This window comes from Egretta garzetta, unplaced genomic scaffold (assembly GCF_000687185.1).
Source record: "Egretta garzetta isolate BGI_Z169 unplaced genomic scaffold, ASM68718v1 scaffold229, whole genome shotgun sequence".
In the NCBI taxonomy this organism is placed as follows: domain Eukaryota; kingdom Metazoa; phylum Chordata; class Aves; order Pelecaniformes; family Ardeidae; genus Egretta; species Egretta garzetta.
In genome coordinates, this window is record NW_009270000.1 from 1,933,233 (window position 1) to 2,004,805 (window position 71,573).

At 44.7% G+C, this 71,573-nt stretch overlaps 1 protein-coding gene across 1 annotated transcript; it reads left to right on the plus strand.

Moving 5' to 3' along the window:
• The first annotated feature begins 23,462 nt into the window (after positions 1–23,462).
• CABLES1 (Cdk5 and Abl enzyme substrate 1) lies at positions 23,463–60,674 on the plus strand. Its single transcript, XM_009647645.2, has 9 exons — positions 23,463–23,527; positions 25,822–25,914; positions 33,745–33,822; positions 43,948–44,047; positions 45,558–45,714; positions 46,494–46,597; positions 57,690–57,796; positions 58,727–58,934; positions 60,498–60,674. The coding sequence occupies exons 2-9, from the start codon at positions 25,886–25,888 to the stop codon at positions 60,636–60,638; spliced, it is 924 nt and encodes a 307-aa protein (XP_009645940.1). The 5' UTR covers positions 23,463–23,527; positions 25,822–25,885; the 3' UTR covers positions 60,639–60,674.
• Positions 60,675–71,573: the final 10,899 nt, after the last annotated feature.

A 71,573-nucleotide genomic window follows, 5' to 3' on the forward strand; every position in this document is an offset into this window, starting at 1 on the left:
AACCAAAATTTCAGAATTCTGCATCACATGTTGATGGCAGTTTGTGAGCTTGATCAACACAGAGGTCTAATGTCATACCCAGCACGGTTTTACCCTTGCCCCGTCCTGTTTTTAGAAGCAAACATGCAGCGGCTGAGGAAGTCGTGGTTTCTGTTCATGAGGTCTGGGGAGGAGGGTTTGTTTGTTTAATTAAAAGAAGGAAAAAAACCCCCACTTTTATAAAAAGTCTATCTAATTTCACTTTCAGTGGAAGCAATAAAGGAAAATTTTGCCTGTGGTTTCTGTGTAAGTAGCTACCAAATGAGCCTTTGCATTGGGTCCCACCCAAGATTTGCAAGGGGGAACCACACCGGTGTTTCGTGCTGAGGTCAAGGGTTGCACTCCTCCTCCTCGTCCCGCCGTCTGCAGCTCCTCACATGCCCGGTGGTGCTTCTCCCCTTCCCCAGCCGGATGCAGGCAGCGTTTGGCAAGCCCATCTATGCGTCTGTCCGCCCCTACCCATCCAAGCACAAAGCCATTGCCCGCTCCCTTCCACGTTAGACAAGCTCATTATTGTTCAGGTCTGAGGAGGCAAAGGATGACAGAAGCAAAGCAATACAAGTTTTGTATAATTTGGGGTTTTTTTGCTGCTTCTGGGGGGGGAGGCATGGGCCTCATACAGTGATGCTTAGTTCAAATTTCCTCCTCTGCGAGGGCTTGTGGGGAGGAGCGAAAATGCTGCAGGTGCTTGGGCAGTCGGAGAGACAGTGGCAGAAGGCCATTTTTGGGTGCCTTTGCTGGACGGATTCTTCATAAGGTGCTGCTGTTTCTAAAGGAGAAACAAAGGTGTGTAAGTCTCCTGTTCTTTCAAACAGCAGCTAACAGCTCCTGCCCACGAGAGGAAATCCTTCCAGTTCTCCTTGTAGCTCTGTCACAGGTAACCAAATACTGCTCTGTTAGCGCTCCCATCTCCTATTTTACTTGGCGACCTTGTGCAGATGGTTTCCCGGCGGTCGGGATGGAGTATCCCCATCACCACCGCCGGGAGCGCCGGTGGCTGCCTGCAGCCTGAGCATTGGCTGCAAACCCCTCCTCCGCTCCTTCCCGCCTTCCCGCTCTTGGAAGGCCTGGCCGCGGCACAGGGATCGCTTGAGCATCCCTTCTCTTGTTGACGTATGGTGGGATGGCCGGAGCTGTGGCTGGGAAGGCTTTAGATGTGCTTTACTTCAAACAGTAGCTGTATGCGCACATCATATTTGTCCTTGTTTGTGTACAAGCAAGGGCATTTATCTGGTATTGATAGCTGTATTTATTCTTTATGAGGTGCAGGGATAAGTTTTTCCAGTTGCTATAACGCAGGTTTTTTCGGGTCTAGAACTGCAGTGGTTTTATTCCCAAATTTGGTTTTCAAATAATTTTTTTTTCTTGAAGACCTTTAAAGCATGGTATGGTTGTTGTGGTTAGGTGCAAAATTAGTTCAGATATTAAAAAAACAAGGGAAGGAATTGGGAAGGGGACATACTCAGTCCCAGGACCTCTTTCTCTGTACCCTTCTGGCTACTATAAATACAGAGAAATTTTTGTACGCAAGCAAGTTCAAAAGGATGCTAAACAGTTTGTCTTCATACTTGTAGTATTGTCATCAGGATATTCTTTTCTGTGTTTTACTTACTTACACATATACTGCTTTATATATAATTTGAAAGCTTTACGTTCCCAAGATTATGCTACAAAAGTGTATGCTTCCTGAGTGCCTACTTAAAGCCAAAAGAAAGAGACGTGTATTTACAGATAATAAAATGTATTGTTTTGGGGAGGAATATTGCTTCTTTAAAGGCCTGTCTGATATCCTCCTTGGAAGATTAAATATTTTTGGTAGCAGCTTTGTAGTCTCTACACTGTTTGCTTAAAATTTGTCATGAAATGATGGAACTGGTACCGGCGCAGGTAAAACTTGAGCTTGTGTTCGACCCCCTGGTAGGGTGTTGTAAATGGGAAACTGTTGTGGATACATAATCCCATTAGGCAATATTGTTGTTCAAAATCCTGGGGTTTGTTTTTTTCTTTCCCCTCTCACAGCAAAGCTCCTAGGTCTGCGGCGAAGTGTTTTGTGACACATTTTTGAATGGGCCTTTTGCCCTGCTTTCAGTTCTTTAATGCAAGAAGCTTTACCAGGAAACAAAAATCTCTTTCTTCTCTGTCCGTGTTTATTCAGCTTGGGGCTGTGATGCTGAATATGCACCCAGACACGCAAGTCAGATGATCCAAGATGTGCGATATTATAAGGTTAGACATTTCACACGAAAATAGCTTAAAATCTGTATTGGCGTTGTTACATCTGCGTTTAATGCCTGTGCCATCTAAATATGTTTTAATTACTTTTTTAAAACGCAGATTTTTGTGTGTTTTGACACCCCCCATGGCTGTTCTAAAGTAAATCTTTTCTTGCGTTATGTTTAGTCGCATCTTTTGAAAGAGGTGATTAGTTTGAAATTAGTATTTCTGAATTAGCTTTTGTCACTGAAAAAGGGCTGTATGGAAACGGAGCCTGATCCTGCAAACACCTGCAGATACCTTCAGTCTTACTCTCCCAGGTAACTTGCTGCCTTCGGCTTATAAAGTCATTGCCTAACACAGTCAAAATGAGCAGTTCCGTAGTTTCGTTTGAGCACGAGCCCCATCAGCCGAGGTTTCTGCAGAAGTGCATCATTAGTCATGCAGTTAGTCCCTTTGTTTAGAATGCTGAAGTGCATGAGGTTTCACAGGATCGGGTCACGTCATTGGTATTTGTGCCTTTTTTCCCAGTTATTAGTCTGGGGTATTTTAAAATCTTGGAGAGAATGGGCTTTCAGGGGTCACCTCTGAGATGTTTCTGTAAATGAATGGATGTATTTCGTTCCTGTAATAAAAGCTGAATAGAATTTATAGCAACGCAGGAGAGTACTGGGCACTGAGATTTTTTTCCAAGGCATTTCGCACTTTATATTCTACTTTATATGCTTAATCTTTAAAGGAGATGTGATGAGAATTTTTTTCCAGCTGGTTTTCTGTTGTCAAGCTTTTTGTTGTCTATCTGATGCTGCTTATAGAGCAAAGACTGGAGGTGCCTCTAGGTGATTTGGGGTAATTAAAGGGATTACTGGCCCCAAAGCAGAGGCTGGCCAAAGCAAATGTGCTCACAAGTCCAGTATTTTATTTTGCAACCCAAAGTATCTCCTTAAACTGAATTAGCTGCTGATTTAAGCTAACACACAGGTCTGGCTCTGCCCTCTTAGAACCCCACATTTAGGTTTCTCAGCTTTCAGAAATACATAGCTTTTTAGATTGAAGGGAGCAGGAGAACCAGATTCACTGCATCTGTTTTCAGGGACTCAAAACTGTTTTCTGTCTTTCCTGCATATGCAGGTGCCTTCAGCAGAAGTCAGTAATCATGTTTGAAAGGTAGCATCTGCATGCACATCATGCTCCTGGCTTGGGGAGACAGAGGAGCAAGCAACAGATAGTGAGCGTTTTTTAAGATTTTTAGTATGTTTTTTCACAATGGTTGGAAGCGCTAGCAACATTTCTAAACCACATGATCCGATAAAGGATTCCATGTCTCCTCTCCGTCTTTGTTGCAGAGGAACTTATTCCAATATCGCCAACTTCAAAGTCTTGCAATGTATGATAGAGGCTTTTTAAAGTTCCTGGACTACTGGGATGAGGTGGAGGTGCTCAGCCTGATCTCCTTGTATTCTGTCTTTTTGACAAAGTTCCTGACTTTCAAGATCAAAAAAAGCTTTAAAAAGATGCAGCCTTAAAGACCTACATATCATAAGGCAAAAATAAGACTCTTTAAAGATTTGCAGAAATTCATAAATTTTTGATAGGTTTTAGCTTTGTATTTGTTGTTTAAATGGATAATACGGAGTCCCAGGTGTCTCGTGCCTTCTGCTTTCGGAGAATCAGCAATGAGTACTGGAGGCACTGTATGTACACGCAGAGTCCTTGCATATATTTTTTTCATGGGGATAAGGCTCTTTGAAAAATGACGAATTCCACCATGGAAGTGGTAACATCTGTCCCCATCATGCCATGGCTTTTAGCATCTGCCTTGGGACCACTGGTCACGGGAAGATGCAGCTTCTGAGGCAGATGTGGGTACAGCACAGATGGGTTGGGGCAGCTTGGGCATCTCAGTACCAAAGCATCCCCCAGGAGTAGGACTGGCTGGTGAGTTGCCTCTGCGCTGGTATCTCTCGTAACAGGAGCCAGGGTAGGGTCGATGTGAAACTGGAAAACACGCCGGTTCACCCTGATGATCCGCAATGCAGTTCCTGAGTTTACAGGAGGAGGTGTGGAGAAATGCAAGGGGAACCAGGCGTCCTTATGACCATTTGACTTTGTTCTCGCATCCTCACCCCTCCAGTGGTATTTGTGGAAAGGGTCTGGAGATATGGGGACCTCCTTTGTCCTCTTCTCCCAGAAATTTGTGATACTGAATTCAGTCAGGGGGGACTTCTGATTTTTTTTTTTTTATTATTATTACTTTTTTTTTTCTGCAAGGCAGTTGCCTCCTGTTTCAAAAATGCCTTTCACCTGTGGATGTGACCCGGTGGCTCCATTGCCTGTCTCAACAAAACCAGCCGGCTGTTCTGGAGTGTGCTAAATCCCCGACAGGTTGTTGACCTGTCACAAGGCAGGGTGTCATCTCCTGCTGGCCTGAGGTGTTCAAATCCATCTTGGAGCTTTTTCAAAATCAGCTGTTTTACACAAATACGAGTTTTGTAATGTTTTTTTTTTTTTATGGTCACACCAGGGACAGTGCCTGTGAGTAGCTCATCACTGGCACAGTGAGACCCAACAGCAGCCACTGGCTTGGGTTACAGTGGCTGCCCACAATCCTGTCTTTGGGGTATGAAGCCAGCATGAAGTGTCTGATTAAAATACCTGGGTTTGGATGACTTCACAATTTTTGACAATAACAGAATTACCGGCAACAGTAAAAGTACCTTGAAAACCAAGAAGTGGCACTGAAAAATTGTCACAGCACATGATGTTGGGACGGGACGCAGAGCTGCCCCTTGGATTTGTGACCCTTATTTTTAAGAATTTTTCTCCGGTTGTTGTAGTCAGTGAATTAAAATGACATCCTGTCTCCTCCTGAATATTCATGAAATTAGGCAACGCCACAGCCAGCTTCCTTTTCCCCATGGAAATGGATGGGGTTATTGGCTGTAGTAGCTCAGGAGGTTGGTATTACTAAGTTTCCTTTCAGTTTGTGATTTTTTTTTTTTATTTTTTTATTTTTTATGTATGTGTGGTCTGTGAAATCATTTGCCCATGCAGTTGGGAGTTAGAGGGAGCGTCTTCCAGAGGTCAAGATAAATATTTTTAAAACTAGAGGCTTGATCCTGTGAAAAGCTTAATGGGCATTTAGTTATGCTCTGGAGTAGCTCACTGGGCTTCAAATGGGAATTAAAAGTAAGAAACACTCGGAGTGAAGGTCATCTCTGTGCAGGACTCTGCCTCCTGGTGCAGGCGGCTGCTCCGGAGCTCCAGCTCCCCGGCAAACCTGGCAGGGATGGCAGAGGGGATATTTGCAAGAGTAAAAGCGGGTAGGGCTTTTTTGCCCATCTTTTTCTAGGACAGAGGAAAAGAAAGTAGCTCCTATTCTTACTCTGTGTGTAAAGGGGAGAGCAAAGCTTTCAGGGGAAATAGAAGGTTGGGAAGGGGAAGCAGCCATTTCCTTCTTCCTCCCGCTTTCCCCTTCACTTCCCCGTCCCTCCCCTGTTGCTGGGGGATCTGCAAACGCTGCAGAGATTTGGGCTCAAGACTTATTTTGTAGCGAGGTGTGAACCAGGAGGCTGGTTGGGGGAATACGACTTCATGCAATTTTTCTGACGTTTGCGTTAAACACCGAGCTGGAAGCGGTGTCCCTGAGGCCTGCCACGAAGAGGCAGTCTTTTGGGGTGCCAGCCTTCGTGTTGCCTCGGGAAACTGCAATTTCATTGACGTAAAAAAGTGTCTCTTGGCTATTCTCATGTAAGAATAGGCTAGGTAATTTGGTGTTTCCTGTTTGAAGAGAACCTCAGAAAATTGCCGTCCTTTAGCATGAAAACTTGTGGGTTTGGGGGGTGTGAAGCGACGTGCACGCTGGTTTTCTGCAAATGAAACTAAGCGGGTTGCTCAAACGACCATGGGGTTGATCTCCTCACTCTTTTTTTCAAATGCTTGTGGCAAATAACTGGGAGGACTAAATTGAGAACTAAATTCAGAGTGACTCCTCATGAGAGGGGTAGGACAGCTCAGGAAATACACGGTAATACAGGATAAACGCGTGGGTTTAGTGATGCCTTGGTACAGCATCGCACCGTGGCCAGATGGGCAGGAGGAGAGAAACCTCGCCACCTCTTAAATGAGTTCGGACCACTTTGCAAAATACCTTGCAAATCTTTTTTTTTTTTCCTTTTCCGTCCTCTGCTGGCTTACCGAACAGCAGGGACAGAATATCTCCTGCTCCTCCTGTGCTTACAGCCTGGAAGGAGCTGCTGAAAAAGCTTCTAGAGAATAAAATTGAGGGGTAATAAGAGGATAGAGAACGGCATGGCCACGCTTCATATGTTATCTGTAATGCCTAGCAGAGCTTCTTTAATAGAAGAGATTTCTTCTCCGCTGCCCTTGTGTTAGTGGGGCACAAGCAAAAAAAAATGGATAAGTGAATATTAATGAAATCTATCATTAATTATCACCAGAGCAGACTCTGGGAGAATTGGGTTGCCTTTTCAGTGGATTTAAATATAACATTGCTTATGCAATCCTGTTAAACATTGTTGCAGTGTGTCACTGAGAAAGCTCATTATATTTGCTATATAAAGATTATGACTTTGGAGGGGGAATTAAAGTTTTAGCAGCGGTTGCCATCTTTCTTGTGGTCGCAACAGCTAACTGTTAAATGTGGAGAAGTGGGAGGAAGCTGTGGCTAAGCCAGATTTTCCGTCTGCCTGGAAACACAACCTTTAATGCTGTTAAGCCAAACCAGAGGAAACTCTGAGCTTCTTTTCAGGAAGCAAAATTCTTCAGAAAGGTGACATGTTCAAGCAGTGGAAAAAAATTTTTTTTGAGTATGAGTCTTGTATATTGTATATGCAAATGAATATATGTGTGTGTGTGTATATATAATAAGGAAAAAAAAATTCAAAGTGAAACATTGGCTTCAGGCAAATCAGAATGCCCTGTTCCCCACAAAATCTAAGATTTTTTTGATTTTTCCGTGTATAGTGGCTAAAATGGAAAGAGAAATTTTTTTTTTTTTTTTTGTAGTTGAGTCAAAACCCTGCACCCAACGGCTAGCAGGAGCCTCTGCTCTCCAGTGTTGTAGTCTGTGTTCCTGATTGCTGGAGCCTGAAGATTTTGCCCTTAGAGCTGTGTTGTCCATTATCTTTTACGAATCTAAGCATGTCCCTTTGGCCTGCTCATTTCTGTTAGCAAAAGTCTGAGCTTGGTGTAAGGGAAAGCAGGTCTGCCCTTGCTCATGGCGTTGATGCGCTGGGGTATGGCCAAGGGGGCTGATGCTCAGATGCTGTTCTGCAGCGTATTTTATTCACAGCAAGCAGCACTTGCTTCAACAAGACATTTGCTGACCTCAGTTAAAGCGATGTTTGCAGACAGATAGCTCTAATTTGACACAAGGCACCTGGTGTATCAGCGATTGAAAATAAGAAGCGTGATGACTAGTTATTGTACAACTGGCTTGAAACCACTGTATAATGATGGTACATTTGCCATCAGATTAGGTCATGAAGCAGCTTTACTGCAGCTTGGAAAATTAGGATCAAAAATAGTCCTCTGATTAAAACTTGAGCTTTTGAAAGCTCTTCAGAGAAGAAAGATGTGCAAATGCAGATGTATGGGAGAAATTAAGCAGTCTGGATATGCACCGTTCTTCAGTTTAAAGAGAGTAATTGATTGAACCACTGTGCTAGCTCATTTCTCACAGCCACCCTGTCTTAACAAAATTAAATGAAGCATCAGAATGACCTGGGAATAAGTTGCCTAAAATACAATCCATAATGGGTCAATGTATTAACATAGCGAATTTAGTAGTTTCTGCAGACATGCAGAGCAACTGCATGCACCAATGTCAGCTTGCAATAGCAGTTGTCCTGGTTTAGATTTATGAATTTGTCCCACATTTAAAAAAGCATATTTCATACACTTTGTCACACATTTATCAGCAGTAAAATAATTTCTCTTTGAAACAACATTTGCTTTCTGATATGATCAGGAATTGGTCTCCTCCTCCTCTGCCCTTCTCTGCAGCAGCGTGATTCCATCAACCATGGGGCATCCTACGAGTCCCTCATGTCCTGCCAGGCAGTTTTTAAACACCAGAAGAAAAAAGAATGTTTGAACTGATAAAGAAAAATTATTAGGTTCTCGTTTTGCTGCCATTATGTTGCTTTCTTTCCTTTGCATCAAGCAGAAGAGCATCAGCTGTGCTGGAGTTGTGCTATCAGGTACCCAAAGGCAGAATCTGGTCAGTATTGGCCACAGGCCTATTTGGCATCTGTATCTGAGCTTGAAGGAGTCCAGCCTAAACCTGTTCCCCGTTAAGATGCCCTGTTAGGCTGGCTGAGTTGAAGGTGAGACCTGTGTCTGCGATGGAGAAAGGCTTGGGGACAGACAGGAGCTATGGGAGCAGCCACCAGGGATGCAGGAACAGCAAGTCTGTTGCTGTGATTTGAGGATTGGTTCGGGCTGATCCTGTTGAGGACAGCAGGTCTTTCCCTCCCTTACAAAACCCAGCAAGAGCTGATCACTAATTGGTTTTTTTCACTTGTGTGCTTGTTAGCAGGATCGATTCCCTTACTTAGCTGGCTGCAGGAGCCCTTCTGCTGGCGTGATGCAGGGGTTGGGTAGATGGCGGAAGCAGCACGGTACCTTTTGGTCACAGCATAAGTTTATTAGCATAAATGAGGCTGGTTTAAACCAATTATGAAGCCATAGTTTGCAGGAGGTCTATGTGGGGGCTGACCTTTACTTCATTCAATCTTATTTTGGTTTCAGGATGTTCTATAGGTCTCTGAAGGCTAAAGTTGTCCACGAGGACAGTTTCTCTGCACATCAAGCCTCCAGTTGTGGGCTATTCTGCATGTCAGGTACCAGAGTTTGATAAGTCTTAATGGGGTTCACTTTTTAAAACCTCATACCCTTTTTAGACAAAATTCAGTATAGTGTGGGTGGGCATCTGTTAAACTGATGTCTGTTTACACCCGGCCCAAGCCCATTTTTGTGTATTAAAAGTGATGCTGCATTGAAGTAGGTGTTGCCTGTTGTCTATGACATGGACATGATTTACAGTACCGAAAAAGGGTCACGATAATCCTGAATCTGGTTGCTGCTGATTCCCTCTGTGGCAGCTCCCTTAACCTGGACACCTACAAGGGGATTTGCTTGGTCTTGGAGAGGATGGAGGAGCAGAGAATTACGGGAGAACATAAAATCACCTTCTGAGACAAACAAGCAGTGCCAAATACGCCAAGCTCAAATATGATGTACCCCAAGCTCGGAGGTGAGTGCGAGCCTTGTGCCTGTTCAGAAAATTGCCATGGGCTCAGCTGGAAAGCAACAGAAATGCTCCTGGTGATGAGCACGGTCCCGGCTAGCCGGGGCAGTCAAATTCCCTTGCCTGTTTATCAGTGTTCCCAAGCTGAAAGGCTAATGGGAAGTGCTTCCTGATCAGCATGATAAATAGAATTTTGCATGATAATTATGTTTACAGCAGGACAGATGTACTAATGACACGTCCCCTAAAGACTTCAAATGAGCTATAAAAGAACCAAATATCTGCTGAAAATGCTGGCAGCAGTAGTATTAATTGTGTAAGTTACAGCTGATAATTGTCTTGTTTCATTTGAATGAGGCAGTCAGCTATTAATGGCTTGTGCTCTGTAGTACCGAAACAGCAGACTGCGCAAAATTTGTCAGTCTGGATAATATAGTTATGTATTAGCAATGCATCCTAATGGACATACTCTAGTGGCTAGGGAAGGGAAGAAGTGTTACGCTTAATTTCTAATGCTGTTTCATCTTTTATATCAAAATACTTGCTTGTGTGCCTTCGGGAAGAGATCTTATTTTTCATATCTACAAATTGTTTGATGTAAGACAATGCCTGCAGTAAAAAAACAAGCTCTCTTTGTGGTTATTGAGGATTGAAATGGAGAATGACTAATTAGCTGTCTTGTTCCACTCTTCCACACTGGTGATATCAATGAAAATCTCAGCCTTGTTTTTGTGTGTATGAAAGATCGCACTGTTCTGCAAATCTGGTGCAGAGCATGCGTAAGTGTGCAAGTGCATGGAGATATACATACGTATAATATAGATGTGACCTGAAAACCTGTTAGAGTAAGGTATCAAGCCTAATTTTTTAAAATAACGGTAAAATGAAGTCCAAATTGGTGATCATACTAGGTATTGTGCCAGGTTTACAGTTAAATAAAGATCTTGTAGTTAACTAACCAAATTTAAAACCCTGCTGGTCGAAATTGAATTACTTTTTGTGACATCCTAATTCATTTGCATTCCCAAAGCGTGTTTCATTTCATCTGCGGTAAGTTGAGCTACAGATAGCATCCCAGAGGAGTGCGCTTCTAGCAGTCCTAACCCACATCCTTGCTCTGGCTGATTAATCTGTAAATCCTTCAGAATTTCTCTCCCATGCTATTACATCAAAGCACCCCTGAGTAAAACCTGTGAGCAGAATCCTGAAATGTGTTCCCTCAGCATGAGAAGGGCTTTGTGTGTTTCATTAGGCAGTACTTAGGGATCTTCTATGGGAAAACAGGCGGTTGACTTTCTGAAGAGTGCAAGATGTGTTTGGCTAGCAAAAGTGAGCTGATGGCCTGGAAAAACTGCCTGGAGATGCTCCGTAAAAATTGTCCTTGGTTCCTTGTAACCTTTCATCAACTTAATTCATTGCTAACGAGCTGCAAGTTCATTGCAATTCATTGCAGAGCTTTAGAATTGTCACTGAGTCAGATGACAAAGTGCCCTGTTTTATATTATCAAGAAAAATCCTCCGATTGAGGGAGGACTAGGCAGCAGCGCAACTCTGAAAAAAGTCTTGGGCTCCTCATCTCTAAAGGGTGCCAGTAGAAGTGCAGTGATTTTGAGAAGAGAAAGGAAGGGGAAGACCAGAAAAACAGAAAATCTTTATTAGCTTACATCTGCGTAGGTTTTATCCTTATGCCTGTTCACCCTAGGGAAATGGTAATGTGGTTGATTTGTTCCAGGCAGATAGGCAAAGCCTTAAATATCAAATATATCTGTTTCTGCATTGGCTTAGTGGTTTTTCTTCCTAAAACTGTGTAAAAAGTGTGTGTATATAAACAAATGAAATGCCAGCAAGAAAAACTACCAAAATAAAAGGGTGTCAGCTAAAGAAAAGCTAAATAATTTTTTGCAGCTATAGTCATGGCATTTGCCATCCAAAGGTCTGTTACTCTGCCTAAGGTTGAACTCAGCATAGCTACAGTTCTAACCACACACGACTCCAGCCAGACCCTGGAAATCATTCAGACTAAGTCAGGATATGGCACCTCAGCTTTTAACTGCATGGGCTCGGGTTCCCGTGCCGGGTGTTTTTCAGGTCTGGTGCTGTGATTTGCCCCTGTGCTTCCCAGGCATTTGGAGACAGGCACCTTGGGCAGCCAGCTTTGACTGCTGGGAAGATTTGGAAATGTTGAGTGGTGTCTTACACCCTTCTAAATGCTTGGTCAGTAAAGCTTATGGCAATCCCTTCTGACAAGGGAGAGGTTCATCATCAAATGCGGGGTTGTGGAAACCTGCTGCGCCTCGGAAGCAGAGGAGGGAGATCCGCTAACAAACTGCCCCTCCTGGGACTTTACTCTCAGTTTTAGACTTTCTGCCCCCACCTCCTATGTGTATAGGCCCCCATCTGAAGTAATGTACGGGGTATATAAACTCACCATAGGCAGCTTAGCATTTGTGTTAACAATTTGTTTGTGATGGGAAAGAGCTGGGTAACTCAGATCCTCCAGCCTCCTGTAAGGTTAGGGTGTGAACCCGTTCTCAATTAATCATCTCTACCAGAAGATGGGTTGCAACTATATTATTAATGATTGCTTTATCTATTTGTTTACTTAAATGCACTGTAGATTAGATCAGGTCAAGGACTCAAGAGACATTTGAAGTGGGTTGCTGTAACATTAGGGGTAGGTCAGCCAACCTCTTCCCTTCTTCATTGCATAATATGAATGCAACATATCTTTTGGGTGTGCTGGAAGGAGACTGACCATGTTGGGAATCATCACTGGAGTTATTTGGTACAGCAGTCAGCAGTCAGTGTGCTTTAAGAGGGCTGCCTGCTCTTGTATCTGCCTGAGCCGCTGCCCCTGGTTCTTCTGGCAGGGCATGGCTGCGCGTGGAAATAGTGAACACAGCACTGACATGGGTGAACCAAGGCAGGGGAGCTCGCCAAGTACGTAAACGTGAAATTTGGGTCTTGTGCAGCCTTCTAATAATGCTGGTCTTAAAGCAGACCTCTAACTTGCACTTCGTTTGCCAGATTTGTCACCATGAGATGCTTTTTATTACTGTGATAATATAAAATACCAGTACACCCAGTCTAGCAGAGTGCTCTGGCAGCTTTCCTCACTTTTGGTGTGTTGATGAATCTGTTCATAGAATAGAATAGAATATTTCAGTTGGAAGAGACGCACGATGATCATCTGGTCCAACTGCCTGGCCACTTCAGGGCTGACCAAAAGTTAAAGCATGTTATTAAGGGCATTGTCCTTTCTGTACATCTGATAACCCAGCACTTTGACAGTACTTGGGGGATATAAGAATCATATAAGAAAGAAGGCCATAAATTTGGGACCCTTTCTGGTCTTCACCTCCACCTGTTTATGGGGTGGCAGAGCAGCGTGTGGTTCCCCAAGTGAGTGAGTGGGGACACTGCCCTTGGAAGAGGCTGTTTGCAGTGGAGAGTAGGGGAGATGCTTACTGAGCCGACTGCAGTGTAAGCTCTTGGGGAAGTATTGATCCTGGGAAAGGCAGTTCCCCAGCCTGCAGTTGCAGGCTGCATTTGCCAAGTCAATGAGAAGTTCATTAGGGTGACTGCTGGGTACTCTCTGTTGTGAAAACAGGCACGGAGGCTTCTTGGCAAGCTTCTCTAAATATTGGACACCACCGTACCTTAACAGTGAGCAAGTGATACAGCTACACAACCAAATGTTACCAGTAGCACGAGGATCCCCATAATACTTGCTTACTGGGAGTAGGGAGAAGTGAGGGTTCCTTGCGGAGATCACCCTCTAAACCTTAAATGTCACCCTTTAAACCATGATTAGTCTTTGTATGTGTACCTGTGATAAGCTGTACCATTGTGTTCGGTTTGTAGCTGGTCTTTCACCCTGTGGATCATATGAACTAAATGTTCTGAATGGAGTAAACTGGTTTCTGAAAACATTTATATCTTTAATATTAGAGATCTGTACCAGGAGAGAGCCAATTACGGTATGCCTGAGCATATGCTGAGCAAGGGACCTCAACAGAAAGAGAAGGAAATGATCTAATCCTCTGCTACCACCTAACCCAGTGCCCAGTAGCGGGAAGATGCTGTGCCCAGTCACAGTGGCAGGGACGGAGGGAAGGAGGAGGTAGTTTGCTTTTCCCAGAGCAATTATGCTGGTTGGCTCCAGGTTCTGTCCCTAGCGAGAGCTGAACTCTCTCTTGTGAGCCCCAGGCCCACAAGCTTGCAGGCATGTTGAAGCAGTTCTGCTGGACAGTAAGAATCTTCCTTTACCCTAATAATGGATCTTATGGTTCTGGTTTTGAATCATGCCTACATTATTGCAAATATGTTTTTAAGTAAAGCATAAGCAAATGCAATATTTAAAGTAAATATGTCTTCTGTACTCAGATGTCCTTTGGCATTAAAACTGACTGTGCATGAACTAGGTGTTAATCCCCGCGGATGTAATAATATTTAAAATTATGTCACTGGACTGTCTTGTGTTGCAAAAGTATACCCAGTATTAGGTATCTAAGCTATCCAATATTTGACTTCTCTGAACCACATGAATTGACTTGGGCTTTAGCGATGCATGGCCAGGGAAAGGAGGGCATTGACTCCTGAGTATGTAATAGGATGTTGGGAAAAGCACCTGATCCCGAGAGAATTTGTAGCAAATGTGCCCAGAACTAAATCCAAAGTATGCACCAGTAACCACTCCGATTGCCACCACCTGTGCCAGCATTCGTATCTCATGCGTGAAATGCTTCACGCTTGCTTTCGCTTGTTCAGTTTGGTCTTTATGTCCTGCTCACATAGGGGACCTTCTTTTTTCCATCAGAAGAACGTTATCCAGGCAATTCACTGTGTCTAGGATACATTTTTTTTTTTTAACAATTAGATTTATTAAGTGCTTGTTCAGATCTCTTCTAAGTCTAATGTTAAGAAGTGGGATTGCAGAATATGTTTTCCCAGGTAGCGCATGTATGCGTCTGGAGGCAAGACAGGGATATGAGGTTGGGCTGTAGGTAACCTAAGAAATACCGCAAATGGAATAAAGGAAAACAGTCAGGAAAAGGCAGCAGTTTTAATTGCATAGTTATGTATGCAGGCTAGAATTAAAGTCTTTTTTTTTATTTTATTTTTTTAGATGACTTAGTAGCGCATATATGTGTTTCCATGTGTTCTGGTATCTCCTGCATATAGCTTTGACTTGCAAGTGAGTTTCTTGGTTAACTCGGGAACTTTGGCTGCTCTGAAATACATTATGGGATTTAATACTTTAAAAACTGGTCTTGCAGTGTGGTTTACTCAAGTAGTGTCCTTGCTGTGAGTGTTGATTCTTCATTTCTTTTCTTAGGAATAGGTATCCTTAGGATGTGACTTCTAAGGAGCAACATTGCTTGTGGACAGACCTAAATATGCATCGCTTTACAACGCACAGAGTTTGTCAGGCAGAAGCAACACATGAAGAATCTGTTAGATTAATGTTGATCAGACAAAGGCTATTATGTTGTGGGTTTTACTGTAGAAAAAGGACATAAAGATGGAGAATTTGTATGTTCTTTACAGTGCTATTGTATCTGCTTTGGCAAGCTTCCTTGTTTTCATAAAGACAGATGATTAATCTTGTTGTTTGCCCCTTTGCTAGTTCTGAGAGTCTTTAATTAAGCTGGTGCCCATTGATGTCTTACCATGATAATATGTGTTAGGTTACAAGGTAATGGCTGTTCTGAAAAATACAGCCATGGCAGTGTTCAGGCATACTCCAAATAAATCACTGCGCACAAGCCTTCTGAAAGCTTATCACGTTGCTGCAGAGTCAGTAAAGTGAAGACAGCGAATCTGTAAATCATTGGTTACAGAAAACACAGGAGGTAGATTTTAGGTGCTTCAGGATCTGTGAGAGCTCTGCTGTGTTTAAATGAATCTTACTGAACTGCAGCTGTAGCTCCTCATTATGGCTTGGGTAGAGCCAAGGGTAGGAGGGTTGGGTGCAGAGGCAGCTGCCTGCAGAGGGAAGGTGGTGAGTTTCAAGCAAGATCCGTCTTTGGTGAATTGGGAAAACAGCTGGGGAAGGGGAAAATGAAAGGGCCCCCCGAATCACCAGCACGTGGTGATTGCTCTTCCATTCTCCCTAGACTCAACCCTGGTTTTTTCCTTCGCTGGAGAGTTCATACCACTGCCTAATTTTGAATGCATTTCCTCCCAGAATCGTGTCTTCTAGCAAGACTAATAATTAATATATCAAGTTGAATTGAGCAAGGTGCTAAAAAAAAATCTCCAAACCAGTTCTACCATACTTTGTTTTTCTGCACACATGCGTACACATGTTCACACTATACAAATGCTTTGCCTGTGAACAGCTTGCTTCTCAGCAATTCTAGTGTAAGTCCCCTGTCTCTTTGCAGTGCTGGTACTCCTGATTTTATATTTGATATAACCAGACCCTCAATATCCCTCTGGGATATTGGGACAGAGCCGTGCTGGAATTGTGTGGGCCATTTGAAGGCTCACTCGTGTAAAGCTACATAATAATTTGTGAACAGAGCATTACGTTGCATTGCCACACTGTGAAAGGTCAGCGGGATACTTCAGTATTGCCATGTTGATTTCCTTCATTCTTTCTTTCTTACTTCTTTCTTTTCATACTCTGTATTTGACACGAGCATGATTTGTACACGTTTGAGAAAGGCAAACCACAAGCAAAAAAATCGGGCATATGATTAATTTTGTGTGGACGGCAACATAGGTATTTTTTATGCTGAGATGTTATGTGCAGACAGGCCAGCAGGCAGCAGATTGAGCGCTGTGTATTTTGAAGCTTCTGCCTTGGGTATTGTGGGACGATGAGGTTTGGAGAAGGAGTTGGATGGCAGTATCGGTGGGGTACTTGGTGCAGGGGGCACGTCTGGTTTGGGAGGAGCCTGGCGTGGAGACATGTTCATGCCATAGCTCTCTCCCCTCATCCCCTTGTTTTCTACCCTTCCTGCTTACCCCCAAAAGGTTGATGGAGACCCAGGAGGCGTTTAGCATGGCATTATTCTCCTAATTATCGCTAGCCTAAGGTTTGAAGGTCTCTGTCCTTGCAGTGCATATCCCAAGAGGAGCAGGTTGTTGGGGGTCCTTGCTAGCTCAGGGTTTCTTTGTCGGAGGCTCCTTCACAGCCCACTGCAGAAGGCTGTGGTCTTAAAACATGTTTGCATCCCGCCTGTAGGCAGGTGACGGCTGAATGGAGGTCTCTTGGTATATTCTGTGTGTGTTTGGGTTGGGCTGCTGAATTAACAAAATAACCCATTTTCAGCATGCGCCAGCTGCTTTTAAACGCCAATACGCCACGCAGCTTGGAAGTCCTAAATGGGGTTTGATGTTTTTTGCAGAGAATGGCTCTGCTGCGTAATTATGATAGCACACAATTAAATACTGCTTTCTATTGGTTTGGGTAGCTCCTGGAAACTCTGTTTCCCTTAATAACTTTTAATAGTCTCGGGGTTTGTTTTTCCTGTGTTTGTCCTCCTGTGATATTGGCGAAAGATAGGAAGAAAATGAGCTGGGACATAAAAATCCCAGTAAAAGCTCCGGAGGGAGGGCGAGAGGTGACTCATTAGCGGGTCTTTCATCTGGGTTCATGCTGGGTCAGGGAGTCAGGGGTCAGGAACTGAATGGGGATTCGTACACAGCCGATGTCTTGGACAACATTTCGGAAAAAACGTATTAATTGACGGCGGCGTAGCCTGGGAGTTTGGGCAGAGGCGTTCAGCTGGCGGGCTGAGGGGGAGTGGGAGAAAAGTGGCTTTGAGGGTGAGGAAGGGGCTGGGCTGCCGGGGACAGGGCATTGCCTGTGGCTGGCAGCTCTCTGCTGCCTGCCTGCCCCCCCACACCCAGGAGAGACCCCGCAGCTGCACTTCTGTTTGTGCCCAAATCCCAGCTCCAGGGGAGTGAGGAGGGGGAGGGTGGTAAATGTGCCTCACTCAAAACCCAGAGTTGCTTGGAAGATACGTTTGTGGCCAGCATGTGCTGAAGGAACTAGAATACTGGGCTATAGATCAGAACTGTGTTTATATATACTTATTTACGTGTAATATATAGTTTATATTTACTTTTGATCTTTTTTTTTTCCCATTCTGTCACCTAGAAGCCTGGTCTTAGATCTCATGGAACACTCTCCTTGTTTTCCTTTTACTGTTCAAGCCATTTTGGTGCTGGAGGCAACAATATGAAGCACAATGAAAAACCAGCCCTAGGGTTGCTGTTCCCGTAGAGGGAGGATCAAGGTGGTGCTAGGCCTGCTTTGACCTATGGGAGCTGCATGTTCAGAGCACATTTTGGTAACTTCCCAGGGAGTGTTTGCAGAGGACTAGGTTGGCTTTTCATAGAATCATAGAATCATTGAATCCTAGGTTGGAAGGGACCTCAAGGATCATCTGGTCCAACCTTTCTGTGTACAAGCACAGTCTAGACAAGATGGCCCGGCGCCCTGTCCAGCTGAGTCTTAAAAGTGTCCAGTGTGGCGGAGTCAGACACTTCCCTGGGGGGATTATTCCAGTGGTTGACTGGTCTCATTGTGAAACATTCCCCTCTCATGTCCAATCAGAATCTCCCCAAGAGCAACTTGTGTCCGTTCCCCCTTGTCCTCTCCATGTGACTCCTTGTAAAAAGGGAGTCTCCATCTTCCTTATAGCTACCCCTTAGGTACTGGTACATGGTGATGGCTTTTGGCCAACAGTAGCTTGGCTTTTGGGCAAGAGCTTCTCTTTGACTCCAGAGCTGGCACCTTTTGGAAGGGTGGATGAATGGCAGGGGGGAGACCCTCCACTTTACACTTCTAGGCAGGCCCTGAGGTATCCTTACGGGTATCCTGATCTCATTCCCTGTTGATGCCAGTTTTATAATTACTTTCTTCCCACTCCCCTTGTGTATGTATCTAGGGTAGTCTTGCTGCACATAGGAGACATCTTTGGTGATGAAAGCACAGTGAAAATAAGGAATTCCAACATTTTCCAAGTGCCAAGGAGTCTTGTGGAGACAAAGTGGAGAAGCTTGTCCTGAGGGATGCTTTTGTTCTGGGAGCCAGCGGTACCCGCGCTACTGGCTTCAGCTGTTGTAGGTTTGTAATCTTAAGAGAAGCAGGGGGGATCTACACCCACAGCTTTCACAAAAATTAGGCGTATTTAAGATGCAGCTTTTTCTTCTTGGTTTTGTAGCTGTGCTAGAAAGTCATTACACATGGTTTTATTTTCCCTTATCTCTTGAATTATCATCGGCTTGCTTCCTTCCTTCCTGGATGAATTTATCCAATGCTCTGATTGCAGCTCCATTTTTTATCACCTCCTGTCTATGGGGCTTAAGATTTTGTATATTTAACATAATTGAGCTGAGTATTTTGCAGCAACTGACAGTGAAGATAATTTTCCACCAATTGATGGGTTGGTTACAGTGAATCTTTTTGTACTCTGCTCGCTTTGGCTATTTGCTGTTTTGTTACAGACCTGCTTTATTTTATTTGTCCTTGGTTCTTTTTTTTTGTCCTTGTATTTATTTCATTTTTGCAGCCAAGGAAATCTGACTTTGGAGAGGGGAAACGGAGACAACATTTTAGGTTTTAAAAAACTTCCATGGAGATTCAGACAGCTGGTCAAAGATGAATGCAATTTGCAAACAGGGTCATGAATATCTTAGAAAACAGCAGTTTAAAATACCAGGGCATCAAATATCTCTAGTCTCTTTCTTTAGACTGGGCTTGGAATTTGATTGTAGGGTATTGGTTATTTCTGGGCTCGTGTAACAATTGCACAGGGAACAAGGAGGAAACAGAAAAAAATATTTTAGATAGGTGTTTAAGGGAAAGTGACATTGCATGATTTTGAAACAAAAAAAAAAATCTGTAAGTTGCATGAGATTGTGACCAAAAATATCCTACAGGGGCTGATCATTAGAACTAGGAGGTCAGCATCTTTCCAGAGCTAAACCGCTTGCTTCTATGTGCATGGGGATGCAGGGAGAGAGGGGTGAGTTTGGTGTACCTAGGATGTGGTAATTAAACCAGGAGGAATTTTTTAAGGCTTTCTGTGAACTAGGAGAAATTTAACATTTTTACTGAAACATCTTTAATTTTCTTATTAAGGGCAATTGTATTTTAGTGCGTGTTAGCTGGCTGACATTTACTCTGCACAAGTTTTAAAGCATTTTATATTGAAAATGCATCTGCCTACAGATTTACCCCAAAGCCTGGATCCTGTATGAGTCAGTGCTATTTTGTTTTGGTCTGCATATAGATACTCTTCCTTAACAATAGAAGGATTTTCCCCTAATTATTATTGAAATAGGAAATTTTTTATTATAAAAGGGGTATCAGCTCGGCTTTACATCAGAATGATGGTGATGTGTGATATAAAACAGTTTGGGTTATTTCAGTGCAGGTGCCTACATATTCCAGCTGCTATAGCATGTTAATCAATTTTTTGAAAAATAACCCTTTTAGAAGTTGTATAGACAAGCCCTGACTGCTTGCCTGAAGAAAGAAAGATGATAAATTAATTTAAATATTAAACACCAGTTGAGGCAATTAATTTTTAATGAAGACAATGAAAAACTGGTTTTGCTTGTATTCCCTGGAACACCCTTTCAAAAGCTTTGCTTTTCCAAAATTGTTTTTTTTCCTATGTGTGTGGCACAGGATGTGACTTGGTTCACAGCAGGTAGGTTCATTAGTTGGCGTTTCTGGTATAATATCCAGCTGTGGAAAGCTTATGAAATACTGGTATTTAGGTCATCTTAATTAGGCCTCGAAATAAAGACTTAAGATGAAGTAGAATAATTGCACATACTTCATTGCGGCTGAGCTTCTTCAGTGAAAAGAGGGTGCAATTCCTGGGCAATATGAACTGATTTTGGCAGAGTTGCTGCAAATCCGCCTCACCAGTGCTCCTGTGGTTGTGCAGGGAGCTGAACCGATTAAAACTGATGATTTTGGGGAGAGGTGAGAGATGTGGCAGTTTTCAGCTGGGTTGGGTGCTGGACTGGATATCTTCGCTCTCACTGCTACCGATGCCAGCACAGGGAGGGGATTGGGCTGGGGCAGCCCCCATTTATATCAGTGCAGGCTCCTGTGTCACCCACGCTTCGTCGTTGCTGACAATTCCGGAGGGGTTTTATCTGCTTGCTTCCTTCCTTCCTGGATGAATTTATCCAGAGTCATGCTTATGTTGGGAGGGAGCTCAGGTAGCAGTGCTCGTCTCCCAAGCTTGGGTGAGCAAAGAGCTTCCCCTCTTCTTTGCGCAGACTCACTTGCCAAATTAGGTCCCCAAAATACTACAGAATCCCTACCGGTGAAATCAGTGTGAGCTCTTTTGTGCCAAGAGGTGTGGCAGCGATTCCCATCCAGCCCGTGTTGAACTCGAGGTTAGCAAGCAAAAACCAAGAGGCAGCATCCCTGGTGCTGGGTTTAAGAAGTTGCGACCAGCAAGGGAAGCCAGAGGAATCTGAACAGTCAGCAGGCAACTGGATGACCAGCATCTAAAGGTGCCCCAGAGCTGATGAAATGCAGCTGCGTGTATTTCTGCCAGCCAATGCATCTGCCTTAATAACAGATGCAAATGTAGGATCTCCAAACGCATCCCCACCAAGCCATTGGGAATGAAGCTGAGGATGGTGCATAACTTAGGGCGAGGAAGGGCTTGGAGGAGAGTTGCAGTGGTGGCTGGGACATGCATCTGACATCGTACAAGCGCCTTACAGCATCTAACAGGCATCTAGGGGAAATACCGTGTGACTAGTTTGATAAATTTAATATGAGGAAGGTGGCAAGGTTGTACTGCTGTTTATCTCTTTGACTAATAACACGCAAAGTGTGCTTTTGGTGTTGTAACACCACAAGATGGGAGGGTGCCGTCATTTAATTGCGTTATTCAGCTAATGACGCATAAAGAGGTATTAAAAAGCAACAGCTATCACCTGCTACATCAGTGGTGCTGGTAGTTGAAACTTCCAACTTTTGTTTGTGTACCAGCGTAACTGAAAACAGAGGAGGAGCGCCTCCTGATCTGAATTTCCCCCCATAAGAGCATCTTTGTGTCCTTGGACTGTGGATGGAGCCGAGGGAGCACCTGTGGGTGCAGGAGATGGATGTTTGGTCTCTTCTTCCTTGTCTACGCCAGCAAGCTCAGCACACCCTGAAAGGCAGACTTCGTTTTTTTCTTAGCATTTTGAAGGTGTATCCTATCTTGCACCAGATCTTCTAAAATTGGAGTTTAGACAAAGCTTGAGGGGATTTAGGTTTGCATATTTTCCTAAGAGGATTACGCTTCACACTTAGTTGCTCTATAAATTGTTTGGGGTATTTTTACGATTTTCTAAGTACACAGAAAACCGCATACACATTCAAACTGCCCTGAAATGTGTTGTCTGGGGGTTAGTGATAGAAATCTGGTGTTTGAACTAGTAGTAAAGTGAATCACTGAACCTCAGGGTTATTTCGAACTGAAAAACATTTTGGTAATCAGATTTGCAGCGCGGCTGCGGGAACAGTTATAGCAGTGCAACTGGAGAGGCTAGCAAATTGCAAGAAGGATTAGAAACTGCTTACACTGACATCAGAGAAAACAATTTATCGTGAAAATAAAGCCCAGGAATAAATTAATGAGCACCCTTCCAAGCATGGGGGTGCTCATAACACATTGAGATTCTGGAAACTCTTTACATGCAGTTCAAGGGAGTAAGGCAGCTCAGTGGGAAGGATATTAATTGGGGAAAAAAATAGAGGTTGTCTTGTGAGGACCTGTATCGTTTAAGTTCACGCTCGTAAAGTCACTGGTGAGGTACCACACACCTCGGCAGTGGCCCCTCGAAGCGATGGGCACTGACGCTCCCCATGCTATCCGGCCGCTGCAGCATGGCGCCTTCGCTCCACTGGCTGTCGCAGCTGCTTCGCACCCACCGATGGGGTCATTTTTGTAATTGCCAGCTTAATTTTTCATTATGTGCCTGCGGGTGGGCTGTATCTTACACATTTTTTTGTGTGTGTGTTTACGGTGGTTTTTTGGGGGGGGGGGGCGGGGGGGAGCTCCTTTGTTATCTCGACCCACAAGCCTTTCCTTATATTTTCTCTCCCCTGTCCAGCTGAGGAGGGGAGTGATGGAGAGGCTTCGGTGGGCACCTGGCGTCTGGCCAGGGTCAACCCACTGCAGGGTGTGCAGAGGTTGTGCAGCAGCAATTGCTGCTAAAACCAAGCCTGTACCGGGGCTTCTTCCCTGCCCGCGGGGACAGTGGGAAAACTTGAAATGCTGAGGTTTCCTTACTTCATTTCACTGAAGGTGGGTGAGGGATCTGACTCAGCCTAGTTTAAAACAGGGCTAAACTCATCTGTGCTGCTCGCTGGGATGGTCAGAGCTCCCTTTTAAGCTGCTGGTTTGTGCCCAGCGCTGCCAGCTCCATCTTTCGTCTCTCCTCAGTCAGTCAGTCCTGACAGGAGTGATGAGTTGGACATCACTGAGAAACGAGTGGCATTTATTTGGTAAAAAGGGCAAGGGGCAAAGAGAAGTGTCCCCTGTGGCAGTGTGAACGACAGGCAGTCTCTGTAGATCTACGTCTGCGTTATTTTATCAAAGAACTGCACTTGTAGCATCGCAAGCTATAGCACAGCAAATGTGGGACTGGTGTTAGGTGGGTGTTAAACCCTTGAAGGAAGGAAAACCTGCAAGCACAAACTGAGGAGGAGCTGTTGGGAAGTTTCAACTTCTGTTTTGCTATAGAAGCTTGTACGGAGTAAGTTTGCTTCTGCTTGGGATCACATAGATATAGGAAGATAAACAGAACAGGACAAAATTTATTAATATCCAAAGGTATGGCTTGGTTAGCGAACAGCGGTTTGTGAGCTTTACTGAGTAACAGCTCTGAGGACTTTCTCATGCCCTCTAACCAGCGGCGATGTTTTGTGTTCTGTTTTCTCTGCAGACGTCGGCTGATCTCCCAGCGATCTTCTCTGGAGACTCTGGAGGACATCGAGGAAAATGCCCCACTGCGGAGGTCATTTTATTTACTCTCTCTCTGGTTACTTGTCTGCAAGGCACATGCATGGACAGACTTGCTGTCCCTTCCCATGTTTTTTCAACATTTCCATAGCTGGGTGTTCACGTTAAGATGTTCTTCATAGTGGGTAAAGGTATTGAGCCCTCACGCACCCTGCAGGGTGGTAGGTGACATGAATTACACGTTCCCTGGCTTTAGGTTATTAAATAAAAACTCAGCATTTAAATAAAATATCAGAAAACAAAAAGTCAGATTTGGTTAATAGAAAAGTTTAGTTGTCAGTAACACGAATGACTGGCCCCTAAGGTACATAGGGCCTTTAAAAATTAAGTACAGCTGGCTTAATAAAGTAGGCTTTTGAAGGCTGGTATTTTTAGTGTTCTTATTTTTTATGGATTTTTGTCATTTGTTCTCTCAGCACACGCAATCTTATTTCGGTAACCCGTGTTACTGTCTTTGTGTGTTGGCTGGTAGGTTTGTGACTGCTACCTCACGAATAAATCCGCTCCCACCCTTGTTATACCAGCAGCCTCGGTGCGGTTTTATTGCTGCATCCAGGAGGCCACAGCTTCCCTGGGGACGGCAGTAATTAGCCACTAGGCAGTCCTCTGGGGCGATGGAAACTGGAGCAACTGCTTAGCAAGGGGCTGGTCAGCAATCCGACCCGTGCGTGGTATGCTTCCAGGGCAGCTGCTCGGCAAGGCGGCAGCTTAATTTTGAACGTCTGTATATTTTAGGACCTCTAATTCAGCTGGTTCGTATCGGTGTTTAGCCCATAGCCTTGTTGATCCACATGCAGATCGGCTGCCTCTCCCCACCTGGAAGCAAAGACTTAATAGCAGAGGCTGTACCACCTGGCCTGTTACCAAGGCTTGATTACTTTTACGAAGCTTACTGTTGAATGCTCACCAGCATGTTATGAAGCGTTCTCATAAATGATTCAAACACACGTAATTGGCAAAAGATATAAACAAAGTGTGGTTTGCGAGGCGGTATTTTTACTTGCTAATTTGCAGAGTTGGTGGTAGAACCTCCCTCTTGGTGGTATTTTCCCGTGAAGAAGCTAACAGGGGTAATTGCAACCAGAGGATGAGGGAATCGCAAGGATTTTACTGACAGGAGGAAGGCAGAAATGGGAAAGTGATGGGGTCCCCCTGTCGGGCTGTGCCCATGCAGTGCAATGGTGTTTGGGTACAGCAACAGGGACTGGCAGCCCCTGGTGGCTTGGGACCGGTGGTCTGTGGTTTCAGTCCAACAAAAGGATCTCTTGGGTTTGGGAAGCTGCTGAGCTCTGCCTATGCATAGGATAGGGTAGGAAAAATAGTTTAGGGAGGCTCAACACAGAGGGACTGTGGCGGTCCCATGCGCCGGTGGAGGATGCTTGTCCCTGAGCTCCCACGAAGGATGCAGCGGCTGCGGTCCAGCAGCCCTGGCCGCACAGCGAGCACAGGAGTTTCCTCCGGTGCCTGCGCACCGTGCCATGCCTTGCAGCAAAGCAGCACTGCGAGGAAACAGAGAAAGCTTTCACATGGCGCTGTGGTTTCAGCTGATTAAAAAGAGCAAGGCTGGAAGCGGGGGGGGGGGGGGGGGAATGTCTTTCTCTAACTGCAATTTAAAAAGTGCGTTCAGATGTAAAATGGATTTAAGGATTAATGTTTTGAAGAATGATTTTTTTTTTTTTTTTTTTTTTTTCCCGGGGGGTGGAGGTAATTTATTTTATTTTCAGTTGGTTTGCATGCTGTCAGGAATGTGAAAAGTAATATTTAGAGTTAAAAGAAAATAGGAATTATCCTTGCAAAAGAGAGATTTTAAATCTTTCTAAAATTAAAACAAGAAAGAACTTTCCTCAATAGCTCCTTTATCAATAGCTGAGGAGGATACAAAAGTGTGGGTGTTGGCATAAGTGGAAAAATCTCATGTTTACCAAGTTTTGGTTTAGTTTAATTTTTTTTTCCTCTGAAAGCTTGGGCTAAGCTGTCACAGCAGATTACAGGAAGTTTTATTTTGCTGAGATTTTTTTATGATTTTTTTTTTTTTTGCGTAAAGGGAGGGGGTGGTGGTGCCTTTTCTTATTATTGTTTTAAATATTTTTTTTTATTATTTGACCTGTCGCCTTTCCAGACTTATTGTCTTTATTGTTCTTGCTGATTCCTAACACAGGGCGACTTGAATCATTTGTCTCGTCTTTCCTTCCTGCCTTTGTGTAGACTTCTTGGCCATACAGCAGGGAACTGAGTATTTCTAGTTTTTTTTTTTCTTTTTTTTCCCTCCACAACTGATTTATTTTTCAGATGTCGGACACTCTCAGGATCACCCAGACCAAAGAACTTTAAGAAGGTTCATTTTATCAAGAACATGCGGCAACACGATACCAGAAACGGCAGGTACTGCACATGCAAAGGCTGCTTCTGCAAAGGCAATCTGTGGGGTGTGAGGGAAAGGGCAAAGTCAGCATCCCCGTGCAAGAGCACAGTGTGCCATTGCCACTTAACCAAATATATAGTAATGGGTTTTAAAATAGTCTGTGAATGTGCAGGCTGCAGTGCATGCTCCTTCCTCGGGTGAAGTACGAGTCAATGGAAGTGCTAGCCCATGGATTTTTTTAAGACCCATATCTCCATAATACAAATAACTTGCATAAAATGAAAATAAGTCAGAGTGAACTAGGCATAATCTGGTTGCATTTCTTGGAGGGTAGTGTCAGGTGCTAAGTGTGAGCGGGGCATGTGGCTGAACCTGCCGGGAGCAAGTTTGGCAATGGCTGAATGGATATTTCAACAGCTATTAGTGGCTGTAAGGGTAGGCGTCAAGCTAGCTGGGTTGTCAGGGCTGCCTGTGGTGGGAGGCTTACCGGACAAGTGACTCGAGAACAGCTTCAGGGAAAGGTATTAAGATTATCCTGAGTCTTACAAGATAAATTACAAACGTGACAGATCCCAGTCGCAGGGTTGTGTCGTCCCAGATGCATAACGCTGGTTGGTGAATCACAGAATGGCAAGGATGGAATGGACCTCTGGAGATCATCTAGTCTAACCCTCCTGCTAAAGCAGGTTCACCTAGAGCAGGTTGCACAGGACATCATCCAGGTGGGCTTTGAATATCTCGAGAGAAGGAGACTCCACAACCCCCCTGGGCAGCCTGTTCCAGTGCTCTGTCACCCTCAAAGTAAAGTTCTTCTGCATATTCAACTGAAACCTCTTATGTTTCAGTTTATGCCCATTGCCCCTTGTCCTGTCGCTGGGCACCACTGAGAAGAGCCTGGCTCTGTCCTCGTGACATCCACCCTTAAGAAATTTGTATGTGTTGATGAGATCCCCTCTCAGTCTTCTCTTCTTCAGGCTGAACAAGCCCAGCTCCCTCAGCCTTTCCTCGTAGGGGAGATGCTCCAGTCCCCTCATCATCTTTGTTGCCCTCCTCTGGACTCTTTCTAGGAGTTCCTCATCTTTCTTGAACCGGGGAGCCCAGAACTGACAGTGCTCCAGGTGGGGTCTCACCAGGGCAGAGTAGAGGGGGAGGATAACCTCCCTCGACCTGCTGGCCACACTCCTCTTAATGGACCCCAGGATACCAGTGCAGCTGGAGGTCGTTGTGGTGAGGTGAGGAGTGGGATCCTTGCTTTCAGGGCAGCCACAGGCAGATGGGCTCCCTGGGGATGCCTGAGGGGTGCAGCTGCGGTCACCACACCGCACACCCCGAGCTGGGGCGTGCGCTGCCCGGATTGCAGCCATAGGCACCTGTGGGGCCTATACAGCAGCGGTCTGTGGGGACTTCCCTTACCGCAAAGGCACGGTACCTGGCGTCGTGTTCCCATCAGCAAAGTGGGTTCTTTACTGCAGTATCATCCAGCGCAGAAGTGAAACTAGCCTCCTCCCCACATATAAAGAAGACACCTGCCCTCTCTGTTTTTTTTTTCTCACAAGACAATTTCCCCACGCACTTCATGATTTTATTTTTGTCCTTCCAGACTTGAAAAGATTTTAAATAGACTGCCTGAACAGGTTGCATGTAAACTAAACCATCCCGCTGAGAGCTGATCCTTGCACATACCCATTCTCGTAGAGCTGCTGTGGGCGAGAACCACGTATGTTCCTGTGGACCGATTTGTGCACGTAGCCTGTGGTTTCCATCAAACGTGGAACCAGGTCAATAGAAAGTCTGACATTACATTGAACCGCGGGTTTTATGAATTGAAATCTGGTAGGTGTTGCTTGGCTTGAGCAAAATTTTCCTCACGTTTATTCTCACACATACAATTAAATGAAGTGAAAGGTAGTAATCAGCAGAAGGTGGCTCTGAGAGATGACGGCTTTTTAGAAACAGCTTTTATAGCAGAGTCATGCAGAACTGTTGACTTACCTGTTGTCTGACTAGCAGCTGATTATTGTCTTTACAACAAATAGATGTGGAATCACGCGATGAAAAGCAGCCCTCTAATTTTAGCCTGTTTTGTACATAAATATGTGTACACTCTGAGAATTTCTTATAGCAAAAAATACTTATTCATAAAGTATTATGCAAATTCCACAGAGAACGAGTAATTTCTGAGATGCATATATAAAATACATCCATGAACTTGATAGAAATATTACTTGTGAAAAAAATTACTAAATATTTGATTTGTGAGCCCTTTTCTCAGATCTGTTGCAGAAAAGTATTTGTAGGATATATCCTAACATTTTATCTTCGTTTATATATCAGTCATTACGTCTGATAATATAACTGAATATTTTTCTTGCTAGGAAAACAGTGAGTAAGCTTCTGTTATTCAACTAGCTCTTATGTTTATCAGCAGACACAGTTTTCCAGAATATTTCCATAATCATACTAAAGATCCCTTTATCTAGAACACAGATACAATATGAATAAGATACACAGTTTTGAAAATGCTTTTTGTCCTATGGACAAAGAGCCACAGCGATATTAGCTAAAAATAAAATGCAAAGTCAACACTTTGTGTCACCCCAAAGGCCAGCTGCGTTTAGCAATAAATAATCTGGGCACATACCCTGTTTTTCCAAGGGGTCTGGATGCAGTTGCAGCCACTGAAGTTAATAAGCATTCTGGATGAGAAAGACCTCTGGAAATTCAGGTGGCTCTGCCTTATGTGTTCATTGTAAAATCAACAGGCTTTCTGAGTACCTTAAGACCTTTAAAACTGATGTCCTCCCCGGTGTCCTGTGGCACGGGGGAGTACAGGTATGGCAGTGGGTAGAAAACCCTCCTGGGGCTCCTCCCCGTGGCTGGGACCTCGTCCCAGGCAGCTCATGCATGGTCATGCAGGGCGCAGGTGCTGAGCCGGGCTGGAGTTGGGCTCTCTGAGCTCTCTCCGAAATCCCTGACCCTTCCATCACAGCATGTCAGCCTTTCCCTTAACTTGAGGAACCCAGCTTTGATAACATCTACACAGAATATATTTTTAAGTGGTGAATTTGATAGCTGGGCTTTAAAATAGCCAGCGCTTTCAGTTTCACTGGCTGGTGACTGTGAGTGCCACAGCAAAGGAAACGGCAGTGTGGGTGGTAGCTCAGGGCTCCTTTCTCTGGTAACTGCCCTTATCTGAGGCTCTTGCCCTGTAACTTGATGGGTCCTTGTCCTGCAGCGCTGAGAGCTCTTCCCCTCAGCCCCAGGGATGGCATCTGCTGAGTGACGATGCTCTGGGTCCAGCCTTCGGCAGTCCAGCGGCAAGGCAGGATGAGCTGAGGTTAAAGTAAGAGTTCAGCTATTTAGCACAGAGAAAAACCACCTATACCTAGACCGCAGCTTACCAGCTAATCCTTGTAAAGCTTCCTGTTGATGGTTCCATGCACTGGTTAAACTGGCTTCTTCTGTTTGGTAGGACATAACTTATTAAAGGAGCTGGAAAATTAAGTTTCCTAGACTGTATTATCAAAGCAGTCTTGTAAAATAGCACAAAATAAATTTTCCCTTTCACAAGTCAACTCTAACGTACAAATTAGCACAGGTAGCCACCAGCGTGTGGTTTCACCAACTTTACTCAGCAGGTTTATTGGTGGTGTCTTCCATACACTGTGAAGCAGATTTCCTATCTAGCAGAAACAGGCCACCAAAACAGGACAAGGGGTAATGGTTTTAAACTAAAGCAGGATAGATTGGACTAGATTAAAAGGAAGAGATTCTTTACAATGAGGATAGTAAAACACTGGAACGGGTTGTCCAGAGAGGTGGTGGAGGCCCCGTCCCTGGAAACATTCAAGGCCAGGTTGGACGGGGCTCTGAGCAACCTGATCTGCTTAAAGTTGTCCCTGCTCACAGCAGGGGGGGTTGGACTAGATGACCTCTAGGGGTCCCTTCCAACCCAAAACATTCTGTGATTCTAAAACAGCAACCCAAGCCAGCTGAGCAAACAATTCACAGTGAGAATGGGACAAGAACGTTTCTATAGTCATCCTATATAGCAGATATAAAAGCAGTAAAACAATGTTCCTTTCCCACCCCCATGCCATTGCTTTCTCAATTTGTTAGTATATAGAACTGAGCCAAGGCCAAACACCACGCATGGGCCATGAAAGGTCTCTCTTGCTGCCCTTTTAATTGTGGAAATGCACACGCATGCACTCTAGGGTTGACTACTGAGGCATCCTCACAGTTCATAATTCCTCTCAGCCACATTCTAGTAGCCCAAGCTTGAACTTGGGAGACTGCAAAATGATGGCAGCTACCCAGGCAGCATCCATGGGTTGTGTGTTCACCTTTGCATGCAGGGCAGCAAAGCCATGGTAGTCAAACATCATCAATCAGGTATGAGAAAAGAGGCTACAGTATTCCGCATGTATATGGTATATATGATGTATACCACATTGCCTGATAGCAGCCTTTTGGAGCAACACAGTCAAACTTAGACAGGCGCTAAAGAAAACAGACATTATTCTTCAAGTCAAGTGGATTACTGATTCTGTTGAGGGCCTTGTGCTCAGTAAGTTTCTGTAGCTTCATAGCTTACACTTCATGAAAGAAATTGGAAGATGAGCTTTTACAGTCTCGGGGAGTTGCACATTGTCAGAGCTCTCTTGCAAAATAACGGTTGCTCTGAACCATAGTAATTACTACAACTTCTTGGTGAAATGTGAGAATTAGAGAGTGAAAACCTTTTCATGAAGTAATTTTAAGCATGTCTAGGTGGCACAATGCAGCCAGGGGACGTAAACCCACTCTGACTCAAGCTGCTGCTTGATGTTGGAGATAGCTCACTCGGAGCTGCGCAGGTTCGTAGATGCCCTTTGTTGAAGGGTTCAAATCCAGGAAAATGCTTTTCTCCCATAAAAAAAAAATTTGATTTTTCTTGAACAGCAACAGGCTTCCACCACACCTTCTTCTCCAGAGCATACTTTGTGACAAGTTTCTGGACTTTCTGCTCCAGCAAACCGTTGCAGGCCCTTTTGTTTTCCATGCATATCATCAGACCTCTAAATAAAATGCTGGTTTATCCCTCTGTGATGAGCTTCTGACTGCTGCTCTTCCCTGCTTCTCTTCCAGTCCAGCTCCTAAGGCTGTTTTGCACCAGCCCCCTCCAGCAGCCCTGCAGATGAGGTGCTGTGGCATCCTGGCAGTGGAGGCTGTGGGCTCCTCTCCTGCTCTGCTTGGGAGATTTTTGTGTAAAGAAGGTCCCCTGGGGCTCCCAAGGGAGAGAAATCTGAAACAAAACAGAAGCTGGGCTGGTGCTTTTTATTTCCTCTCTGGTCTGATTCCTTCTGATACACACAGCAAGTTTTCTGTGGTAACTTCCCGCTGTTATCTCTGCTTGTGGACGTGGAAGCACCAGTTTGTTTTTCTTTAAGTGTTAAGAGTTTGGAATTTTTTTAGGGAAGTGTAGGGCGTTGGTGGAAAAGCTGTGTTTCCAGAAGCAACCAGGGTGAGGGGAACACGCTTAGTGGGTACCATGTTTTTCCAAATTCAAAGATGCTTTCTGATGTCAGCCTCGAAATCCCTGCCAAGTTTCAGACATCAGCAAACAAGGCTTCCAGTGAACAAGCAAGCTGTTGTGAGTAGCAACCATTCAGCAGTAAGCAGTGGCAAGCACAAAATTAATCATATGCCAGGTTTTTTTGCTTGTGGTTTGCCTTTCTCAAATGTGAAAAATTATTCCCCCCTGCTCTATAACTTAGTGCTGCACCATGAGACCATCTTATAGGATCTGAGATACTTACCATAGGCAAGGGGAGTTAGAACATTCAGACAAACAATAAAATCCTACTTTATCTGCTTCAGGAGAACTTCCTAATGCTATATGCATGTTTATTATTAGAAACCCTCCTTCACTGAAGGGTAAATACCACTTTGCTTTTAAACATGCTCTTAAGGAAGAAAATAGGATTGCTATAACAGAATGATCCAGGAGAAGGAAAATTGATCATTCTGCATTTTCCCAAGCATTACATGCAGCAGCTCTCTTGGGGATCTAAACCTTTTCCAAGAACGATGACTAAGCTGGTCCCTTAAGGAAATAGTGGCTTAATAGCAGCATAACTAGTACAACTTTTATAGGTGTATATGGTGGTTTTCAGACAGTAAAGAACAAACTAGCTTGCTAGGGTTTGTTGTCCTACTCTGACCAGTGTAGGACAAAGGATGAAAATTCAGGTGAAATCTGAAGCGTCAGAAAAATCAGTGGTGGAGAGCAGAGCAAGGAAGCGCAATAGCCCTGACAACCAACCTAGCAGTAAGTCCTAGCATCTGGACCACAAGTGGAGATGTTTAGAAAGGTAGAAACATCAGTAAATTCTAAAACTAATCAGATTAGAAGGTGGCACAAATTGCCATCACTGTGTCTTAGAGGAATTTGAGGGGATGCAGCCTGTTGGCCAACTTTAGAGGGAAGAAGGGTCTTTTTAGTGTACGTTGTGCAGTTGCACAATTGTCAAGTGTCCTGAAGGTAATAAGGAAAGAGGGTATATTTATAAACAATCAGTTATTTATTGGTATTTTATATCTTAGCTTCTCTTGGCTTCCTGCCAACCTGCATCTCCCAAAACTGTAAGAATGTAGCTATTGGCAGTGCACGCAGTTTTATGGAAAGTGGGTCTTGACCTCAGGGTGGTTTTGGCATTGCTTAATGGTATGTCAGAGCTTGATGGCTAAAGGCAATAGTGTGGCTGTAAAACAGATAGGTTGCTCCAAGGTATGGGATTTAATGCCACACAGTGACTTTGCAGATGATGCAGAGCTTTGGAGACTGGTTTAAAAATATGAGGCGTTTGCTGTGAGAGTGGCCTGGTTTCTGAGATAAGCTCTGTGCAGGCAGATAATGTATGCTTTCACATAGCCAAATCTTGAGCTACCTGCCTGTAAGGAAGGAAGGCAAGCAGTGCTTACAGGAGGGATTCAGCCCCGACAGTGACTGAGATAGACGTGAGATGCTGGAGGAGAAGGGGCGAGGAGCTGTGGGATCAGTCGAGCCTGAGGGTCAATGCAAAATTGTAACTGAGAGGGCTGATGTGATTACCCAGCTCAGGGGCTGGCGGGTCATTGGGGCTAGACACTGAGCTTAAAGGTAAGACTGAAAGATGCAATGTTTATATCTGCCATCTGTGCGACTGCTGAGGCAGGTGATACTGCCCAGAGACCAAGAAGGGTGATGGGGAAAAACTGGAGAAGACTCAAGGAGGAGCCTGGAAAACAGGCTTATGACAGTAGCAAACTTTGACTTCATGAATCAGGCTCTTTCAAGAACAGGAAGCTGAAAATCAAGGGAGTCCTTGGGTTTAGCAGAGAAAGGTCATGGCCAGCAGCTGGAAATTCTTGTCCGATAAATGCAGGCTCCCAGGTCAGCCAGGGAGTTGTGGTGTGCATCAGGGGTGGGTGTTGGTGCCGCTGGGTTTGTCTCTTCAGTTTCAGTCGTAGTGGTGAGTTGTCAGAAGGGCTCCTTGCCTCCCTGGGTGGACTCCTTTCACTAAGACTCTCAGTAGAAAAACATGTCTGGATTCCAAGTGATGTATTCAAGATAGTCTTCCTAGAGAGCCTGTGGAAGGGATGGGACTCCACTACTCGTTCACTGTGTAATGTATGGTACGGGCTTCAGCACTTCTGTAAGGACTCGGTAGCGCGATACCTGTGAGATAAAAGAGAGGAGGGAGAAATCACCCATGATGGAAGTTTCATGATTACAAATTCCTTGACGGTAACATGTTGCTTTGCTTGTTGTGGTGGGATTTTTAAATTTTAGTCTTTGATTTATTTTATTTTCTTTTATATTTTAGAATAGTCCTTATCAGCAGCAGAAGATCCTTCTGTAGCATATTTTCAGTGCTGCCATATCGAGACTGTACCCAAGTCGGGTATGTATATTTATACATGTCATATATACAGACTATACATAGTCTCTCTGGGCCTGCATGTAGACCTGATAACGGACAGCAGCGTGGTGGAGGCTAATGCTTTTACATATCTGCTCTTAGAAGAGAGAAATGCACTTGGATATATTTGCTTTGTGGAAATATTACCAAGCTAAAACAGCCCTCAGTCCCCAGTTTATTTATATGTGTTGTGGTATCCTTGATTATTAAACCAGAGAAAACTACAGCCCTGAAATCAATGTTCTTGAAAAATGCAGTTTTTGTTGTTTCTTCTGACTTCTCTCATCTTTGACAAAACAAGTACTCTAGGCAGCACAACTCTTATTTTACAAGCAGTCTTAGCTTTCTCATTCTCCAACGCAAACATGGTGCTACTGTATCTAGATTTCCAGAACTATAGAGAAATGTTTGGATTTAAACATAGTACCTTTTTATTGTACATTTGGCCATTGGTCAGATCATTCAGTCAGTGAAAACGGATTATTTTGGCCATAATACCATACAGGTTCTTAGCTGGTGTAAACAACATCTGTGGAGCTGCCTTGCATCCCTCAACGTGCTGAGACACTAGCCCTCTGATAGAAAAGTTTATTCGGACTGAAGCAGTTCTCCAAAGACTGAGAAAGCTTTTTGCTCTTGTACTGAAACTGCAGAAGCAGAAGAAACTGGATTTGGCTAGGAGACATTGCCTGGCAGGCTCTGGGGCACAGCTTTTGCTGGGCTGCCTTTGGAGGCAGAGCCCAAGGCTGAGACGGGCAGCGCTGGTCGGCCACAGCTCCTTGCCCTGGGGGCAGAGGAGCGAAGCGTGGCCGCCACAGCCGCTCGCTGGAGAGCTGAGAGTTGCCTGTAGCTGGAGTCAGCTCAGCACCTTCAGGGCACCAAATTTGAGGGAAATACTGAGTTGATAACCTGAGGTGGGTTTGAAAGACCCGCAGATCATCTAGAGTCAAATTTATCCCATGCATAAAGGATGAATTTGGCTCCTATTTTTCAGCCATGTATTAAATTCTGGAGAATGATTTGCCACAAACTGTTTGTGCATCAGTAATGCAGAACAAAGGGAGATTATTTTTAATGCACAAAAGAAAGGAGGCACCTTTGTAGGAGAATTGACTTGCTCTCCTGTCTCTTACAGTACATTTTTTCCCTTAATTAAACGGGGATGACACATCAGGCAAATTCTTGACAGACCGGCAGCTTTGTTCGTTCTTCTTGGGTACACTGTCATTCAGTTATGGTCATTGCCCTGTGGAAATTGCCTCTTTATTGAAAATTGAATATATTTTGAAATTCTGATGACTGGTTATACCGTCTAAATTACAGCGGTAGCAAGCCCAGCTGCAAACCTAAATATTATTTCAGTATGTAATGTCTTGTACCATGCCTGTGCAGCAAGAAGGGCATGGGATGAGAAGGTAGCAAGTGCCGGTGCAAAACAATCCAGCCCTGTTCCCTTTGCTAAAAAGCCAAGATTTAAAAAAATGTCCTCTGTCTTTCTTCCAGAGCATCAGAGGAAGAGAGGAACAATTCAATGGCACCTCCTTCCAGGAACAGCTGGTGCAAAGAACAGATGAGGCAGTATAGCATAAACTGAAGCCACTCTGTTCAGGCTGCACAGTGCTTGCTTACTTCGTTGCACATTTTGGATCTGCGGTGGGAGGGGGAAGAGGCACTGCTACCCTGTTGAAGTATCATAGTGACAGCATCCTTTAGTTTTGCTTTCTCTGAACCTCTGGATCGCTGATGTCTGTCCCCAGGCAAGATGTCCTAACTGGTTTACGTTCTGCAAACATTACTGAATAGTTTGGGAAAAGAAACAAAGAGTTGCAGGGAACGTTGGGCACGTCTGCAACTAGACTGGAGTAGGACCTGGCAGGAGCGAGGGAGCAGGGTGGACGTGCATGCAGGGGGGACTGTTCCATGTGAGAGGAGCACATGGTGGAGCTGCTGCTGCTTCTCCACCTCTGCTCCGACTCACGGGCACTGCGGCCGGCGAGGAAATCTTCAGGCACAGCTGTGTTTTGGGGAGGCCACCAGCCCCCGTTATATTGTAAGCAGCACAGAAGAGCTCTACTGTGTCGATGCTGGCAGCTAAACTGTGCTAACAGATCCACTTAAAAAGATGACCTGACAGGCAGTTCCTGCAGGCGCAGCTAAACTCTGCATACTGGGCCAGGGCGGATGGGGCAGCATTGCCCCTCACCAACGAGGCGCAAGCAATGTGCTCTAGGCTGTGGCCCTTGGTTACCTACCTTCCGTACTGGGGTCAAGCTACCGGGGTCAGGCCCCCGAAGCCCCCAAACTCTGTTTTTAAGTGGTTGTACAAATACCAATGAAGAGTGCAGGGAGAAGAGCCATGGAAGTACATGAGACGATGAAATCTGAGCTGCCCTCTGGAATATCTTTCCCAAATCCCCCTCCCTGGCAGCCGGGTGGCTGCCGGCTCACTGGAGTGCGGCTGGCAGCAGGCTTTTGAGGGGGAACGTGCTCCAGAGAGGCACAGAGACTGCCAGTGATGAATGGCAGTTTTTGCTACCTGTGGTTTCAGAAGGCCTCTTAGTACTTGCTGGGGCTGAGAAGGAAGGACACCAGGTGCCGGGAGAATTACTTTCTCTAGTTGTCTCTTGTCACGCTGAAGAGAAGCAAAAAGTACAAAGCAAGGAGTGATGTGATGGGGAGAAGAAAAGTCACGAACAGAAGTAATCACTAGAATTTTCTGCCCTCAAAATTTTGTCCTTACCGTGTATCTGATGGAAACCTAATGCTTGAGCTTATGGTGCTTTTGTGTAAGGGAAAAGGGGAGAATTAAAACTAAATTGACAAGGGTTTTGAGACGCATTATCTCCTGCTGGAGTCACTGAGGGCAGGTGCTTCTGTGAATCTGGGCCATAAATTCTCCTCTCTAGGTCTGGCTACGTCAAGGTTGCGCGCCTCTGTGCTGGTGGTATGAAGACAGCCACAGCTTCACCTGTTTCCATGGCTGAGAGTAGGGTAATGGGCAGGACCAGAGCTTGCTTTTCTTCCCCCACCTAGACCAGCAGAGCAGATATAGCCAGGGGAAAGCAATGTAAGGAAGGCTGTACTGCAAGCCAGGAGCTGAAAGAGGTGCTGGGTATCTTGCCTGCTGGCTTACCTCAGCCCCCAGCATCCTGCAGCGTTAACAGCCCAAAGTTGTCAGACCCTACACAGGGTTTAGTGGTGGCTAAGGGCCCTGATGAGAGGGTTGCCCTGTACTGAGAGCACTGTAACAGTGTTATTGCCACTGCTATTAAATTAGCAGACACACACAAACTCTTGTTATCATTACAGTCTGATCTGCAGAGGCAGGTAGCACCTACAGGATTCAGCCACATGGATAATGTCGTCTGAATGCTTGGCTTTGATCATGTTTTTTATGGAATACGAAGTCATCATGTGATGCACAGGTTAGAGGCGAGGCAATTCAAGGGCTGCTGGTGGTACTGCAGGATCGGTTGTGCAGTTGCTACTGTTTTTTTTTCAATGTATTGGAAATCTTCATGGCTGAAGGGTATTCATGATCTGAATTTTTCTGCTGAACAAAACCTTGCTCACCTGTGAAACATGCATGCAGTTACCACACAGAGATTTTGTGGTAACATTTACCAACAGAACACAGGCATGAGGAGATGCAGAAGTGACGACTGAACCTTTTTTACCATTGTGGAGAGATCTTGTGCTTTATAAAAATTGTTTCTCCCCTCCTTTCTCATCACTCACTGATGTTATACTATGGATCGTGTTGATACTGCAGTATTCTTTAATAATACTTACAAATTTGAAGCATCATATGTAATGTTATGCTATTACTATTCCTCAAGTTCCTTTCTTATTTAAATACAATACTCCAAAAGATGGAAAGCCGACATTGTGAAGAGTATTGAAACTGGATTTCTGGCTCAGTATCCGCTTTATTCTTCCCCGCAGGAAAAATACACACTCAGCTCATGCACATGCACACGCATACTGACCTGCTTTAGCCCTCGGAGGGAATTCGTTCCATGGCAGACCAAAGAGTGGAGCCACTTGCAGGTGGATTAAACAAGACTTGAAGGAATTACTCATTTGGAGATGGGCTATGGGTGGTTTGAGGTGAATTGGATTTCAGCCCTTTGAGCTAGGGATCAGACACAGCAGATATTAGTCTTTTAGTCATGAGGCCAGTCGTGCTCCCAGTGCCAGGCCCTTGCAGCCAGCACAGGGAACATGCCTGCAGGTTTCTGCCCACGCCCCTCCCCAGCACGGTCGGTGCAAGGGTGCTCTGCGGATCCTCTGTGTGACCCCAGCTGGGATGGAGAAGGACCAGGTTCAGCTCTGCTTCCAGGTAGCTACCCTGGAAAAGGCAGATTTCCTGGGCAGGGGAAGAAGGGAACCCATCCTCCATTGCTTGCCTGCTCTTGGACCTTCCTAGGCACCACTTCTTCAACTTCCAAGGAGATGCTACAACTCCGGCAGTCCTCATGGATGCTGTTGGAGTTGCTCCATGTGGCCTGCAGGACATGGTGGCCTGCAGAAAGGCTCTGCATATGCTTGCAGCCAACTGAGAGCAATCCACTTCTTGTTAGTATTTTAAGGTGCCTAAGCATTTTCGATGGCCATGTATGTCTGTCACTGTTAGAGGTGTTGTAAAGGAGGAAGAAGATACTGTATTGTCTTTCCCCCCAGGAAAAGAAGGTAGTGCAGTTATTTGAGTTTATAGTTCTGTTCTGTTGTAGTTTTTTTTCTTTGGCACACATCATTATGGTCCATAATTTAAAAACATATTTTTGAAAAGGGACTCTAGGCTTGGTTTTGTTATTGGCAAAAACATTCACAGATTGAAATTCCTGTTCTTATGATACTTTATTTTGTGATGTAAGAACCTTTTAAGAGCTTCCAAGTTCCTGTGAAGTCCTGCCTAGAAGATGAATCTAGAGCACCCAGTGGAGGAGGAGAGCTGGTGGTGTCACGCAGGTGCAGCACTGCAACACGACTACTCTTATATTTGACTCTCAGCTGCTGGGCTCACAGTGACTGACTGCCATTGGGGCTGGAGGCGTTGAGCTACAGGACAGAAAATCCAAAGCATCGGGCAGTGCGTGTCCTTATAAAACCAGCCAATTCACCTCATCTTTTATTCTTTGTGGTGGTGAATTCATTAAGTGGTTAGAAACTTACCTGCAGTAGGCATAGCTGCTAAATATTGCTGTCTTGACAAGAATATAGGTATTTAGCTGACTAAACTTGCCTACAGCTAAGGGAAGTAATACAATATGAGTAAGCTAATGGATTGAAGCCCAGGAAACGGACCATTCTTCTGAAGTAAAGCAGCAAGTTGTTAGATAAAAAGAATTTGTGTCCTTCTCAGAAACGCTACAAACCAGCTTCACCCAGTTTCTAAAGACAAATCACTGCTGAATTTAACTTTGAATTGAGCTGGCCAGAACATTAATGAGTTCAATGATGCCTCAGGCAAGAGGTTTTCAATACCATCACTCCAAATAACATGTAGCCACAAAGATCAATGAGTCCATAGGCTAAGCATTCCCAATGGCCTTTGTTATCTAAACTCATTTAAACTGGGTAAGAAAACTGTATGCAAAATGAGGCAAAAAGAAGCATTTAGGTGACGTTGTCTTGTATGCTGCACCCTGCCATCAGTAATTTGGCAGGTCAGGTTACAAGCAAAGACTGCAAAGTCAGTGTGGAAAATAAACCCCCAAAAACCACTGCAAAGCCAGTGTGGAAAACTGGGGAATATTTACAGGAGAAATGAGAGAATCTGAATTGCCAGAGGGATAGCAGCAATAATTATGCACACAGCAAAGTGGGGTACTCTGTTAATGTCCTTCAGATTTGTTACCCAGTTCCTTGCTATTCTTCTCCAACAGACTTTTTGTGTCTGAGGCAATTTTGATTAAGTCATCAATCCTGAGAGCCTTTCCTGAACTTCTGTCATTCTGTAGGCCTGGGGAAGAATAACTATCTGGTTTTAGCCAATAATAGGGAAACTGAAATATCCCTGCTTTTCTTTACCATCGCCCATTTTCCTTGCTTCTCCCAAATTGAACAAAAAATGAAAACCAAGTGCATATTAGCTCTACAGAAAGACACATAAATCTGATTTTTTGCCACACCAGGACATTTCAAAACTAATCATCTCGTGTATGAATTTTATAGAGCCACCGTTGCTCATTTTTGCGAGTTGCCTTGTTCCCTTAGATTGAAATTAAGCAATGAATCCCTAAAGGCTAATAGGTTTACATTTTGAAGTTTTATTCCGTGTTGGGCAAAACACCAGGACCAAGAGCTGACGTGCTGGCACCTGAATGTTTGGAGAGAGAAAAAGGGTCCTGGCCCATTATAGCCATCTTTCCAAGAGTTTTTCCACCTCCTCTCCCTGTAAATTGCCGCTGGAGTTGTTGTTCTAGCAACGCTAATGGCAATTAGGATCTGAAAGCTCTCGATCAATTAAAGCGGGCAGTCTCAGGCAGTAGGAGATTGCCACTGGGCTGGCTGGCAGCACTTCTTTTCCAAAGTTGTCCTTGTCCTTGTCCCTATAAACAGAGTCGGTAAGTAGACATTACTTACAGTGGCAGATAAGAACAGTATCCTTTCTTGATGTCTCATGAACCGCCTTTGCTTTTAGAATAAGTCTTAACAATTGGGAATCACTAGGCATAAAATACAGACTCAGAAGGCTTACATCTCTAAATAACAATTATCAGATTCCTCTTTGCAATAAGCAGAAGGCTTTTCATGTATCTAGAAATCTATTTAATATTTAATCGACTCCTAAATTATTCACAGGCTAAAGTGTTCAACTGTTGCTGTCATTTAAAGAGCAAGTGCCCAGCAGGAGTCTTTGTAGATCACGTCAAAGCATAATGTGTAGATCACGTCAAAGTATTCATTAAAGAAATGTTATACTTCCACCAAAGATAATAACATCCAATTTATATTCTTTTAAGCCTGGCCCGACTAATAAAAGGCACGGTGAGATTTTCTGGTTTGCTTCTTACCTACCTGCTCAGCAAAACTTTTCACCGTCTCACAAAAAATTTGGGATCCCAAGTCACTTGGTACTGTTCCAAGAAAATCCATGAACTCTTATTAGGTGGAGAAACTTCCATTTTTTTTCTGCAGTCCTGGATAACTATAACAATATGCTTAGTTTTGAGTGTAGTTTATAAGACTGCTCAGCTTTCTGGTAATGGTATGCACACATAGAATATCTAGAGTTTGACATTGGTGTAAATCAGGGTAACTCCCCAAAGTTTGTCAGAAACTGGGATCTAGTTTTTTGCCTCCTAAGGAAATGTCATCCCCGATGTTCTCATTTCCTCAAGCTTTCCCTGCTCACATAAATTGAACATAGTAAAACTAAGTTCCCATGATGTATTTTTGCTTTCTGGTGTCTGCTCAAATCCCTTGAAAACTTTGTTAAAAAGCACTTTTGGAAAATAAAACAGGAAAATCAAAAACGAGGAAGAGGAGGAAGGAAGTTTTCTTCACTTAAAAGCCTCTTTGGCAAGGACCATCTTTCCTACTCTGCATTTTGTAAGCACCTTTTCCTACTGGATATTGGTTTGTGCATTTCCTCCGTCCCGTCGGTAATCTAAATAACTTAAACACAGTGAAAGCTTCATTTTTGTTTTTATATATATATACATATACATATATATATATATCTATAATATAAAGTGCCTATCCTCCCTATGCTCCTGCCCCACGGGGCCCATTGACCATGGTGCCACACAAGGACATGTGTCCTGAAGGACTTGGTGGCAGTGGTTGGCAGCACTGGTGTGGTGGCTGTACCCGAACAGCCACCCCGTTCGTTCCCCAGGCATGACTCCCCTGTTTGGAGAGGGCAAAGCAGAGGAATCCCCCAGGTCTTCCCTATTTGCTCTTGGGATTTTGGGAGTGTGGGGAGGAAGCAGCTATGCCGGGGCTCCCCCAGCAGCAGGGTGGCAGCCCTTAGGCTTGCTCTCCCAGCAAGAGCTTTGCTGAGGCATTCGTGAACATTTTGTCTGTAATAGGAGGGAGGGAAAAAAATCAAGGCTTGTCCTGCAAAACCTTGACTAGCTTGCTTATCATAGTGATAGGGAACTCAAAAAGGATACAGTAAAATCGCCTAGGGATTTCTTATTAGGTGTTCATGGAGATCTTTTACCAGTGAGAAGAGGATATGTATAAGCTAGGATGAGCCTTTCCATTTATACGCTGATAAGAAACTGCACATTGTTTAGTACTGATTTTCCTCAAGAGAGGGAGTTTAATTCTCTGTTTTATGGACAGGCTTCTCTCCAAACAATAATATTTTATTACTCTGTTTTACAACACAAGCAATCATATACTACCTAGAAATACAGAGCATATGTAGATGAGGGGAAGACCCTAAGTAGCCCTTGCAAAACATCTAGGATGAGGGAGAATGACCGCAGGGTCCTGAAGAGGTAGAGGCTCCTTTAGAAACATCAGAAAGATGGGAAAATGGAAGCCTTGATGTCCGTTGATCTTCAGCTAACGTCCAGGAATCATTCCCATGTGTACCAGCTGACCCTGCTCCCAGAGCACTGATTTCTTTTCAGTCCCCAGAGCTGCTCTTTTTTTTTTTTTTTTTTTTTTAAAGCTGCTGTGCTGACTCTTCAAAGGGTGCTGGATTTTCATTTGATGAATTACAGAGTTACCTATCCTTGTCTGTTAATTGGATGGAGAAATTTCTCCATGACTTGTTTTCAAAGTCATAACGGCATTATTTCTTACTTTATGTCTGTAAGGTTTTGAGTGGAAGGCAACTAAACTGTTCTGATACTATTTCAGGTAATTGAGATACTTGTTTTCATTTTGGGGTTTGAGGGCGCCCTCAGGTTGTGTGTTTGTTTTGTAGGTAAGATCTGCTGAAATGGTTACTGTTGCGCATTTATCTCTATGAGAAATAGTTCCTTTAAGTGGAGAGGCTAATCCCATGCCTCGGACAGAGGGTTATTTTTACATAATTATTTGTCCAGCTCCTCAGTAATGTGATATCAGGAAACAAGAATGATAATGTGACACTGTGCTAAGTAAACCCCCATCAAGACACTAAGAGGACTTTGTTGGGATTAGAAACTTGATACAGTCTTTTCCTTTGTCACAGAAGCATGTTTTCCAGCAGACAGACATGTTAGGTCTTTCCAGCCGTAAGGTACGTGGGGTACTCATCGATTGCCACGTTTCAGAGAAATAAAGTGAGTGGCAGGTTGGAAAGGGAAGACAAGGGAACGGGGTGTGCAGGAGATAGCCCAGCCCTGCGATCGGGTGAAGAGCCTGCAGGGCTTCTCCCTGCCTCAGTGTCAGCGTCTCTCCCACACAGATTTTTTAAGCACATACTTGGACCTCAGCGGAAATCGGCCAGGAAAATATTGCGAGATAAATACTCCGGAGCTGTATACAGCTGTCATTTGTGGAGCACAAATTTGCTCATAGTCTTTTCTACCTTTGCTCACATTTTGATCGTGAGGCTAAAGCATGGGATACAGCCTGGTTGTCTCAGGCATCTCATTTACCTCCAAAGTGTAAGATGCCGAGTGGGTCGGTCCTTCTAAAGTAGATCCTCAGGTTTCCATGTCGAGGTGATGGAGAGCTGGGTTTCTCCTGCCGGCCTCCAGCAGGAGGGTCACTGGGCTCAGAAGAGCAGCAATCCCTCCTGGAGGCTTTCACAGGCCATTACCTCTGTCCAACAGCACAGGGGCACGTGGGGACATACTCAGGGAGCGTCCATCTGCTGGATACGTGGCAGTCAAGCGTTCAGGCTAGGTTGTCTCGCCTGAAGTGCATAGACTTCCAGTTCCTTCCAGTGCCGGGTTCTGTCAGAGGTATCCAATGATGGGGAACCTTGCTCTGCACCACAGGTGGGGTATGAGGTGCCACCTGGAGCAAAGCGGGGGTTTTCTCTATAATGTATTTTAGACGACACGACTGCTGCCTGTAGTAAAAGTTGTCTGGTCTGTGCTTTGCATTGGCATGTTTGGATTAATGCTGCTACCTTATTTCAGCACTGGGTGGTGGAAGGTGAGCAAGGCGTCCGTATTAAGAGCTGTTTCTGCTCTGGTTTCTCTTTCCCAGGGATATGAAGCTGGATGGTGGACGCCAGTGCCATTCTACTGGAGTGTGCCTGAAAGAGATAATTGGTCTTGAAGGTGTGGAGCTCGGAGCGGATGGGAAGGTGGGGATGCTTCGGTTCCTACTCCCTTAGATTTTATGTAATAAGGGAAAAAATGGCTTAACTAATAACAAGCACAAATATAAACGTAAGTTATAACATGCAGTGTAGCACAGTAGCTAAAGCACAGTATGTGCAAACTGTAAATCAGCTTAGCAGAAATTCAGGAGGACTGCCCAAGCTGTCAATGCAAACAACTCTGGCTCCTTGAACAAATTTGCCTCTGGCAGCATCTGAGTCTGTAAAGCATTACTGAATCACGCAGCCTTCCCCTGGCTCTGGCAGGAGGTATCACTGCAGAGTATATTGTCAGGGGCTTGAAAATAATTTCTGTTGAGAGTCGTAAGCTGTAATTCTGTTTGCTTTCAATTTTATTTAATAAAATAAACTTTGTTTAACAGTATATTTTTCCAAAGAGCAGGAAGACAGTAGTACAAATCTGATGAGTATTTCAAAATCCAAGAGTGCATTCACTTGAATAGAATAAGCAATTACAAATCTTCAGGGAAAGTAATCCTTTTTAAACAAATACATAGAAGAGAGACAATGTTAATCAAAAATGAAAGCATTTTTTTGCTGAAAGCCTGATTTACTTTTTACAGTTCAGTTTACCCAGCCTGCTGTAATATATGGACTTAAAGGCCCTAGGTCAATGCTGCTACACATGGTGTGCTCACCTAACCAGGTGTCAGGCCAGACCACAGGCTGTAAATTCCTGAGGACAATCTGTCTGCTTATAAATAAATGAAAGCTCAAATGTTTTATTTGATACCTGTTCTGACCTCCTCGTAAACCAGTCTGGAGTCTGAGACTTTTTTTTTCTTCAATATAGTGTTATTTTTGGAAAATAAACCTACAAGAAGCAAGGCATAGCCTACTCCTGGCCAAGGGTAAAAGCAGAGAATCAGTATGCTCTAAAAATAATTTTGTCACAAGTTACTCATTCACACTTAGTCTGTGTTGGGAGGTAATAAATGATCTCCCACAACCATTGCTATAAACCAGAGCTCACTTACGACACCAATAAGACTCTGCCAGACAAAATCCTAAAGGAGAAAAATACCAGAGAAAGTGCTTAAGTTTAGTAATGATCAAGTGATTTGCCTCTGGCAGCTCTGTGCTGAGGGACCCATACAGATGCTGTTCCAGTGAAGGAGCTGAAATCTGCCACAGAGAAGGTCCACTGGAAAAAAACCTGACCAAACTGACATATTTCTAAATCTGACCCTTGAGTAGGATTTTGTAAATCCAGTGTATTAGAGCTTGTGTGTGTGCTTGTGGTTTTGTTTTGTTGAAGAATTAATGCCTTTGCAAAAGCTTTTTTTGCATGGATAAACTGACTGCACTGAAGCAAATGTAGGTGGCTGGTGTTTATTCATCTGTGCCTAACTATTAAATCCAGAAAATCCATCGCTAATTTGGCTTCCCTTGCCTCCAATTGGGATGCACCAAAGGCATCCCACTGCGGCCGAGTTGGGCTGATAGTAACTGTCTGTTCTGACTTTCTTTTTAGACGGTTTCTTATACACAATTCCTATTTCCCACCAATGCTCTGGGAACTCGGAGAAACACAATAGACTCCACCTCATCCTTCTCCCAGTTTCGCAATGCAAGCCATCGTAGCCTTTCTTTGGCAAGAGCTAACAGCACCCAGGGGAGCATTGATGCAGGTAACTTCTCAAGAAATGTTCTAATAGCCTTGCATAGCTTGGTGACAGGCAGTTATTGTGAAGGATGGACATATGTCATGTTTTAGCCCCCTCTTTTTGCTTAAATGAGGCAAAATACAGTCTCATGTTGTGGGTGAAACAGAGCTTGTTCCCTGTTTTCTTTAGCAAAGCTGGCTTACAGAGGATGGAAAGTTAAGTAAACAAGACTGTTGGTCGTATTGACAGCCCCTGATGGCACCCGGCATGCCTCCTCCTGTCACCGGCATTGTTTGTTCCTCCCGCATCAGGCTCATCGTTGCCTTCCTTTGCTATGGAAAATTTACAGGGTCAACACAAGCTGAAGGTGTAAATCATACTTGTGACCTTTATTAGGCTGGAAAGGGCTGTGTTTACAAAACCAGGCACAAAATGTAAGCCAGAGCACTATATGCTTAAGATATTTTGGCATGGTAAATGAAACAAATCAAAACATCTGCATAAACAGATGAAAACCTGTTTCTGGGAATAAAAGTAATGCTTTATATAATTTTGCAGTTCTCTAAGCCCTAAATTCACATTTACCAGGTAATTAATAAGCTCTGTATCTCTATAAGGTCCTCTATATCTTTGCAAATTTTATTAGCAGAGTTTTCAAGATTAGCTAAATCTTCCGACTCTTTGAAAAATCTTGCATGAGGACCATCTTGTGCATTATCTGTGAACTCGTTTGCCACTTCTGTTAAGTCTGGAGATTTCTTGATGTAATGATTTCCTTTCTTACATTTACCATTGTTTTATAGGTAGTGACCTGGGAGACTTTGTTGAATATGACCCAAATCTTTTAGATGATCCCCAATGGCCATGTGGCAAACATAAGCGGGTTCTAATATTTCCTTCATATATGGTAAGTGATATGCAAAATTAGGTGTAGCACAGATAAATTCTGGTAACAATATTTTGAAGGTTGAGGTAACATTTGGCCATATTTTAAGAAGATTATTATTATTTTTAATCTACTAATAACAGCTGTTTGGAATGCTTTGTTCTGTATGACAGTTACTTACCGGGACATGTAAAAACAAACTCGTGGAGGTATTACAAAAGTAAATGCTTTTATTACCGCTGTAGTTCATAAATGCTTTAGATGAAAGGCTTGTTCGAACAATGTGTTCATTTTCTCGCATTCAGAGGAAAACTCGTACTTCCCCTAACTGGCATCTATTACAAAATAGGAGGATGCCCATTAGGGTTTTTCTGAAGTCATGAAGCTGCATTGTGTTTTGATGCCTATCATTCACTCCTCAGAACAGCGCTTTGGTGTCTAGTAGAGCCTTTGTTTCCCAGGTATTTATTTCACCATGGGATAGTCCTTCCTTTAACTCCGGCTATTACGAGCAGAGCCTGTATATTTTTCACTATATCCAAACCTGTAACAATACAGACGCATAACTGTTCCTTGATCCATGCTCTCACTCAATGTTTTCTGTGGTGAAAGACTTCTGTAGCCTTTTTTTCGGTTGCACCAAGTCTGTAGACTTTGGTGTCTTATTTTGGCAGGACTGTTGCAAGATGCAGTGCCATCACATGCATGTGAGCATGTATCTGTCTGAATTATACATCCAAAGCAGTAGTAGGCAGCAGGGAAAAGCTTTTTTTTTTCCCAAAGTGGTGACCTAGTATGCTTATCTATATACAAATAGGATAGGATTTGAAACACTGAGGTCTAAAGTGTCGTCCATGTCCCCACTTAACAGAGATATGATTTAAGAAACTACTAATGTATGTAAAGATACACTCTTTGTGGGTTCTTTTCTGCCCCCCACCCTGGTCTTTATTTGATAAATACTCTTGGGTTCTCCATCTCCAAAATAAACGGATTTTACATGTTCCATGTAGACTGAAGCTTATCTCCTTGCTGGCAGGAGTGTTCTGCCTGTTGCACAGAAAGGCTTAATCGAGCTCTGAGGCTGTTGTTTGTGCTAAATGTTCAAGTGGGAGGTCCAGTATGTCCTCCGCTTACTTTCAGCCAGTTTTACTTTTAGGGTTGGCAAGTTATCTTTTGGCTGCCAACCCACAAAGTGTCAACCTCTTCTGGCAGCTACCTCTGGGTGGGAAAATATTTGTTGGGCTTGGATAGGGTTATTGTCATGGACAGGGAACTGTCTTCCCTCAAAGAGAAAGATGTTGTTAACTGGCATCCATGGTGAAGATAGCTTTAGCAGTCGTGGTTGTGTTTCTAGCCTTCCTCAGGCTGCAAATGTGCACCAAGCAGTCTGAGTCTTCTTGGATCACCTGAGATCTTTGATCCCTTTTCACCGTGGTACTGAGATGGACATGGTTGGGCAAGTCGGAACAGGACAGCCAGGGTAGCGTCCTGCAGGGGAGGTCTCCGAGGCCCTGGAGCGGACGTTCGATGCCCTTCTTTTCCGTATGCTGGTTAACCACAGCGTTTTGAGGTACTTTTATTGCAGTGAGGACTGGGGATTTCCACTGCGACAGAGGTATGATCAGATGCTTTAAAGGTGAAAAATGGACTTCAAGGGCAGTTGTTAAAATCAATGTCATTGTTTGTCTAGAGTACATCTGCATTGACAGGGGTCTCCCTGCTTTTTCATTTTCTTTGGGGTTTAATTACTGCTGTGTCTGGAAAAATGCCTTATTTCACATTTTGGGGTTTTTTTGCCTGAATTTGCCTTCTAGCCGTCACTTCTTCAGCACTCGCCTCTCCCACTCTGAAGGCAGGCACTAATCTAAGAAAGGGCTGAAAGGCATTAAGTGCTGTGTTTCTTTCGTTGGTGGGAATAACTGGCACATGCCGAGAGCTCTCTTGTCCAAAGTCCAAGGATTTTGCCTGCCCCTGGTTGAAGCAGCATAGCCGTGATGCCACGCAGGAGCTAAACAGCTTTGCAAGAAACCAAAGAGTGAGGGGTTGTTCTTCAGGGCTCAGCTGAGAGATTTCCTTCAGCCGCAAGAAGGGAGAAAAGGTAGTGTCGGAGTGTCCCGGGAGCTTGCAGGTTAAATAGGATTTGGCAACTCGGGCTGCGGGTAAGGAGGGCTTGTGCATCAAGCTGGTGAATATAGGGCTATCCTGGCTATATAGGAGGCTTTACCCGCATCCATATTAGACTTTCTGGACTCAGCTGGCATTCCCCCTCCCTGCAGTTGACATCAGTGTGAACTGGAGCATAATAGGCTGTAATTTCAAGTCATTTACTTCCCCAAATCTAAAAATCGGCGTATGCTGCAATTAAAGCAAATTGCAGTCTGAGGCCAGCGAGAAACCTGTGTTTTTTTTCCTGACCGTGCGCAGCCATGGCGGTGGTGAGAGACCTCTGCCAAACGACCGCGGAGCTGCGGAGCTGCTGTACACAGATGGAAACAGGTCTCTGGTCCTGAGCAGAATACAGCTGTAATTACTGCCTCTCGCAAGTGCCGGAGCAGCTGAGAGCGGCTCTGATGTCAGCACCGAACATTTTGTTGTGTGTGGAGAGCTGCAGCTTGTAATTAAAGTTTCATTACTTGGCCAGCATTTAGCATTAATGCTTGGCAGCTGCACGCTTGTGGATATTTCTCCCCCCGCCGCCCCTTACGGATGCCAGAGCAGCTAACGGGGGGGGGAAGGTGTGCGAGAGGAATGCGAACACACGGCGGGCGGTGTGGATGAGCGGGGCTGGATGCTGGGCAGCGGCGCTGACTGCGGAACAGGACTATGTCCACCGATACTGCTCCTGGGAGCCTGGCTCGTACTTGGCGGGCCAGGATTTCTCCGCTGGTAAAACTCGGTTGAGGCTTTGCGTGACTGCTGCATCAGTAACGACTGCAGCCTTTATCCTGAGGCACAGGGCAGGCAAAATGTGTGGTCCTGCCTGGCTTCTATTCTGAAATACGTGCCGTTAGCGCTCGAACCTACGCAACGTGCAGTTCCCTCACGTTTTTGTGGAGCCTGAGTTTATCATCACTGACATCGACTTTATAGTCTCATAACTCGACGGGGCTGAATTAGTCCTGACTTGCAGAGGATTTTTAACTGCAAGTCCTCAGCTGTTTTCAAGGGGTAGCTGAGCTTCTTCCTTGAAGACAGCTGTGGAGAAGGAGAAGAGAAGTGCTTTCCGTCTGGTCTTTTTCTACAGTGAAGTTCCTAGCTTGAAAGGGTATGCACTTCCCTGCTGCATTTCTAAAAGTAATACCTGCAAACGGCCTGTCAGGGGATCATTCCGAAAAAGCAGCTTCAGTACTTTCCCAGCATAAACTTTACGGCTTCTTTTAATTGTGTTAGTCATATTTAAATTCCGGTCTACCCCAGAGAAATTATTTTGCTTTATGTTGGCTTTGTAGGAGAGTCTACAATCTCTACCGCAATATAAACAGTAAGAGGTAGAAGAATTTCATGCTGGGGGGCAGGGGGAGGAGGGAAACACCATGTCACGGTTAACAGATGTCTTCCTGGCTGATACTGCTGAAACAGGAATTCTTGCAGATTCTTAAATCTCTCTAGAATGGGAACTTTATCTACCAGACAGAGCAGTAATTTCTGTGCTTGAGTCTCACATTGACCAGGGTGCATCCAAACTCGTCGGTGCCTCCCTGCCTTCTTGCCAGCAGAAACACTCCTTCCGTGCAGGAGTAGCATCTTGACTTCGAGTGACCCTTCTGTAATAACATCCCTGCAATATCCATCTATCCGTGCGCAAGGGATACACTTGGAAATTGGTTCGGGTACTTAACTACAATTTCAGTGCATTGGTTTAATTATGTCAAAATAAATTGACATCTGTACACCAGTAATAAAAAAAGCGTGTCGCAGAAGTCTGCAGTGCTCTTACAGCGGGGCTGACTGTCAGCCTGCGTTTGCCAGGACCTAGCGTCGAGCACAGCCAGGCTGCGTTATTAAATATTAGTCCTCCAATGTGATTTTAAAATTAGAACTGCTTGCTGCCCAGGCTGTTGAATCCAACAAAAGCCCTGCACGATGATATAGCGCATTCGGTCTCTTGCTCCCCCATTCTGTCTTTCACAAGGAGCATCAAGGTCAGGAGCGCTCTGCTGCAGCCAGCGTCCTTCGGTGCCGTCACCCTATTCTTCAGGCCGCTTCCGTAGCTGTAAATTAAGCATCTCCAGACTGCTTTTTTATCAGCTGCTGACCTTGTACCCAAAAGCTTTCAGGGAGCAGAGGATCGCAGTGGTGGTATATAGCCGCATTTAAACCCTGTGCTGGATGCATTTGATGCTATATTTGGCTGAGTCTCCAATGAGCACATACTTTGTAACAATGACACACTGTATTAATTGAGAATTATTTCAGTGTGTTAACCAAGTAAAATAAACTGGCACCCTTCCATGTACTTTAATTCAAAGAGGCAGTTTGGAGATTATTTGCTTTGTGAAATTCTAAATCTTTCCATTTAAAATCCTTGAATACTAATAACTTTCTAACAACAGAAACATCTTCTTTTAGTCTTCCTTTTCCTTTTTTTTTTTTTTAAATTGTAAAGAAGGAGTCTCTCTCACTTCCTATCACTGTTTTAAGCCTCTGCTCTAGCAGGATTTCCCATGTATATGCATCTTCAGCCGTAAGTATATGCATTAGGTTACTGACAGTTTATGGCTGCATAGCTGGTCTCCTATGATATGCATTAAGGTAGCCAGGCAGTGCAGAGGCATTGACTTCTTTTCATTTGTTATGTGGTTGAGAACTTCCAGTTGGCCTACTCGCGGTCTGTTGAAGGTATCCGTCTTCTGTCTGCTCTCTGTGAAGTAGATTTGTCAGGGGGTACACAGTAACGAGAGCTGAAGAGAGCATATCGTATACCTTTCCTTTTATTCACTATTTTATTCTGATTTTATCCTTCTTAAGTGGGAGATAGAGGCATCCAAGGCTAGATCATCTTTTACTGGTAACATGCCAAAGTAGGATTTATTCTCAACAATATTTCATCTTGCCAGTCTTTCCAACCATTTCAGGCATCCTCCCTCCGCCCGTATTTATGAAACTATATATACAGCTTTCCTATGAGAAAGCAGCTGCTTGAAAACGCTTGTGAATAACACACAAGCTAACCTCCAAGTTCAAAACTGCCAGCCATGCAAGATGTGTGCAGAGTACAGACTTCGGCCGAAGCATTCATCATGTTGTCCAGGCATCTGTCAGCTACCATATATCAAGGCTTTCATTTGTCTTGTGCAACTTCCATGGCCAAACTAAAATATACATATACACAGATTTGTATACAGAGGACGTGAACAGAGCTCGCGAAGGAGTATTGCTGAATACCGAAGTGAAATGTGTTTTGTGCAAATAAGCTGTGAGAAACAAGACAGGCGTTTCTGGATGACAGAAGTTACAAACATTGGAGATTGGAGTATAAGAGAGAGAGTTTGGTAGTTCCCAGGGCCTCGCTCGTGTGTCTGACAGCTCTGGGAGTGCAGGGTGCCTGCCTGGCAGGGAATAACATTATGTATGGACAGAAAAACACTGTGCTCCTTTTAGGGAAATATTTGCAAATCCTTCATAGAATTCAGTGCATCGGTGTCGAATGGTCCTCCTACATGGGCAAAACCAGAATTGATCTGGACAGACAAAAATCCACGCCGTTTACAGTCATACCTTCTCCTCAACATGGCGGCTTCGTTTGGGACTCGCAGGCAGCTCAAGCACAATGGAATGGCCTAAAACAGAGAATAGAAGAGTAAACACTGAGCAGAGAGCAGGCAGCAAAGGATGCCATGAGGTCAGAGGCCTCCCGTCTCAGACCCCAGCTGGTCCCTGTGGGTCACTGCGCCACCCCAGAGGTTTCCTCTGCTCCATCCCTGGTGGGCAGGGGCAGCGGTGGGGGGATGCTGCTCCGTGCCGAGCTGTTCACAGGGTGCAGGAGATGCCCTGGGCAGGAGCGGGGTTGGGGACCCGGATTTCTGTGTAGCCTAGAGGGTGCTGTGCCCCAGGCATGGCGTGACAGCAAGAGGGGTGCTCGGGTGCCCGGCCAGAACCAGTTAGAAGGGTTAACTGATGTAATCCCTCAACAGACACTAATTCGGCATTACTTTTAAATTGCCTGTCAACAGATATTCTTTTTTTTTTCTTCTGCTGCCTGCCTCTCTGATGGGCAGGGTCCCATGTGCACGTGTTTCTATTGGCACCAGCTGGGCAAGCAGTGTCCCACTGCCCAGACAAAGGTGGGCAAAAAAAAAAAAACCAAGGGGGGGAAAGAAAAAAAAACCCAGAAGTTGCACAATTTCTTTTCTGGAGAACAAGGGCAGTTAGCTGAGCTCTCCAGCATGGCCCTGACAAGATGAGACAGCTGCCTTAGAGCCAGTGTGTTCAAACATGCTGCCATTATCCTGTTACATGAATCAAACCCAGCACACACCAGCTTTCATCTGGATTTCATTATTGTGATTTATGTCGTAGAGACTGTTGTCTTGCAGGAAGCGGCAGTATACGGAGTTGGGGAGATTCTTATCAATGGGACAAAACTGACAAATCTCTCTGTTTAAAAATAGCCGTACCTCCTTACCATTTTCAGTTTTAAGCTGTCTGCTTACTCTCAAGCCTCTGAGTGCTTTGCTTTAAATAAAATTTTTTTTAAAAAGAGCTTTTTCCCCCTCTGAAGATAATTTAGCTGAATTCTGGCAAACCTCCCAGGGGCTGGAGGAGTCCCAGGTAAAACAGACGGTGCCTGCAGAGCGGCCGTGGGGAAAGGTGCACGCCGGGGGGCTGCTGCTGCTGTGTGGCAGAGCCCGGGGCTCGCTCCCCCGCTGCGCAGTCGCCCCCAGAGCTGGGGTCATGCTGGCACCTACTCATTAGAGGTAAAAGCAACTGAAACTTGCTGTCCAGAATAATTTCTGTGCAGCTGAGTCCTGCAGGATGGTCAGGCCCTCCTTCCACTGCCGTGCCCTTTCTGCAGCCAAGTAGTTTCTGTCGTGCCGGCAAGGTTCGTGTGTGATTGCATCCTCCCTCTGCGCGAGGGAAGATGATTACCCGGAGAGAGCCGAATGCAAGTCTACCAGAAACACCCATGATCATAGGGAGATAATTAAGATAAAACTAAGGAGCTCCGTGGTAATGGAGGGCAAACAACAAGCAGTTAGGTTTGCAGCGAAGCATGAAATAAGGTGTCATGTAGCTTTGCACAGTAGCACCGAGCTTGCTCTTTCTATCACTGCCCGAGACAGCCAGAAAATGCCAGTAGTAACTAAAATCATCTTTGAATTTAATAGCGGGTAACCTTTATGTGCTCCGTGTCCCTTGACTCTCTAAGTAAGAGCAGCATGGACCAGTCCTTCAGTACATTGAGTAGCAGACAGCACTGGTCTAAACTATGTTACGTGGCTTGTTTCAACAGTCCTGTTACAGCTGTACTAGGAGGAACCCTCTTAATAACACACAAAACTCCCAGCGTACCTGTGTGTCAGAAGCACCCGACTTGCTGAGGATCCTCTGGCAACAAACCAAGGAGTGGGCAGGCGGGCGGCAACGTCGCAGGGAAAGAAGGGAGACGAGTAGCTGGCAAGATCTTCATTCTTCTGCTTTGGAGGGCTGAGCCCTGCCAGGCGAGATGAAGCTCATGAGAAGCTGCCTGTGATGAAGAGCCATGGCCGCGTGGGTCTGTGCGTATGTCCTTCTGACTTCAGCGAGATTAGAACCAGGCAGACCCGCACATTCGGTGGAAGCCTTTCCCTCCGACCCTGGGTAGGGCAAGGTTTCTCCTCCCTGTCCTTTCCTCTCTTCTTTTTATTCAGGCGTGGTAGCACGTTGCCTGCCTCAGCATCAAGGCGGCGTATGAATTTTTAACCTCAATAGCACCGCCGTGTCTGCCCGGACCCGCTCTGGAGCTCATCCGTACACATGCAGGGCAGCAGGGGTGACTGAAGAGGGTTGATACGGCTTTCTCCTTTCTGATGTTTTCTTAAAACTGGCAGCATTCTGTAATAGGACTGAATTTCCTTAATAAATTATCCCCTTTACTGAGCAAGATTTTGACTGGGGCCTAACACATAACTGTGTTGGAGGGGGCTCACAAGCATTTATACTTAGGAAGACGGCAGACAACTGTTGTGCATGACGTGACCAGCGGAATTACCTGCCGGGACATAGTGGGGAGCAAGTTATCTGGACAGATGATGCTTCTCACGCTGTAGATCGGATAGCAGAATGGCCCACATTTTAAAATGTGTGTATGAGTGTAACAACACCCAGTAGCAAGAAATTGGTTTTGTACTCTCTGTTACAGTATGTTTACCTCAAATAGCACTGAGCACTATTCAGGGGGAACACATGTTCTGCTTTCTTTTAAATTCCTATAATTATCCATTGTTTCAGTACCATATCTCCTAAAGAAAGTGGAGGAAAAGTTAGGTGTGTTTTACTCCCCTTCATGCTCATTTTGGATCCAGACAAGAACATGCTCAGGTAACGAGAGTCATCCAATTGCTCTCTAGAGCCATTACACTCTCTCTTCCCCAAGACCTTCCATATGCTATTTTAATTATTGAAAAAAACATGCAAGCATATGCAGTCAGTCTCTGCCTGATTTAGATTCCCACTATTATATAATCAAGGAGTTGGCAGAGGCATTCATCAAGTCCCTTTCCATCATCTGTCAGCAGTCCTGGATGACTGGGAAGTTCCACTTGATTGCAGGTTGACAAATGTGACACCTGTTTACAAGAAGGGCTGGAGGAAGGATCTGGGGAACTATAGTCCTGTCAGTCTGACCTCAGTGCCAGGGAAGGTCATGGAGCAGATCATCCTGGGTGCCATCACACAGCACGTCCAGGACAACTAGGGAATCAGGCCCAGTCAGCATGGGTTTATGAAAGGCAGGTCCTGCTTGACTAACCTGATCTCCTGCTATGACAAGGTGACCCACTTAGTGGACGAGGGAAAGGCTGTGGATGTAGTGTACCTGGACTTTAGTAAAGCCTTTGACACCATTTCCCACAGCATTCTGCTTGAGAAACTGGCTGCTCATGGCCTGGACAGGCGTACTCTTTGCTGGGTAAAAAACTGTCTGGATGGCTGGGCCCAAAGGCTGGTAGTAAATGGACTTAAATCCAGTTGGTGGTTGGTCACAAGTGGTGTTCCCCAGGGCTCAGTGCTGGCGCCAGTTCTGTTTAACATCTTTATCAACAACCTGGACAAGGAGATTGAGTGCACCCTCAGCAAGTTTGCAGATGACACCAAGTTAGGTTGAAGTGTTGATCCGCTTGACGGTAGGAAGGTTCTACAGAGGGACCTGAACAAGTTGGATTGATGGGCTGTGGCCAACTGTATGAGTTACAACAAGGCCAAGTGCCAGGTCCTGCACTTGGGTCACAACAACCACAGGCTTGGGGAAGAGTGGCTGGAAAGCTGCCTGGCGGAGAGGGATCTGGGGGTACTGGTCGACAGACGGCTGAATATGAGCCAGCAGTGTGCCCAGGTGGCCAAGAAGGCCAACAGCGTCCTGGCTTGTATCAGGAATAGTGTGGCCAGCAGGAGCAGGGAAGTCATCGTGCTCCTGTACTCGGCACTGGTGAGGCCGCACCTCGAATGCTGTGTTCAGTTTTGGGCCCCTCACTACAAGAAGGACATTGAGGCACTGGAGCATGTCCAGAGAAGGGCAAGGAAGCTGGTCAGGAGCCTGGAGCACGTCTTATGAGGAGCAGCTGAGGGAGCTGCGGTTGTTTAGCCTGGAGAAGAGGAGGCTGAGGGGAGACCTTATCGCCCTCTACAATTACCTGAAAGGAGGCTGTAGTGAAGTGGGTGTCAATCTCTTCTCCCAGGTAAACAGGCGATAGGATGAGAGGAAATGGCCTCAAGTTGCACCAGGGGAGGTTTAGATTGGATATTAGGAAAGAATTTTTCACTGAAAGGGTTATCAGGCACTGGAATGGGCTACCCAGGGAAGTGGTTGAGTCCCCATCCCTGGAGGTATTTAAAAGATGGGTAGATGTGGTGCTTAAAGACATGGTTTGGTAGTGGACACATACGATTGGACTTGATGATCTTAAAGGTCTTTTCCAAGCAAATGATTCTATGAATACAGCGATGCTCCATCTCCTATAAAGGCTTAACACGCAACAAGTGTTTTGCACGCCTCTTCCCACGTCTTGTTGTTTAGCGTTAACAGCCCTTTGCCATAGTATGGGTTAATCATAAACAGAAATTAGAAAGGAAAAATGATTTTGCTGGAAGGAGAATGCACTGCATGGCAGACTGCTGCTTTCCCACTGCCTGTGCCTGAAGCTGGCCGGGAGATGGGTGCCTGGGGAACAGGTTGTCCCCTGGCTGCCCAAGCAGGAGCTCTTCTCTGCTTCCGTCTGAGGGGCAGAACAGCCAAAGCCAGGAAGAGGCTGGGGGGATCCTTTGCTACTTGGTGAAATTCTTCAGATTGTGACAAAGAGGAATAGCAAGCTCAATGTAAAGGAAATAGATTGTCCACTTGACTGTTGTCCTAACTCAATGATTTTGTCCCCTTATTGCCTAGCTTATGACAGCATTACTACCTTGCACTCTACTGAATGAGCTGCCACGTAGACTAATTATCTGTTTTATCACAAACGTATGCTATAGGAGTCAAGAATTTGTACCAGTGGTTCCTTTGAAGAATCAGTTTGAGAGAAACTCACAATATGTCTCAGAACCGCATGGAGATAGGCGCACAAAGTGTGGCCATCAAATCAGTTGTCATGATGATTTTTTTTGGTGTAATGAAACTTCTCAGCTACGTTTTATCTGTCCACATTTAGCTTAAACTCACTCTTAGTGATACTTGGAGGATCCTGCTAAGGTATGTGTCACTGGGGGCTTGTGCTGAACAGCGGTCTCAGGTTTCAGGTCACTCGTTCTGACGGAGGAGTTGCAAACAAACTGTTGCCTTGATTCAGACTTAATTTTCCCCTCTACTGAAAACATTGGGACTGACTGGCATTTGTTTGGTGTTCCATACTTTTGGGAATTGAGTGATCTTGTTTGTTACAAACTAAAAGAGCAATTCTCTCTTGACCATGTGTTACAGACCACAGTCATAGACTATGTGAAGCCATCAGATCTCAAGAAGGACATGAATGAGACCTTTAAGGAGAAGTTCCCTCACATCAAGTTAACCCTCAGTAAAATAAGAAGGTACGTTGCAAAGCTTGGCAAGGCTGCAATGTGATGCAGCTGTCTGACATTTCAGGGCAATTGCTGCTGTACATGAGGGGAAGCACAGCACTGATTGATCTTCCAGGAGCAGGGACTGGCAGAGGTGCAGAATAAGTCAGATGATTTCTTTGATTAATGGGCTGAGTAAACAAGACGGGGGATGTACAAACACGCACTGGTCAGGTGTCAAACATGGCATCTAATGGGAGGGGATGCGAGTTGGCCATGCACTATACTAAAATACCCAGAAAAATAACACAACAGAGTCTCTAAGCTCATGGCACTTAGCTTAAAAAGAGACTCAGGAAGGAGAAATGCTGACTTTTGTGCCTTGTCCAGAGAGGATGGCCAGGAGCAAAACAAGTGGCCAGCTTCACAGCAAACTTGCAGTACTTCATCGCTGTTTCTAGTATAGCAGGCTAGACATACTGCTTCACTGAAGTGGTGATAATTTTGTTTGACTGAAGTGGCCAGAAGGATACCGAGTCGTGTTGCTCTGTAACCAGACAGTACTGCAGTACATGGGAGGACTGTCGGTTTGGATTTGAACAACCATAACCAGCAGCAAAGCTGTATATAGAGCACAAGCAATCAAGCTGTTGCTACTAAATTGTATGCAGCTTAAGACCTCTGATGAAATACTGTTACTAAAAATGTCAAAGCTTTTCAGTTGCTTTTATAGTTTGACACAACTATCTGTTGGGGGCAGTGAGGGGGAAGGGTGAGGTCAAAATGTGCCGTGAAATGTGTCCCCAAAAGAGAGCATAAAGATACCTGCTCAGCAAATTACGATTCCCTTTTCCCCTCCATTTGACTAAGCAGGAATCTCTGAAAGGATGACTCTCAGGGTGAAATGAGAAATACTTTAAAACGCAGTTCACAGCATACTTGTCTGGTCTCTTTACTCAGCTTGAAGAGAGAAATGCGCAAGCTTGCTCAAGAAGAATGTGGTTTTGAAGAGCCCACAGTGGCCATGGCCTTTGTCTACTTTGAGAAGCTCGCTCTCAAGGGGAAGCTGAACAAGCAGAATAGAAAGCTTTGTGCTGGAGCCTGTGTTCTTTTAGCAGCCAAAATTGGCAGTGACCTCAGAAAACATGAAGTCAAGCATCTTATAGATGTACGTATCCATAGGTTTCCAGTGTTCCTTCTACATGAAGTGCCAGTGTGTGGTCTACGCAAGCCTGCTTGTCAGCGGTCACGCTCTTCTCTAGGTTTCCAGATGTACGGCCAGCTAAATACCTTTTTTTATTATACATTTATGTGAAAGTAGTAGTGATCAGTGTCACTGCAGAGGCGCGGGAAGCTTGTTTGATGTGATTGAAGTCCCTGGTGTCAGATACTGCGAGGTTTGAGAGGTATCTGACCATCATTCTCAGTCAACACAAGTAAAAAGTTAACCCTCAGGATCATGGTGATTAATTTTGCTTTCAATTATGTTTTCAGGAGTGTCAGTAAGGTAAATGCAGATCCTAATTTCAGAGGGAGTCTTAATAGACTACCAAGTTTGTATTTCTTTCATCAAGTTAAGCTTAAGAAAACTTAAAGAAGTGTTCCCATTGGAACACCTCACCCCAAGTGTTTTTTTTCAGAGTAAGGTGTTTGGTCTTCCACCCACTCCATATGAAAGACTTAACAGAAGGTAGTGTAATTCCATAAGGTACCAATCCGATTTAACGCTACGGAGTTAGGGCAGGGTGCTTGGCTACAACCAACTGACTTAGTTCAAGAGACATGGAAGCTTGGTTGGGGGGCAGAACTGGACTCATGCACTTCTTCCACAGTCACAGAGCTGGCTTGACAGTGAGTTTGTTAGAAAGCTCTCTGAATAACCAGGAAAAGAAAAAATCAACCCAGTGGGAGTTGGAAGATCTGGCCACCCTTGCTATCCTGAAACATTGGTCCATCCTTCAGCCACACTGAGCTTTTCAGTAGACCCAGTGGGCAGAGAAGTAGCAAGCCAGGAGGATCATAAGAAAATGGCGAGGGGGGGGGGGGAATATCCCTGAACAGCTGGTTGCCTACTGGTAGCATCAAAATCCAGTGAAAACAGCAGAGCAGATGGGAGGTTTAGTATGTTACAGCAGAAAGCCAACTCTGAAACCCATCTCATCCCCCTTGAGGACAGTTGTTTCCTGTTACTCACTGTTCTTATGGTTGCTGCAGATGATACCTTCTGCCTCTGAGGTACTAGAATCAAATGCATCTAATTGTAGCAGAAATAATTTCCCCAACAGGGTGTTGTAACACAGTCTAATGCTGAAAGGAAAATTAGTGATTTCAAGCAGCGCAGGAAGTTTGTGGGCAGTTACGAGGTGCGTGTCTTCCATTACACAAGTGTTTTCAATGTTTGCATGAAAGCCAGGAGCTTCCTCTTCCTGCAGTGGTAATCACTGTGATCGTTAGAAGACGTATCTGCTGGAGATGGAATGTGTGAAATGGCAAACATGTCAGAAATAGCGTCCTTTGTAAGTTCACCTTCACAGTAAGGAATCAGTACATCCAGTTCATCCTGCTCTCATTTTCTAAACCTAGAGCCGCGCAAGTCCAGCAGGGCAGAGGTTTAATGACAGCAGCATGCGTGTTTTGAATAACGTCCTCTGTAAGAAAGCACTTAGAAAGTCAAATCCTCGTTCACAAAGACTTTTTTTCCCCCCCCCCCCTTCCTCGGCTGTTGTTGCAGAAACTGGAAGAGAAGTTCCGGCTGAACAGGCGAGAGCTGATCGCCTTTGAGTTCCCGGTGCTGGTGGCCTTGGAGTTTGCTCTCCACCTTCCTGAGCACGAAGTGATGCCACACTACAGACGCTTGGTGCAGAATTCCTAGCGCTGGCTGCCCTGCGGGGAAGGGGCTCCCGACTTCCCGCTTGGCTCTCCTGAGCCGCAGTTACTACTGGAAATGCAAAATCAGACTCCTAACACTTCGCTCTCTCTCTCTCCCCCCCAAAACAGTTTTTCCGGCAACATAAAGCAAACACTGCGTCGACATTAAGACTCTCAGCTTTGACAGATTTACGTGTCATTACTTTCTCAAAGCAGGTGAAGACTGAGCTGTTGGTAAATGGTTAATGTGCTGAAACTGGGTGGTGACTGACCCTACCTGTGGGGACTACAGCTATAAAAGTAGGCAAAAATTTGAAGGGCAGCCTCTGTGACCACCCCTCTCTCCATCACACAAACCCTGGAAGCCCACGTGAGTGCATTCTCATAGCGCTTTTTCTACAGACCTGCTGCAATTTCCAAGAGGACTTCTTAACGTGAAAAAGCTTTTAAAGAGGATATCTTCACTGTGTCAAAAAGAATGTGCCAATCTATTTTTGTATCAGCAATTGAAAGTGCACTTTTTCCTGTGGGGTGTTTGTGTGTGTATCCGTGTGTGTGTGCGTGTGCGACACCGAACTGATCTCAGTCCAGGTGGTTGGCTTAGCTGTTTCCGAGTGTATCAGTTACCGATGGCGAAGATCAAGGTGACCTTACGTGTTTACTTCTTGCAAAACGTAACTACTGGAAAAGTGGTAAATGGGATCATTTTTTGGACACTTGGGTTTTTTTATTCTCTGATCTTTCCAACATCGTACCTTTGAAAGGATTACACTACTACTACTACAAGAGAAGGATCAGCAACTGACCTTGAGTTTTCAGTCATGTTTGTGATAAAGACGAAAGCATTAGTGTGAGATTTCCATGTCATGTTTTTTAAAAATATCTTGTGTTAAGCCACATGCATATTTTTAACCTTCGCACTTTTCCCACTGTGGAGATGGTTAGACTTGCACTCTGTAGTGTTGTATTTCTGTGCTCTATGTTAGAGTGCGTAATAAGCACATTTATTGTGCTGTATCTTAAAACAGTGTTTTATTTAAAAAAAAAAAAAAAAAGAGTAGGGCTTAGCAGTATAACAGGTGTCTTAAGGCTCCAACAGCAGGGGCATCAGCTACCATTAAAGTTTTTGGGTTTTAACTAGAATTGACTGTGCAAAACCTAAAATCAGCGCCCTTTGAAGTTAAAGGTCCGGTTCCTTTAGACATTTCAGTACTGGAGTTTTATAGTAAAACTTCTTGCAGCTTCCCTGGTTCTGACTGGACACCCAGAAGGCTGGAGGGTTTCATCCAAGCTCCCTGATGCTACATACACGCTGAGCTAGCACCATGCTTACGGACATTGTTCAGTTGTTGGTACCCTGGGAGATTACACCCCTGTCCAATCTTCTCCTGTGCTGGTTCACTTAACAAGCCTTGCCCTCAACATGCCTCACACGGATCTGGTAAAGTCGAATACTTAGGGTAATTATAAGAAAAAAAAAAAAAAGAAAATTAAAATCTCAGGCATGAGATTTTAGCTGAAGCCTTACCTCTCTAAGTTTGGGAGTGCTTGCTCAGAGTGTGGAAAGGGCTTGTGAGCAGAACGTAGAGAAGTGGGACATACCAGAGGATGTAAACACACTAACGCTTACTTCCTTTCGCTCTTACTTTCATCAGCTTTATTCTTTCCTTCAGTTAGGCCAGGAAACATCCAGTTTCTTTACCAGCTTCGACTCCTTTAAATTCTAGTATGAAAAACGCCTGCGTATGATTGCTCTGTAGGATCTGGAAAGGTTACACATGTCAGGACAAATGGGAATTCGTTTGATGCCATTGTTCTCCCTCCATTTTAAGGGGGAGGGTGACTATGCTAGCTTACAGTTATTGTTAATACTTATCTAATTACTGATTAGATAACATTCCAGCAGGATTGGGGAGGAGGGGGTAAAGAGAAAAGCGTGCACCTACCTCCCCAGTGCAACGCCCCATGCCGCTGCAACCCACGCATCACTCGGCCGGCTGCGGAGTGAGGGGAGGGGGAGCCCTCGCCAGCGCTCCTGCTCCTCCTCCTCCTGGCCCCCATGCAGCCAAGGAACAGAAAAGCCAAGAGCCTGGAGTGCACCTAACACCTACGGCTGCCCTGCTGGTTTATTCAACCCAGAACGGCAGTGTAGCGTTGACCTACAAGCCAAAACGGTCTGTGGGTCTGCCAGGAGGGCTTCTATCCTTGGCTGCATCCCTTCCCACCGAAATTGTGTATATACGTTCAAGATTTGCTTCTGATTGCAGAGATCTGTTTCTAATAGTGACCACTCAAGGCTAAGCAGAAGCTTTACCTTTCCGTAAAAGCTTCTACCTTTTGCTTTTGAGTCTGATTTTTTCTTCTTTTTTTTACGTTGCTTTATAGTATTGCAGGGAAAAAGCAAATTGTGATTGCAAGATGCAGACTAAAGAATGACAGTCTTACAGTAGTCTTTAGAGACGCTATCGAATCACGCTGTCACATCTTTTGTCTTCTGTGCTGCTACCCAACCCTGATCTACAGTTTACACAGATTTCTGGGATGAAATCTGATTGCTGGAGACTTTCTGCTTTTTGTTGTTGTTCTCGTCGTCATCATTGTTTTGGGGGCGGGAAAGGGTTTCGGAGTGATGTTCAGTTACAGTTTGAATGTGGAATAAACACTTAAGATGGTGATGATGTTGCACTGTTCACTTAGGAACGTATATAAAGCCATATGATGCTAGATCTCAGAGCACAAAGCTTGGTCAGTACAGTTATGGTTAGGACAACGGGCAGGATTTGCCCCCCTTCTCTCCCCAACCCTGGGAAAATTCAGGCTGAAGTGGTAGAGGAAATCTGTACCAAACAAAAAACATGTTGATTGTTTGCCTTTGTCTTACATGGTAATGAGTGTTGATTTACAAATGATTTTAGGTTCAACTTCAAATAGTTTGGGAAAATAATCCATTCCATATCACTTGTTCTGTTTTGAAATGATATACCGTACACTCTACCATGCAGAGTTTATTCCTTTTCTAAAAAAATAAATAAAAGTTTAAAAAAAATTGCAAAACCCAGACTCTTTTCCACCAGTGACAGCATGTAAAATTATTCCGTTCTCTCATCTGTATGTGTCAAATGGTTTTGGGTTTGTCAAACCAAATAAGCCAATGGAGGGATTGCCTGAGGGCCCTTGCCATCTCATAGCATTCATCTGCCTGCAGAGCCCTCACTTCCAGGAGCTTTCCTCTAACCAAGACCTTAATCTTCTGCCCAGACCATTGTTTTGGGGTTGGGGGGGGGGGGGGTTTTTAAGCCTTTTTTGGCACCAGCTGCCAGGCCCTGGTTCCCCCAGTCCAAACCATCGGTGTGCAGGAGGACGAGGCACAAGCAGGCTCCTCAGCATTGCTTGTGTCTCATGACCCCTTGTTCACTGGAGAATTTGGGATGTGCCACCTTGGTTTAGTCCAGGTGGTAGTAAAATTTACAACTGGCCCCCGTACCGGTTGTAGTTCACAAGCAGCCGCTTCCGCCTGGGAGGTTGAAAGTTCAGTTTGGGACACTCACGCGTTGCACACCTGATTATCCACCCCCTATTGGCGTTCAAGCTATTTTTTCCCACCTATGACACCCCATAGATCCGACATCTAGCTAGGTGCTCTCACCTAACGACACCCATTTACCATATATTTTCATTGTACATTAATAAATTTATGCAAAAGATTTGGCTCCCTATCTCCACCCATGCCTGTCTGGGTTCTCTAGAGACCCTCAGCTGTAAATCATATTTGTGGCAATGTGAACATTGGCTGGATTTACACAGACCCCAGAACATACAAATATACCGAAAAATGCTTTGCTACTCGTTTTCCAAAACTGCTCATTAACAGGCAATGGCTTCTTTGGGATAGCCTGCAATGTCTTTAAATGATGTCATTTCAGCTACTTGTGCCAATCTCCTGAAATATGGAGCCCACAGCGTAAGTCTTCCCTGGAAGCGGTGAGGAGTAGTTTGTTTGGAGATGATAACACCTTCCCACGATGCTAAAGGATTTTGGCACCAGGCCCCTACATTAAACATTTTTTTTTTAAAAAAAGGAAAGGTGAAAGTAGTTTAGCGAGGTGAGAGACTGAGCAATCACAGCAGCTGAGGCTGAAATCTGTCCCAGGTTGCACCTTTGGGGAGGGGGGGAAGGAATGTGGGAGGCAGATTTGAACTTGATTTGTTCATTTTCCATTGTAAACTTTGTAGTGGGGGGGTGGGGGTGGGGGTGCAGAAAGGAGAGGAAAAAGAAACTTGAGGTGCATGCCTTCAAAGGCAGTTGCACACCAGCAAAAAGGCCTTCCTGAAAGCCTGAACCTTCTTCCTTCCGACCCACTTCGCTGTGAGCCCGTACAGCCGGAGACTCCCTGCCTCAGCCTGTGGCCTGCCAGTCCAGGTGAGCTCAGAGGAGCTTTCCAGCCACTAGAAACAAAAAAACCCCACCTTGCCCAGATCCCAAGAGCAAATACCAGGGCCAACGGTGAGAGGAGAAGCAACACTTACCATGTGCTATTGGGAAAAAGCAGGAACTGGATCCTGGAAAACGACCTGTGTATCGGCAAAGCAAGGCAGGGAATACCAGAAAGTTGCTGAAGTTGCTGCTGACTTGAGCAGCAAATGATTCCTTCCCTTGGCAAAAGCTAAGTATTGGCTACCACCAGAAGTTAATTTACCCGTTCTACACATTCCTCTAGCCTGTCATACACCCTTTCCCGTAATCTTGCTGAGCAGCATCTTAAACCAGCTAGGACCCTTGCCTTTGCTACACTGTTTAGCTGGATGCTCCAGGACTTAATTCCTCAAACCAGAAGAAGCCTTCCAGTTCACAGTCAAATGTCATTGGAGACTAGGGTGTAACTTCTTGAACTCATGTCAGTATTTCATCTAACTCGAAACGGAAGTCTTTCCCCTATGAGAACTCTGGGATTGGGGGGATCCTTAACAGCAGCAGATAATCTAGGATTTAGTTAGACAAGAATGGAAAGGAGAGGCAAGAAAATAATCCTCTTCCAAGAGCTTCCAAATGCAGTGAAGCATTGCCTTGGCTAACATCAGTGGGTACGTCCATCGAGGAAGAAGTTGTGCAAGCCAGGTTTCCAGAACCACTGACACAAGGCCTAAATTTCCCTCATTTTCAATTCACCAGCAGCCCTGAGCTAGCCCTTGTAGTCTTCTCTCCTTCCCAACACATACAGGCACAAAGGACAGGTTTTCATCTTCCCCGTTGCTTCCCTCTACTAGCAGCTGGAGGGGTTTTGGGGAGTTGACTGGGGGAGAGAGAGGATGAAGAGGCAGAAGGGGAGAATACAAAGCCTGGTTCATTTACAAGCCGGTATTAAATCCTCTGTGTTCACAAATGGAGACTGGTTTACCAGGAATGGATTCTGTTCATTGATTTAGGAGAGAGAATATTGGGATTTTTCTTTCCTTTTTTAGCCTAAGCTTTAGACAAGCTTTTCTTCAGCGCTTGCAGAGGCTGGAGCCTTACATCAAGGAAAGGTTTGGAGACATCTAGACTACCTTAAGCCATCTGTTTCTCTTCTGTTGCCCCACCAATTATTTAAGCTGCCCGCATGGCTGCACTGTGCTGGGATTTTTACAAAGGACAAAGGCATCGTGGTGCAGCACGAGAATGGTGGTCACAACATTGGCTTTCCGTCTCTCACACCAGAAGACAGAAGGTTGGTTCCCCATAACGGTCCCTAAATTTCTGACCATCGTACTGGGAGCTCCTGGGGAGCACACAGGTCTCATCTCTTTCTCCTTCTCTCACACTTAGCCAGTCATCACATACACACAAGTTAAAATAAAAAGAAGGTGAGATGGTAAATCTCAACATATTTATAGAATGCTAAAAGAAAAAAAAAGCAAGGATGTCTGGCCTCCTCCACTCTTCCACACTTCAACATTGCCTTGACCCAACCACTTTGGATGGGGAGGGGAGATAACGCACCAGGAATAGGCTCAGAAGAATTGCGGAGCTGAACAGCCCAACATGCTGCATGAGGGAGGGAGGAACCGTTCACGAAATTATAAATATGCAGAAAACAATGGAGTCTGTGGTTTCCGGTGGTATTTTCTGCCAACAACCAAAGAAGCCCGATTGGTTTTGGTTTGATTTTTTTTTTGTTAAAAAAGGTAACAGCCTAATGTAGAAACATAGTAGCTGTAAAGTTTTAAAAAGACAGAGAAAAGGCTTTTATTTCTAAACTGCTCTATTCCCACTGGGAGCAAAAATGACTGAATTGTTCCCATTCGAGCTGGATTAATGGTCTAGACCATGCTGTTTCCCCAGTCCCTCCCCACTTGCCGGTGGCTGGATGTCCCCACAGAACGACATGTGTGAACATCACTAACCAGAGGGCTGAGCCCCAGACAGACACCTTCCTCATGTCCTCCCACTCCTGCGGGTGAGAGCACAGCCTGCGAGGCAATAGCCTCCTGCAGATTAAACTGCCACATGTGGTCCTTTTTAACTGGGAAAGATGCCAGGTCTGTCTTCAGCGCAGGGCGGGAGCACACAGTGGGCCTGGTTCCCAACTGTATGCATTGGCTACCTCTTGGTTGCATGTTGGGGTAAGACCTGGCTGTGCCCCCACCCACCACCCATTCAGCTTTCCTCTAAAAGGAAACCCACAGCGCCAGCAAGAAGGGATGCAAGGTGCCATCACCACATTTGTCCACGTGAGCAGCCCTAGAGGAAAAGGGAGAATTGAAGCATGTTAAAGGCATGCCCACCTAAAGAAAGTAATGACCCACTTGTCATCACCAGCAGCAGCAGCAGCATCACCACCATCATCTTCATCACTTCTTAAGAAAAAGATCTTTCTTGTCCCACCAGCTGTGAGAGGACTAAAAAGGGGCTGAACAGCATGGTTGAAATACAACCAGTAGCAACCCTCCTTCTGCCTTCAAGGCCAAAAGTGAGCTATTCAAAGAGCACGAGGTCTGTGCTCTGACCTCCCATGATGCAAACCCACAAACTAAGTGCATTGTAGCTCCTCATGGAGCACCAGCATTTTAAAGAAACATCTAAGCATGATTTAGACATTTCAGATGGACGAAGTCCAACACATTTCCAAACATCAGCAGGTTGTTCCAATCTCAGGCTCTTTTAGTTGTGAGCATTTTTTTTCTAGCCAAAACTAGACCAGCTCAAGCATATAAGCAATCCCAAGGCATTTAAATGCACATCTTTCAAAAGCACAGAGTGCTTTTGAAAGCTCAATATTTAATGCCTTCTTCCAGAGCGACCTCCTTCCAGCCATGTTGAAAAGTTCTCCAGCGAGCAGCAGGAACTGCACACCAATCGGCATCTGGGGTATTTCTGCAGGCAAAGATTACAATGCACACAAAGCCAACACCAGAACCGCAAAGTGCTCATCTCCCACTACAGCCCAAAGTTTGTTAATGTTTTCTGAATCCAAGACTCCTCAAGCCGTCGTCTGCCTTGCAGGATGCCCTGTGTATCGTCTTGTTTCTTACAGATTGGAGTCAAATTAAGGCAACAACCTACATAGAAGAAAAAAAAAAAAAGACTTTTTTTTGTTCAGTACCCAACCTTTCATTTCCTCTAACCTGAGAAACATCATGCTGAGTTAGACCTCTACCAGTCAGCGGAGCACACGAGGCATTGTGTTCAGAGGTACTCTCTAAGGACCATTTCAGGCATTGCAGTTTAAATTATGGATCATGTCGATGAATTAACAACTGTCAGATCCTGTTTCCTCTTTTATTCCTTGTTAGGTGCTTTTTGCTTGACTGCTGCTGTTTAGGTGTTTGTTGTTGGTTTGTGGTTTGTGTTTTTTTTTTTTTTCCTTTTGGTTCACCTTTTATTATTTCAATAAACACAAAGATAAGCAGAAAGAAGCTGGTGCAGTGCTGGGAGTTGGGTCTGGCTGACTTTTTCACATGGTGCATCCGGAGCTGCAGACTCCACCCTTCATCTGATTTATTTTAAAAGCCTGCTGTGTCCATTAATGGAAAATTGGACTCTGTTCAGGCTGTGATGGTGTCCATGGACAGGAAAATGGAAAGTTTCAGATTAAAGCTGCAGGAGGCCAGGAAGAAAAATATCTGGTGAATTTAATTAATGGTGGCAGCACAATTATTATGGACAAATATTAAAGAAATGGCAGTGTGTGACCCAAAGCAGCTCCTTAGTTAGAAAGATAAAGGAGGGTAGCATGAAAGTCTGCAAGGTCAGAGGGCTGAGAAATTGAAATACTCCTCACCAGTGGGAAGTTCAGGCGCTTTGCAGACTTGCTCTTTTGAATGTATACAATAGGACATCTATCACCATGATGTTACATTTGCTAACCATCCAGGTTATTCTTTCCTTAATTCCTTAAAGATCTGAGACATATCTGATGACACTTGGGCCTCCGCTGCTCACTTTTGTGCTCATCGTGGAGTTTAAGGAAGCGGTAGGTGTCTTGGGGACATCATTCTGCAGTTTCACTAAAATAAGCAGCTGAGCGGAGGGAAGAAGGCACAGTAGCAGCCTTCACTGAAGGCCTGATCAGATGCTGGTGAAGCCCACCAAGGCACATGGAAACCCATCAACTCCTGGGTTGCTGCTGCCCACAGAGCAGAAGCCAGTAAATCAGCAAACAGACTTTTCAAAGCACGACTGAGCTTCGATCCTAGCAATGGGATTCTTAAGGGGAAAAAAGGAAAAAGCAGGGGAAAACCAAGCAGAATTGCTGCCCTTAATCCTATTGATTGATGTAGTAACAACACCATCCTCATACGATTTTTTTTTTGCAGTTAACAGAGTAACAATAAAGTGAAAAAAATATTTTTAGCATAACTGTCTATGGTTATTTATAAAAGACTACTACAGAGCATAGGAGATGAAACCAGTATGATGACATGGAAACGTAATGGATTCTACACCAAAAACAAACCCCCAAAACCTTAAAGAATGCTTCAGCTGAAATCTCACGCCATGGGCTTGCTTTATCGTTTGTTTTTAAACCATCACATGGAAAATGAGGATAGAATTCTATAGTGGGAATATATTTTTGGCGTGGTCAAAAATATTTCAGAGTACTTTGTACCTTCCTATTAAGGCAAGGCAGCCGAACTGCCAGCCCATGAAAGAATTTGTCATGAAATGAGTTCATGAGGTCTCTCAGAGAGACCAAGATGAAAGACATTGGCTCTTTAAGAGCCTGTTCCCTTTGCTCCTTTCCTTAAAAAACATAAACCCTTGCAAAGCCCTTCCAGTCTTTACCTTTGGATGAAGCAACTGAGTGGACTGGGTAGCTGGTGCAATATAATCAGTTGTTTTCCTCCTCCTAGCTGAAGTCACAGCCTAAGACATTCCTATCACCACAACAATCTGTTTAAGGGAGCCATATCCAGCCTGAAAACCATAAGAAGTGAATAGAGTATCATGAAGGATTGATAAGCAGATTTGATTTGCATCAGTTTAAAAGAAGACGTGGATTATTAACTCACAGAGCAGAACTTGGGTAATAGACCCCAGTTTCCTCTAGTCTAGGAAACTCTCCACGTTTTCCCATGAGCTGCTGGCTTACGTAAAGCCCCAGATGCCGGCAGCAAGAGGTTATGCCATCATCTCAGCTCTTTTCCACTGCATTTACTCCTTTAAAACTGACTTTCCATGGTTTCAAAGAGGACTTTGAACCACAATGCTGCCTTTGTGTCACATTTTCAGAAGCAAGAAGAGTAAAAAACACAAGCGAGATTTCGAAGGGAAAGGGGAAGTTGTTTTCTAGCTTTTACAGGAGGTTAAGGGTTCTTCTGTCAAAATTTTCAGTGGTGCTGCCTTTGCAATTCAGCATTTGCTCTGGTGAACTACACCGCTTTTCTCCAAAGATTTCTGAATCACAGAGGGTTTGTTTTATGGGTTTGTTTGCTGTTTTAACCCAAAAGAAAACAATATAGCTGAGTTTTTTCCCTCTGAGAGACTGCGGTAAGCAACGTACCCATACAACACGGCTATTCACAACACGAGCCACTCCAGTCTTTGCTCAGCAGTTTTGATATGCCACTTTGAATACAGCTGAGCCACATGAAGTCCTGTTGTGTAAGGCTCTCCTTGAAAGTAGAGATTTCTTTTCTTTGGTTACAGCTCATCAAGTCTTGAGGCTACAACCATCTGTGTTAATCTCCGCACAGTCTGTTCTTGTTCATCATCAATAATAAGCCCAAGGAGCACCCATGCTGAAGAACAGTATGAACAGACAGGTATAATAAAGAAATAAAAGCTGCCATGCTGAAATTTCTAGCTTCTGTGTCTATCCCACATCCTAAGTCTTTGAATATAGCTGGAGACGTTAAATGAGAGAAAACAATTAACTTAGCCTTGAAGGAGCGTAACATTCGAAAGAAAGTTCAGCTCCATTTTCAGAGCGGCCGTTGCTGGAGTGATTTGCAGACCTCAGTCTTTGGCGGCAGGACAGCCAGAAGCAGGATGGCGAAGAGAAGAACTTGGATGCTGTTTTCTTCTGCCTGATAGAATTTATTGTGTCTTGTACACTACAGCTATTGGGATGTTCTCCACTAACTGCTGAGGTGTAAGTTTGCTGCACAAGTAGACTGGGTCATTCAGTTGCTGGCAAGTGAGATCCAGGGCGATGCCTGCTGAGTCACATACAATTTCACCTCTCGCTCAATCTCCAGTGACACCGAAATGGGGTTGGCATATCTGTCATTCAGCTTAAATGAAGAAACTCACTGTAAGGGCTGGTCACACAGAGAGCTGCTGTGCACCCCTGGCAACATCACCTTTTTGCTGGCATCGACTGCCTGCAGGGTTGCAGGTTCATGGGGCCAAAGGGTCTCCATTAAAATTTCTTCTGACTGCTCTGACCTGAGTGAACTTCATTAGCTAATGTGAGAACTTGCGGAGGTAACAGGCACAGAGGCACAGGGACCCCTCCCT

Coding starts and splice junctions, on each gene's coding strand:
- CABLES1 (XM_009647645.2), top strand. CDS start 25,886: ATGCGGCAACACGATACCAGAAACGGCAG. Junction 45,715..46,493: donor CCAGGGGAGCATTGATGCAG/GTAACTTCTCAA, acceptor ATTGTTTTATAG/GTAGTGACCTGGGAGACTTT. Junction 46,598..57,689: donor TAATATTTCCTTCATATATG/GTAAGTGATATG, acceptor CATGTGTTACAG/ACCACAGTCATAGACTATGT.